This window comes from Anopheles marshallii, chromosome 2, assembly GCF_943734725.1.
Source record: "Anopheles marshallii chromosome 2, idAnoMarsDA_429_01, whole genome shotgun sequence".
NCBI lineage: Eukaryota > Metazoa > Arthropoda > Insecta > Diptera > Culicidae > Anopheles > Anopheles marshallii.
The window spans coordinates 28,314,366-28,383,848 of NC_071326.1; the positions used below are offsets into that span (position 1 = coordinate 28,314,366).

At 44.5% G+C, this 69,483-nt stretch overlaps 10 protein-coding genes across 11 annotated transcripts; 2 read left to right on the forward strand and 8 right to left on the reverse strand.

Annotated features, from left to right (window-relative positions):
- Positions 1–4,308: 4,308 nt before the first annotated feature.
- LOC128719098 (phosphorylase b kinase gamma catalytic chain, liver/testis isoform) lies at positions 4,309–14,380 on the reverse strand. 2 transcript variants are annotated; one of them, XM_053812719.1, is made up of 9 exons: positions 14,227–14,380; positions 10,895–11,064; positions 10,537–10,821; positions 10,356–10,446; positions 10,131–10,267; positions 9,965–10,062; positions 8,475–8,558; positions 4,531–4,689; positions 4,309–4,448 (listed from the first exon to the last, which is right to left on the reverse strand). In XM_053812719.1, exons 1-9 carry the CDS (start codon positions 14,316–14,318, stop codon positions 4,314–4,316), a joined length of 1,251 nt encoding a protein of 416 aa, XP_053668694.1. In that variant the 5' UTR covers positions 14,319–14,380; the 3' UTR covers positions 4,309–4,313. The 2 variants fall into 2 exon arrangements, with proteins under 2 accessions (XP_053668694.1, XP_053668695.1); XM_053812720.1 differs by lacking the exon at positions 8,475–8,558.
- Positions 14,381–15,539: 1,159 nt separating this feature from the next.
- Positions 15,540–16,635, reverse strand: LOC128707253 (cyclin-dependent kinase 7). Its single transcript, XM_053802204.1, has 2 exons — positions 16,576–16,635; positions 15,540–16,508 (listed from the first exon to the last, which is right to left on the reverse strand). The coding sequence occupies exons 1-2, from the start codon at positions 16,633–16,635 to the stop codon at positions 15,540–15,542; spliced, it is 1,029 nt and encodes a 342-aa protein (XP_053658179.1).
- A 3,339-nt stretch (positions 16,636–19,974) lies between these two features.
- On the reverse strand, positions 19,975–20,666 carry LOC128717807 (uncharacterized). Its single transcript, XM_053811483.1, has 2 exons — positions 20,220–20,666; positions 19,975–20,139 (listed from the first exon to the last, which is right to left on the reverse strand). The coding sequence occupies exons 1-2, from the start codon at positions 20,664–20,666 to the stop codon at positions 19,975–19,977; spliced, it is 612 nt and encodes a 203-aa protein (XP_053667458.1).
- A 444-nt stretch (positions 20,667–21,110) lies between these two features.
- LOC128717808 (uncharacterized) lies at positions 21,111–21,798 on the reverse strand. The gene is made up of 2 exons (XM_053811484.1): positions 21,355–21,798; positions 21,111–21,275 (listed from the first exon to the last, which is right to left on the reverse strand). The coding sequence occupies exons 1-2, from the start codon at positions 21,796–21,798 to the stop codon at positions 21,111–21,113; spliced, it is 609 nt and encodes a 202-aa protein (XP_053667459.1).
- Positions 21,799–24,096: 2,298 nt separating this feature from the next.
- Positions 24,097–24,748, reverse strand: LOC128717809 (uncharacterized). Its single transcript, XM_053811485.1, has 2 exons — positions 24,329–24,748; positions 24,097–24,261 (listed from the first exon to the last, which is right to left on the reverse strand). Exons 1-2 carry the CDS (start codon positions 24,746–24,748, stop codon positions 24,097–24,099), a joined length of 585 nt encoding a protein of 194 aa, XP_053667460.1.
- A 537-nt stretch (positions 24,749–25,285) lies between these two features.
- On the reverse strand, positions 25,286–25,967 carry LOC128717810 (uncharacterized). Its single transcript, XM_053811486.1, has 2 exons — positions 25,521–25,967; positions 25,286–25,450 (listed from the first exon to the last, which is right to left on the reverse strand). Exons 1-2 carry the CDS (start codon positions 25,965–25,967, stop codon positions 25,286–25,288), a joined length of 612 nt encoding a protein of 203 aa, XP_053667461.1.
- Positions 25,968–27,477: 1,510 nt separating this feature from the next.
- Positions 27,478–28,165, reverse strand: LOC128717811 (uncharacterized). Its single transcript, XM_053811487.1, has 2 exons — positions 27,719–28,165; positions 27,478–27,642 (listed from the first exon to the last, which is right to left on the reverse strand). Exons 1-2 carry the CDS (start codon positions 28,163–28,165, stop codon positions 27,478–27,480), a joined length of 612 nt encoding a protein of 203 aa, XP_053667462.1.
- Positions 28,166–30,088: 1,923 nt separating this feature from the next.
- On the forward strand, positions 30,089–32,435 carry LOC128717815 (septin-1). Its single transcript, XM_053811488.1, has 5 exons — positions 30,089–30,118; positions 30,200–30,392; positions 31,422–31,680; positions 31,751–32,116; positions 32,195–32,435. The coding sequence occupies exons 1-5, from the start codon at positions 30,089–30,091 to the stop codon at positions 32,433–32,435; spliced, it is 1,089 nt and encodes a 362-aa protein (XP_053667463.1).
- A 3,316-nt stretch (positions 32,436–35,751) lies between these two features.
- On the reverse strand, positions 35,752–46,665 carry LOC128709565 (phospholipid-transporting ATPase ID). Its single transcript, XM_053804572.1, has 22 exons — positions 45,720–46,665; positions 45,198–45,256; positions 44,903–45,115; positions 44,274–44,810; positions 43,443–43,526; positions 43,228–43,362; positions 42,900–43,148; positions 41,611–41,886; positions 41,226–41,243; positions 40,431–40,597; positions 40,229–40,352; positions 39,963–40,136; positions 39,550–39,826; positions 39,315–39,467; positions 39,036–39,243; positions 37,543–37,832; positions 37,246–37,469; positions 36,936–37,161; positions 36,772–36,875; positions 36,455–36,703; positions 36,269–36,388; positions 35,752–36,099 (listed from the first exon to the last, which is right to left on the reverse strand). The coding sequence occupies exons 1-22, from the start codon at positions 46,663–46,665 to the stop codon at positions 35,752–35,754; spliced, it is 5,181 nt and encodes a 1,726-aa protein (XP_053660547.1).
- Positions 46,666–56,813: 10,148 nt separating this feature from the next.
- On the forward strand, positions 56,814–57,354 carry LOC128709111 (uncharacterized). The gene is made up of 2 exons (XM_053804094.1): positions 56,814–56,889; positions 56,963–57,354. Exons 1-2 carry the CDS (start codon positions 56,814–56,816, stop codon positions 57,352–57,354), a joined length of 468 nt encoding a protein of 155 aa, XP_053660069.1.
- Positions 57,355–69,483: the final 12,129 nt, after the last annotated feature.

Below are 69,483 nucleotides of genomic sequence, written 5' to 3' on the forward strand. Positions count from 1 at the left end.
TAAATCATCCGGTTTTCGCCCGGCTCGAAGCAGGTCCTGGGCACGCACAGAAGCTCCCGCCACCAGCCGTTCGAAGGCGATCGCCAACCGAAAAAGACGCAATCGCTGTTCTATGATTGTAAATCATTTCACATTAATGCTAGGAAAGGGAATAGCGACAAAAAACACAACTACTTTAACCAGCACAGCATTTGATAAATGATCGTAAGTTGATCGTAAGACACACCGGAACGAAATAAGGGGAGGAACACAAAGGTGTCACGTGGTGGGCGAAGCGACTCCGCTTCCGAGACGGGTAGCTTGAAAGTCATTTAAATACTAATCATTACAATCCTGTACATACTTTCACGGCAAATTGAAAACAACAAGAACAAAAAACATACAGCTAAAGGATCAAAAAAGCACTTCTTGTTTGAACTGCAATAAACGAAACAAAAAAGGTTCGTCGCTTATTCATACGAAAAGCCAAACCGCGTTAAAGCATACGATCCACCGGCATTGAAGTCTTTCGTTTCGTAAACGACCGACCTATTCCCTGCGACGGAAACGGGAGATGGGGGTTTGTTGGGAGATCTGTTAAACTGTTTGCTTACCGGTTGCGTTTTTTTTTTTGTGCCGTCAGCTCCAGATGCTCATCTGCATGCTAATCTAGGCAGCCACTGGCAGCTCGCTTGCATTCTTCGGTGCTGATAAAAATCGCTTCTGCTCTCCTCCGGCCGAACGGTACCCCTTGGTCTTGCGCTACTGTGCGGGGCTTCGAGAAGTGGACGAAGACAACGTCGACGACGACGTTGACAATGAGGCACGATGATGATGAACCGGAATCGATCTATCGTCTGTCGATCGCACACAGTTGGTTTTGCGGTGAAAAGACCGGGCGCGTGGTGAGGCCGGAAAGGATGCACGAGCCCACGAAGTACTTGAGCACGGGTTGAGTGCATTGACACTAACACCAACTCACTCAAACGGGGTGGGGGGTTGTGCTGGTGGTACTTTCGAACCCAGTAGCCGTCCCGTTTGCTGTGCCGCAACCAGAAACGCACACTTGTCACCTCGCACAACGCAACTGTGCGCGGCGGGAACGTTACGTTATCTTGAACATCGACAGATAGGAGCACTCTTGAATCTTTCACCTCGGAGTGCGCGGCCGTTCTCATGCCTTCCGGCGGATTCCACCCATCGTATGCTACGGCAGCACAGATTCACCACAGAATCACGAAACGTTCACTGACTTACTGTAGCCTACTTCTTTGCGTCACCATAGCGACAGCGTACTCTTTGACAGGGGACTTTGATCACCGTTTCATTGTTGGAATTAGGTTGCAATATCATATCTCTACCTTATTAACACACAACACTCGCGAGTTATTAAAACCTTACACAAACTTTTCACCAGTAGGCTTTGATTTATTTACATGACAAACGTACGTGGGCACGGAATGTGCAGAAGCTCCCGAATGAATCAATCCACCTGTATCGGGCACGAATCATCTAGTCACTATTGCGTACAAAACATACCTGAACCGGAGGAACCACAGCGACAGCAGATGTGCGTCGATCAAAGTCAGTGATGGAACGTGAATGGGACAGTTCTTATGCTTATGGCGAATCTTTAGCGTCCGGTTTTGGTTGCTGCCGCTTTGCCCGTACAACCGACTAGACTAAACCGCGTGTAGCTTAGTTTAATAGAAGAAATTGATAGCTTTTTTCGGATATTTAACACTCCATTTGAATCGATGGCTAACACAACAGCAAGCAAAAAAAAAACCCTTTTGGAAAAATATTTTCCCGCTCTCTCCCTCTCGCTTTCTCGTGCTGTGCCGTTTATCGTGACGAAGAAGCAGGAGAGCAAAAAAAACGCCACAAACACGTTCTACAAGCATGGCACACACACCACGGCACACTAACGAACACCTGTACGCCGAAGGGGATTTCTATGCGATCACACCACTACACACAGTGATCGATCAGCAGCAGCAGAAGCAAGCAGCATCCGATCGCCCCATGATGCAGTTGGCGATCAAATACAGCCAACCGAAGAGAAGTAGAACATGCAGCAGGGATTTAAATTACACCTTTTCCTACTACGGATTATAATAAATTACTCAAAACACATAACACTCGACGACGAATGGACACATTTCGGACACGTTTCCTTTTCACGCACACCATCAACCTAAGATCGCTGCTAGCGCGAGTGTGAGTGCGAGCGAGACGGTCAATCGGCACATTCCACACATTTTTCATCCAATCAATTTTTAACACTTCCCTGGAGGTTAGGGAAGAATTTTCCAACTTTTACCAAGCATCAATACGACGTACGCTCGAATTTGTACACATTCTAGTTGTAATCTCACTATACGGTGCAGACACAGGGCGCTACTGTACAACAGCAATCGAATCAGTGTATCTTCGTCTTCCATAAACTTGGAAGCGAAACGAACTCTGTCCAATGCTCGGCACACTGGAAATTAATGAAACTGAGCGTTTTCCTTCGAAAAGAATCTATTTGCAACACGATTCACGATGGGCAATGTACCGGAAAAATCACACAAAACTCACGGCAAACGTGACGGAACGGTTAATATAATAACAACAAACACGGTGCGCACTCGTTCCGGCTGACAGAAGAGAGAACTTTGATCGGAGCAGGACGGGATCTTGAGATAAACCGAACGCACGGATCGACGGTGCAAAACAACCCAAGGAACGTTTACCGACCTGTGTGCAACACACAAATGAATCTGCAGGAAGGTGTTACGTTTGGGGTTTGTGTCTTGGAACAATCGTTACAGTGCGTTACACATTCGACCCAAACCCAAACACACCAGACGGTAGATTTTAGACGTTGTACGCGACCACACTAGAACAACGACAAAATTGTCTAAAAGTGCTTTTCAGGAGCTTTTGACCAGTAACGCATTTTCTCCCCCAGCACTTAGAACTCAGCGTTGGACCAAAATTAGTCAAAAATTTATTTTTGAGAAAAAAATCATTTGTATGTAGTCAATCGTAAATGAGAACCTTATGACTACAATATCATGCTGTTTCCTTCGATTCATGCTCTTTTTAGTCGATATTCTACTCTATTCATGCATTTTGGGACGCAGTGTAGTATGGCACAAAAGTTAAATAAACATAAGCAACGTACGTAGAAATCAAATGCAGCTGCAATTTGTGGTAAAATTTGAGCAAACTTGGCGCGGTATGGAACATTTTTGACAAAGTGCCATTGAGCCGCTTGCGGCTTACGAGTAGTACCTTGCCGACCACTGGAATAGACTCGTAGTCTCTTGAGAACGTTCATTCATTATACGTTCATAAAATCCGTTAAGGGTATCCAAAACAAACAAACAGCCCATAATGTAGGTAAAACTTTTAGGGTGAAAATGAAATAAAAGATGCGATCACGCAGGTTGTGCGGGGAACTGTTATGAGTCGAAAGTTAAACAAAATTCTAGCTGCAATTGAAGTTGCAAAAAAAATCAACTGATTACAGTAGTTCAGTATAAAAGTATAGTTTCAGTAAACGTACAATTCTAACCCCAAACTTCAAGATTAAGGAAAAAGATAAACGACAATATTCAATTCATATAGTTCAAGTATATTGCTAATGCTTAATTAACTATTAACAGTAGTGTACAGAGCTATAGTTGTATAAAAAAAACAAAAGGCCAAAACTTAATATCGTCACCAGAAGCAGATACTTCTGTTTCTCCTTACAGCATAATCACGTGAACCGTCAATTTCGTCGTTCAATGCTTCTATGTGCCTGTCCATGATCGCTCGCTGCTTGCACAATCCAGTCCTGCTGCAATTCCGACAGCTAACCACAATAGGGGTTTACGGATAACACGGTTTCATTCCGGTTTAATTTACTATTCTACAAGGAAACGGCCGACTCCGTTTACAACACAGCGGCACAGCGAAAGCGCAGATGAGATGAAACAGGAATCAGAACATGGATGATGGTGGATGAAGGTTTAAGTAGGTGGTCGGATGGTTGAAACGGATGCTTCACACCGCGAGTGTCGCGACGATAAATTGCTACACGTTAACGCTACCCTATCATTGCTTATCGAACTTATTGCAGCAGTGTAAAAATAACCACCGTTTGCGATTTGAGTGACCATTTTCCTAATGCTGCCAAAGGTCCTGTGTACAGTTGCACAACTTCCTATCGGGTGCGGTGTAGTTTGCTGTGTGGTCCTAGGCGCAGTGCGCCACAGACAATCAAAAGCCCTACACCGTTCGATCTTTGGCTGCGAAACGATGCTTAGCTGACGACATCCTTCCCTCTATTTGTCTACAGCCTATCGATTAAGGCTGTTGATATAAAGATTATAAACTTCGCATCGAGGCGTATTCTCGAACAGAGCGGCCCGGTTTTGGCCCTCGCCCTTCTTGACCCAGTGGCCGTACACTCGAAATGCACATCCATCGATGACCTGGTGGAAAAAAAGGTGAAAAGGAGATGACAAAAGTGTTAGCCGCTTCAGCCGGTTTGGACGCGCGCGCGCATCTACTCACCTTGCGCAGTACTTTGACGCGATACGGGTCCCTGAGCGCATCCTCCACACGCAGCGGTTCCGGCGTGTACCGTAGCCTCTTGATCCGGATCATAGCGCGTACGCACAGTATAGCAAACTGAAACTTTTTCCTAGCGTTGAACTGGCTTTGCTTACGTAACTGTAAGTTTAGTGTTCAGCGACGCGAAAGAGAACAAAAGTAGATGCAGAAAAGAGATGGGGACGTTGGTTTTTTGTTGTTGTTGTCAGGGATTAAATCAAAGTGGATCGGGTGGAAAGAAAAGCGCGGGTTAAATACGGGTGGGGTGTAGGGGGAAGGACATCATTTTGCAATTAATGGTAAATGCGTTGGGTGAAAGAATGGAACATAAATGGCAGATGAAACATGTTACACGAAGGTTTGGAAAGATGTTTCAAAAATATGAGTTTGATTTTTCAGTATAATGGAAAGAATAAAAGGGCACAAACGTTTAATTAATATAAATAGAGAGAATCAGAGAAAGAGAGAGAGAGAAAAGAGAAAGAGAAAGAAATCAATCCGTTAATATCGCTCTACACGATTCTGTCCCGTCCGTCCGAACGTAATACAGTAGTAGAATGTGGCAATTTACATGGATGTAACAAGAGAGGATATTCGTGAAACAAGAGCACAAATGTTGAGTATGGTTTGAGTTAAAGGATTCTGATTGTTTGGTTTGGTAAACTGTAGCCTGCGAATGAAGAAAGAAAAAGGGTAGTAGAAGAAAAAAAGAGAGAGAGAGAGAAATAGATAGATAGGCAAATTTGGTACGATCGTTACAATTTCGGTACTCTGGTGGTGTATGCTCTGTATACAGGGGGTAGAGTAAGTAAAAAGCTTCTATATTGGCCAGTGTGTATGTTACAACGTTACAACAAAACGGAAGGAAAACAAACACCATCACTGCAACACAGCACACTTACAAAAAGGTTTTGGTAAGGCCTAATGTACACACCCACATTCGTTTATGCAACCGAGGGGGGAGAAAGCTTAAACAAATCAGTACCAAGTACAACCTTCCCCTTTGGGATTTAATGCATCATTGCGTAGGTGTCAGCAACAAACAAAGCCAAAAAAATGCCTTCAACAGTTTATGCAAGCACAGATATATCACGCAGAAAACAGTGCTCATTGAAAAGCTTGGCACAAGCTAAGCTAAATGACAAGGTGGTATATAAATTAATGCAGGAGGGATATATATTCTTAAGGTGCCTTTACACGACGTACAGTTTACCATGTAGGCCTGCAATATGTAATTTGAAAGGAAAGAGTTGTAACAATATTGGTGTTATTTCATTTTCATTCGAAACTTCCTCCCCGATAAAAGTAACAGCCATGTTTGAACACCTTTATGTACAGCCGAGTCGGCACAACTAGTATGCCGTAGAAGAATTTTTCTAAATTTGCCATATCTATCAACAATCCAAAATATAAATTCTCTCTCTTTTTGGTATTTAAAACAAAACTAAAACTGCATAAGCACACCATATGTGTATATACAACCGTGTAAGGAATGATTCTTTTTAAATGCACAACACAATGAAAGCCAAAATCTTATCCCAGCACATGAACCTCCTAATAAAACGTTCAGCAAGCACCTTACAGTTAATTGTTTTACAAGTTAAAAAAAAAAAGGATAAAATGGAAACGATCACGATCACTTGTACAACTTAACTATTGAACCATACATAAACAAGGGTTTGTGCTGTGAAAGTATTTGATAATTCTAATCCCTATTGGTTTGTTGTCTTCAGTGGCATGTGTAAGAGTGTGTGTCGATCAGACAAAGTACACCGTAAACGCCAACCAGGAGACAATTATTCTCTAGCCTTACTGTCGTAAACACACCCCGTCTCTTTAATACGCGTGTAAATGTGGGTTCGTCTGAAGGTGTTCTGCTACTTTTGTTTGTAGTTTACTGTTGGGCCAGTGTGTTCAAATAGCGAAACAAAACTATTATGCGCTACGATAGTATGCATAATAGAAGCAAATAAGAAAACGTCTACCTTCACTCGCTTGGTAATGCAAGTTAGTTTCAGTGCCCTACATGCTACCTGGGATAGAAAAGAAATAATTGTATCGATGAATAGAAACGGTGGATTTGAAGTATGTAATGCGCTTGTCATACAATCACTTATGATGTGTGCTCTTATTTTGCGAAATTCTTCTTCTCCCTCACCATACAAAGGACAGGGCAAGGATTAGTTATGGACGATTACAACCTACGATTGATAAAAAACCATGCGTATTCCATAACGTACGGGTGTGTATCAACATTGGTTAGTGAATGATGCAATGAGGACGAAATACAATGGATATAAAAGACACGCCAGGACGTGGCATTCTTTTCGACGAAAACACACAAGGATAGTACACAGTGCGAACTAGTAAATCGCGGTAAGAGTGGAGAGCATTTAGGGTGTGATTTATAATAATGTTGTCTAAGCACAAAGCGTTTGTTATTTAAAGCCGCAAACTAGCAACTATGTTAACCGACGCCAACGGTAGAAAGCACGATAGCAAGTGAGAGGGTCACAGTAAAATCGCTGGCACAAATTGGTGTCTCCTCATAGCATAATTCCGTCGAGTTGTGTGTTGATAACACCTCAACGTATGCAAATTATTTTAGCATTTAGGCACAACGTCAATTGATGATTTGAATTTTAAACTGGATTCTTTGCATACGTGTGCGTGCACCCTAGCCACACAACCGCGATGGACAGTCGTCCGAGAGGAGCCCACATCTATGCCAGATTAGCACAAAGCGCTTTTAGCCCTGGTGGAAAAACGATTCGAGTCGTAGGCAACAGAGAGAGAAAAATCAAATAAACCGCTTCTAATGATTTAAAGATTTTTCTTTCTAGTAGACACACTAGTCCAACGATTTTCCCGCAAGCAAAAAAAAAACAACCAGGTCATAGCTACTGCGTAAGCGATAATCACTAAGTGATTAATAGTACTAAAATTAGTAGTCAAAAATTTTACGCTTCAATTTTGATTGCTAGTCGTACATTTTCCGTGGGGTTCTGGAAGACAAGTATGAGAAAAAGAAACGATAGTCAGTATCGACCGCCGATTAATGATGCACATTTGATGTATTAGGAAGGGTTTTTTTTCGCCTGTTGTCTTGTAAATTTTGTGTAAGCTAAACCAAACAGAAAGCACGAAGAAACGTAATGACATGAAAGATAATCCAAAATCAAAACACAACAAAATCACCATCGTTTAGCCCACAGCCACACGTTGTAGAACTAAAGCACTGTGTTCACTCTATCCGTTTGAAAAATTCTTCAACCACTGGAAAATAATATCCATGCGGATGATTATTTACTTCCTCCATCTTCAACCGTATTCAGCATTTGACTGAGCTGCAACGAAGCAGCTACGAACACGCGTTAGAAACACGTCACAATGGAGACAAAATTAGCGATAATATGACAAAACTTCTTCGAACATTGTGACAAACTAATGCGAAAATTGCTCAACCAATCTCTCTGGGTTGTTGAACGGTTCGGTCATTACGCTGATCAAAAAAGGGTAAAAGGAACATAAGACTGTAATGCAATGCTTTAGCCTGGCGCAAAACGATGGTGATGTTTGAGCGTGAATTAAAGGGAGCAAGTATTCTTGCTTGAATAAGCAACCTCAACACGTTCAGTCTGCGATCAACGTTATTAATTCGAACATGAACAGTTGAAGATCACCATACTAAAAAATATAATAATAATAACGTTCAAATGCGTCTTTCCAACCTTGTCGCAGACAAACATACTATAAAGAGATAATTAAAACCAAATGTGACGAATAACATGAACATAAAAAAGAAAATGAACAAAAAACATAAACACTGAACAAAAAGATCGACAAACAGCGAAACACGAAACGAACAAAATATTAAACATAATAAAACAGTATATCAACGTTACCAGTGCCAGATCAGCAATGCGACTGAAGCGCCTCGATTTAACCGAAAGGCTCCGTTTCAGAGGTCCAATGTCTTGCTCGAAAAGCTATGTAACCGTACACATCCCGGCCAGATTGGGGGTGTTTGATATGGTGGACCAGTTACCAATCACCGTGTCATTACCGGCGTTGAGATATGTCCAACCACAAACAAACCGGACGGTACATGTTTGGTTTTGTATCGTTTGCGTCCCCATTAGCGTTCGATACGGTGGTTGTTCGTTTTCCCCCGTGACCGAATCGGAATGAGTGTTCCACATACGGGAAAGTGGTTGTGTGCCATTTAACCATTACGATAGTGAGAGGCGAATTTTGGAAGATGATGTCGGTAGAAATGGCGCAGGATGCGCGTTGCCAGGAAGAGCCATGATGTTCCAGCGGGTCGGTAGGTTGGCCGTGCATGGATAGTCCATTGTTTTTGATGTACCACACAACAGGTTTAACCATTGCACAGATGTGTGTGCAATATGTTGGGGTGCGTGTGTGTTTATTTTTTATTGTAAAAACGTCCCAAAACACATTTGGAAGGTTTCCACGATTTTTGCCAAATCCGTCAATCAATGGGTAGTGTGAATAAAAATAAGAGGAAGTAAAAAAATAACAAAAAGGATATGGTTAATATTTGCTCCGAATGTGCTCTGGATTGCATCAAATGTTAGTGAGCTGTAAACTGTAGCTAGTGTTATTGTTCTACGGAAGGCAAGAATCTGCCACGAACGTAGCATTAGTATAGCTTAATCGAAAAACGATCAACAAAATGATTCATTCCATCTTTATCTGCTCAATGGTGGCTGTCTCTCACGACGACGATTCATATTTTGCGAAAACAAAATGCACACACATTACACTATCATACAGTCAGAGGTAAACAGATGCGCTCTGTTGCGCCCTACGTCAATCGCAAAACGGGTCGCGATCAAGAGAGATCACGGGAGACAGTTTAGAAAGGAAGAAAAAAAAAACACAATAATGCGTTTGCGTATCATCTCGCGCGCGTATCAGCGTATACGGTTCGCAGTACGGGTTATTTTTAAAACGTTTTCTTTACCATGAGCAGATCACGCGACACTTTCGTCAAGCTATACCAATGCTATCGCTTCATGATGTGCCACACCGTCAGTGTAGCTTCTCGCGCTGGGTTTAATTGCCGTTTTCCATTCCCTTTGCTACACCCGTTCACCAATCCGATCTTTCACAGTGCATTTCAATCCAATGAAATAAACTCTTGTGGTGTTGTGGAAAAACATATCAAAGCATTCAATTCGGAAGGAAAGAAAAGAGGAATAAACTAAAAACCAAGAAAATATGTACAGAAAATGCACAAGAAGTGCTCAATAAAAAAAGCGAGGGAATGGCTAGATAAAGCAATGGAAACGCTTCAGAAATTCAATTCCAAAGCCACACAGCGCTGTTGTCAAACGAAAACTAGCCACCGGCAAGCTATCCTACTTACTACTGTGTTGAAGAACGGATGCTTCAGTGCTTCTGTGACGGTGATTCGCTTCGATGGATCTACCACCAGACATTTGCGAATCAGATCTTTTGGATCCTCTGTGGAGAAAAGGCATCATGCATTAGCATCATCCCATTATGCTCACCAAACAGCTCAATATACTTACCGGAAATATCGGCCCACTCAGGGGACGTGAAGCTATATTTGCCTTCCATGATGTTACGTAGCATTACCATCTGCTTACGGTGCCAGAACGGGGGACAACCTACCAGTAGCGTGAACATTATGACACCGCAGGCCCATCTGTTGGCGGGAAAATGTAACGAACACGTAATACAGCCAGTCAGTTAGTCGGTGGAGGAAATATTCGAGAATATAAGAGGATAGTTACATGTCCACTTCCTTCGAGTATCCAGGTGCATTCTCGAACATGTTACACTTCAACGTCTCCGGTGCCAAGTATCCCGGAGTGCCGCAGAGATCTAGTGTTAGGGTAAGCAAGGTATTGAGCAATGTTAGTCAAAATTCGTTACATGTAACACCGCGTTACCGGGAAAATCACTCATACCCACCGTACAACTTTTCACCCTCCTTTAGTACCCGGGCGAACCCGAAATCTGTGATCTTTACGTTGAGATTATCATCTAGCAGTATATTTTCCGGTTTCAGATCGCGGTGCACAATGTTCTTCGAATGTATGTAATCGACACCTTCGAATATTTGGCGCATAATGTACCGGGACTTTTTCTCCGACAGTGTCACCACCGACGTGAGATAGTCAAACAGCTCACCCTGCCGGCACAGTTCAAACACCAGGAAAATGAAGGCATCCGATTCAAACACATCCTGCAGTTCAACTGGGAACGAAAGAAGAATTCGCAATTTATAATTAAAGCAGAACGACGCATTGCACGTGCTACCAGCACTTACTGATAAACTTGTGTCCCATAACTTGTCGCAGAATTTGAATTTCCTGACGGGTTGCTTCCAGCATGTGGTTGGAATCGCCCGTTTCTGCTGCACCGAGATCGATGATCTTTGCCGCAAACTCCTTGCCCGTTTCCTTCTCGATGCATCGCCGCACCGTTGAACTGATGCCTCTGTAAGATGTCGGGAGCAGAAAGATTTTTATAGTTGCATATGCAATCGACAGATTACTGCTCAATATTGATGACAAGCGGATAATGGGTTTATGATAGACCTCATTAGGTCGGGTGCGTTAATTTATTCCGAGGAGGGCAAAGCGTCTAGACATGTGGCACGTGTGACGTGTGACGATCATACGATCAGCGATCCGACCCTTAGTGATCTTTTTGGGGGAACGAGCTCATACCTTACTTAGCATCTTGCTGCGAATGAATTCGCGCAACCCACCATTGTCCATCAGATAAAACGTAATCCAGGAGCTAGTCACAAGACAGTGCGCGTGAACAGCCACTGGACAGATCGGCAATCTAATTTACTCATTGAAGAGGACGTCTCCTGCCTCCACAGTTGACCATGCAAATTAACAATCTCTACCGGTGGACAACAAATCACGTCCAACTTTCAATTGACGCGCGTTAGATCGCCCTGCCATGATTCTTTTAACGATGCGGTAGCCAAGAACCTTCCCTGCAGTGCACATTCAGTTGGTCCGACTGGACTAACATAACAAGCGCTCATACTGATCTTTGCATCCAAGACAACTGATGCAGATCTTCATCACGCGTATCTCAGCAGATCATCATACCTCGGAAGCGGGTTGGTGTGACGTCCAATTTTGCACACGCAAATCAAAGTGTCTAGTACAGTCCGGAAGCAGGTTGCCGTATTGCTGCAAGCGTTGCAGTGTTACGTGTCGATAAAAAAAAAACGAACCCCTCCACAATGGGAGAGTGGGAGGCCAACACGGGGAAGGGCATCGCCAACTGTTCATTCATCCACGCGCAAATGGCACCAACGGCGCAGTAATGATCGATGGCGACATCGAGTCACTCTCCTGCTTACTCTCTCCTGTACCATATTGGTATCTCGTTCGCCCGTGTTCGCGAGTTGCTCTGCGCTGGCGCGTGTCAAGATTTGGAATGCTTTTCCTGCCGGGTTCGTTGTATAGTCCCGTGACTATGCTCACGTTACACACCCGTTCTGAAGCGATTGATTCGACGGGTCGCCCTGTTATCAAGCTGTAAAAATCGATCGGCAAGAAAAAAAAAAAACGTTACGATGTAGCGATCGTGTTTACAGTTCAAGCGAACACAAACGTTCGCTAAAAATCGCGATCGAAAGCTGAAAGGTGGCAGAGGGGGCGGTAAGTTTGGTTGGTATAAAAATAGGCACAATAACACCCCAAGCACACACATGCGCGGAGGCTTAATTGTGGCATTGTGGGGCACCACACTAACACACCCGAACACGCTTTCTTGGGGGCACGTCAATCCGAACCCCGACACTGTGGCGTCAGAGAACGAATCGCGAATAACGAACCAATTGGAAATAGTTTCGTTGGGGGGCGAAAGAATTTCATCATCTTTGGGAATGTTTGAGGAGGTACTATCAATGTTGAACACGTAGCCGGTAACACCGCGGACTGCAAAAGAAAGTTGGGTTACAATAGTACAAGGACATTTTTGTTTTGACCAGCACATTGGACAATCCCAACTAGCCGTAAAGTAGTGTGTATAGGAATATGACTTGGTGTGAAATCGAAAGGATTTTGTACAGAACCATCACCATCCGTTTTGAGACATCCGTGTGTCCGACAGAACGGTTGCTCGTGCTTAAGCGGCATAAAGTGGGAAAGGTTAATCGGAAATAGACCCGTGTCTTAAACGGGACAGCCACAAGTTGTCGTGAGGTGGATCAGGCTCTCTCTCACTCTCGCTTATATCCCTATCACCTAAAAGTAAATCTGTTATATTATTGCATCTTCTTGTTTTTTTTTAAATAGCCAATTTCCACCCCGTGCGAATTGATCCTACTTTTAGCAATCCCGATTGTTGAAGAAATAAATTTAGCGCACTCTGTCGCCTGTCGTAGGCTTGGTGCTTCATTAAAACTGGCCGTTACCGGCCGCTGGCCGTGGCAAGGTGTCGATTCTTACACGCGTCAATGGTGACGCGCATTCCTTTGCCGCTTCGTTCCACTTGCGTTGAGCAAGGCAGTAAATTCAAGACAAAACAAAACCATCAAAGCTCGTTCAAACAGAAAACTCAAACTGCATTGTTAGTACGCGTTGTTCGCGTCCCAGGCACGGCCAGTCCATTATCTCGTGGTGGTTTCGTGGCATCGTAGCCATAGGATCTAACGCTTCCAAGGTCTTCCAGGTTTAGCGAAAAAGCAGGAAAAAGCGTGATGTCTAGAACGGTGTACATGTGAAGCCTCCCCGACCATTGTACGCCATGGAGCGCTCCAGGGGCTTCAACAAGAAGGGCTGAGAGATAAACAATGAATCAGGTGGATTTGTACAATTGCCCGCAATAAATCGCTCTCTGAATTGCCTGTCCCAGCACAGGGAGAAGCGTATCGTTTCATAGTATCACCCGCTGGATTGGTTGATTGATAAGACGCTCGCTTACGGTCAGGTGAACGTGGATATTGACAAAGGGATAAGGGCTTTAATTGCGATGTTTATGTCCATTGCAATTTCCTTCCGAATTGAAGTTTCGGTCACGTTGTCAGTTGTAACACATGAACCCCAGAAAACCCCCTAGAATATTGAAATCTTTAAACCCGTATACACATCAATGGTTCCTTGGTTTCCATGGACAACGCCAAAAAGTAAAGCGCTCCCATAAGAAACACTCCAAACTGATGCGCGTTACATTTACACGGCATTGGAATGTTGTCTCCCTGGGTAACGATGCAAAATCATGCCCTGCTAAGAATCGGGCACAAGAAGTTCACACATTCTCACCTCAGCTACGTGTGAATGGTAACGCATGGTGCCAAACCCACCACAAAACCGGTGAATATTTTACTGGCGAGCCCCTAAAACTGTCTGCCAGGTTGCGCACACAAAACCGAAATCGACCGCGAAGAAGCGCGTTTCGATCAATTGAAATAAATTGATCGCGCTGCCAAAAGAAATTGATTACTCAACATTAGCCAAGGCGGCGGCACGTCAGAGCACGGTGCTGAGAGTGTTGTACTGCAGAAGGCATCAACTGAAAAGGACAAAAGCAACGACAAAACTACGATCGATTTATGATGTAAGCCAGTGTAGGATGTTGCTCATGGGCTCATGGAGAAAATCTTCCTACCCGTTACGTTTCCCTTCTTACCGGCCGAGAATTTCCTTTGGTTCATATTTGGCGTAAAATCCTTTTGCCGCATCCTTGTCGGGCAACAGATCGTCCTCCTCGTCTTTGGCCATTCTTTTTTTGAGGCTTATTTTACGCGCTGGTGCACAGTACGATAAACGATATCGGTTCAGTTGGAGTAAAAGCCGGTCGACTTCACTGCTGGTGACGGCATCGGCCGGATCGCTGGTTCCGGTACAGTCGTCCGACCTCGACGAAGATAATGACGATGATGATGTAGAACCACTGACGCTTGTATCGCTACCGTACCACGAGCAACGGACAGACGGAACGATTAAATGAAGTTAGATTAAACTAAAGCTGGGCTTCGAAATTCTTTCACCACACGTTCCACTAGGTAGCACTTGCTCAGCTGCCTTCACACTATTTTCCTTCACTGGTACGTGTACGTGTTACCGAACTCCAGGCAAGACGCCCGTGCTCCACTGGTCAGCACCAAAAACTTGGAACAAAACCGTACGTGTGTACCGGATTGCAATCCGCGCGCCGTTTGGTTCCGACTCGCAATGGTACAATTTTTACAGTGATACAATTTTCAATGTCAGAAAGGTTAAAACACACTCGGTTGGCTCGATGTGTGGGACAATCCGGACGAAGGCCGTGAGCGCAGTGTAGAGGACCACTCGAGCACAGATGGGATGTCAGTTTGACGGTCGCACACACATGCCACGATGCACACACACACACAGCAGAACGGAGCCGAGCAGAGAAGAGAAAACACACAGAGTGCAGCAAACTTTCGGTGCGATTATTTAAACAATTCAGCGTTTCTACTGTTCACACATGCAACTTTTACAATTAGTACGAGAGGATGATTTTATGGAACCGATGTTTTGCGGCTTTTTTGTGCAAAAAGTGTGCCGAGTAGTGAGTTTCGAGGAGATGAGAGTGAAAGATGTTTTTCTATGTTTTTCTTTACTGAAGCTGTCAAATTTGACATAAGCCTAAGTACGATTTGCAAGAGACTGGTACATTTGGAACAATCAAGATTCGTGGGCTCTATGTATCTTGGTAACAATCGCCTTTGGGTTTAGCGCAATATGAAGAGCTGTTTGGCGAGCATTTCGTTGAATTGAAATCAATTTTTGGTCGCACGTTTATTCCAACTTGGCAGCTGCTTCATGTGTAGTTATGGACCCAAACTCTTCCAGGAATATAAATGAAACTCGATACAGTGAAAAGTCTCGATTTATTTGGATACTTCAGAAAGAAGCTTGCCTTTATTTACAACTGTTCATTAAGGTATCGCACAACGCTCGCATCTCCAGCATCGATCAAAATTGCAAACGCTTCGGAACGGTACCACCATCAATACTGTCCAAGATCTTACGTTTCAGCGATGGTTTTTCTTCTGGCTTATTGGCCGCATTGTAGCTGGCGGGCATGGGCAACCGGGGACCGACTGTTGGTGCGGGTTTATTCGAAAAGTAAGCCATCTTCAGTGCCTCGGTACAAGAACACCGGTGCAGTGGGTACAATGCCAGCATTTTGTTTGCCAGTTCGAGCAAATCTTCCGACGCTGCCGTGAAAATGTCTCGCAGTGGTATGGGTGGATAGAACTTGTACTGTACATAATCCGGTAACGACTTCACATCGGGCCAGTTGGTTTCGTTCGGTGTGCCGAGCACTTGGAATATTCGTGTCAGCTGATCGAGATCACTTTCACCGGGCAGGAACGGTACGCGCAGCAACAGTTCGGCCAACATACATCCCACCGCCCAGATGTCTACCCCCGTGCCGTACTGGCGGGCACCAAACAACAGCTCCGGACACCGGTACCACCGTGTAACGACCTGGTTCGTGTTGATGCGGTTCGGTGAGCCAAAAAATTTTGCCAAGCCGAAATCACCTATCTTTAGCACACCGTTCCCGCTGATAAGCAAATTGTTTGGCTTTAGATCCCGATGTAGTATCCAGTGCATGTGCAGGTATTCTAACCCTCGGAGCGTCTGGATCATGTAGCTTTTGATGTTGGCTGGTGTGAGGATTATTTTCGGATCCTTAATGATAATCTCCAGATCCGTGTCCATGAAATCGAACACCAGCGACACATTACTCTTGTGCCCAAACACATCCAACAATCCGATGATGTTCTCGTGGTGCAGTTCGTGCAGCAGTTTGATTTCCCGCAAAGCGGTGCGATTAATACCATCAGCGGCTTCCTCCCGGTTACCAATCTTGATCTTTTTCACCGCAACTATTTCGTTCGTTTCGGCATCTCGCGCTTTGTAAACAGTGGCAAACTGAAAAATAGGAGATTGAGCGCGTGGTTAGTCAGTTGCCAAGTTTCACTGGCAATGCTCCCAATACCTGTCCTTCGCCCAGGAAGTCAATCTTTTCATATCTATTCAAGCGATTGAAGCTTTCCATTGAGGATAGAACTTGGAGTGAAACGATAGCAATTTTAACAAAAAACCACGAAACAGGCGATCAAGTATTGGAGTGAAAATTTGCGCAGAAATTTGTTAAGGCCGGTGAATGATTGTTTACAGTCGATCCGTAACAGAAACGTCAACAATTGACGTTTGGTTTGAAAACTTATCGTTTGACTGTCAAATCGTGACGGATGAGGCGTTCCTGAGGTAGGCAAGCTAAATATCGAACCGATGTCATATCAATAACGATTTTTAAGTTGATTTCTCCACAAAAAGTGCTAAAAGTAATTAGCTACTATGTATCTATCGTTGAAAAGATTATCATAGAAGTTATGAACGCTTTGATATGTTTAATTCACTATTTGTAACAAGAGTACGGGTAATAGCGAAAAATTTTATGGTTGTCATCCCCTGATCAGCTCGTACATCCCCTATACTGGCTCTTGCTGAACAAAAACCGTTTTGCTCGCATCGCCTTAACTATCGAAAAACACAGCAACCAAAGACGAGACTGTGCCGCGGACGCGAAACCTCATAACCGATCGAAGTGTTCTCACCAAACAGTAGTTAAGCAGCCGTGCCTATAGTGTGCTTCTATTTCTTGTGCTGTGTTGTGTCCTTCGTAAGCGCAAAAGGGTCTCCGTTGCATCGGCAACATATTTTGCTGTAAACCAACCAACCCATCCCACGGAAACCCTTGTCCTGCATGACCTGTCATAAGGCGTTGGTGTTGCTAGATTGTTGTTACGGAAGGGATTGACCGTCAATCCGGGAAGCCGTCTGCCGTAGTGTAATCGTGTTCCGTGCTCCATTCGCTGCTGATTGTGTTCGATCGGTTTTGTTTGTTTTAAGCTTGAATTTTGTGCACCGACACTGCCCGCAACAACAGGATGTCCGAGTCCGGCAAGCCTGTAAGTATTTCATCCCTTCGAAAGCACCCCGGATTTAGCCGTAGAGTCCCCATACTTCCTTATCGAAAGCAGCACCCGTTCCCGTATTTTCTTCGCATCGATAAGGATTAGGTAGCAAGCGTACCGAAATTTAACATCGTAAATCGTAAAAGCAAAACATGCTGATACACACTTCTTGCGGCAAAGGGGCGCCATTCGGTCGACATTTCGCGGTGGTAAAAGCGATTACCCAGACGCATTTACGTGCCATTCGCAACATTCTTATGACTCACATCGAAGGCGGCGGTTCTTTGGCTGCTTGATGAGGTTTGCGAAAAAGCAAAGCTACAGTGCTTGCCGGAAAAGTATTGCGTTCCGTTTGAGCGAATGCTTCAGTGGTAGTGCCCTGTGTACCAATTTACACGCCGTTTGCCGCGAAGCGCATGGATGCACTTGTATTCACACCATCTCAACAACCGCACAGCACAGACAGCGTCCCAGAATGGGTGAAGACAGAAAACCATCGTCCCGGCGATGGTATCAATTGCTGTATCTTCTTCCCACACATGGCGGCAAGTGCGGCATTGCATCTTTACTTGACTGGCCCTCAAAATATGTAGATCACTTGAGTGGGTTCAACAGCGGCCAACGAAATGCTGACGGTACACGATTGCTGGAGTGCCGCGAGGGGCCGCACTGCAAAGAAATAATAATGGTAGCACTACATTAAAAATACGTTGACCATGGCATGGAATGGTATGGCAGTACGTTTATGTTCCATACATTCTATGCAACTGCTGCCCAACAAATGTGTTCGTTTGTCTTTCGGTAAGCAGCTGGTAGCGAGATGGATAAGCGGTAATCTTTTAGCAGCTTCGCTTCAATCACACGGAGCGGAATGCATTCTCGTTCATTGAAGCAGCTTGTTGTTGTATAAACTTCCGGTGTGTCAGATTGTTTGTATGGACGCTCGCACCAAGGGCAATGTTTACTTTGATTGCGTTTCACTTCAGGGCAGTAATAAGGAGAGCATTATTCATTCCTTGTAGAGAACGCTGTCGTGTTCCAGAGTCAAACGATTGTGTCATGACTAATATTTATCAACGCATAGTATAATTTGTAGGTTTGTTTTGCTGCGTAAGTTTGGCCGAACAAATGATTAATGTTTTAATGTTCGCGGCAGTCTGCTTCCATCCGGCAAGCAGTAAGGATGAACAATTCGACTACATAGTCAAGTCTATTTAGTGTTTGTATAGCAAAGATAATTAGGATAGACCTATAAATTATGAAAAAAAAATGTCCGAAGATGTGACCAATCGGGACCGTACGCACTATCCAGCTACCGGTAAATAATGTCAAAGAAAGCCAGAAATTTCAGACCTAACCCTCTTGAAATTATGGTGCCTATACAGAAAGAGATGAACTGATCATTTAACAGGAAGAGCCACGTTAGTTTAAGATGGTGACGGCTTCTGCCAGATTAAAACTCTGTTGTAGTCAGCCTTAGGCTCATCAGAAACTTATAATGTGGTAAATTATAGATTTTGGTACAACTCGCAGGCGGTGTGGTGAACTAACCTTGAAAAGATGTCTTGATTGAATTGAATGGGAATTTGATAAGATTTAAATATTTGAATTCCTTGCACGATCGTTCAATCTTCCGTTCTTCCAGTTGTGATCAGCTTCATTGATATGAACATTTCATGCAAATATGAAGCAAATGGCATTGATACTGACATCAATCCACTAAAGCTAAACTAAAGCACTTAAAGCATCATACCACTACTATTATTTCCTGCATGGAGTCTTTTCTTACAAATTGATCGTTTTGATTCAAAATGCAATCCACGTTCTTTTCTTTTTCTATAGGCCACTGCATGGTTTTTTTTTCTCGCGGAAGTATACCCACCCATTTACATCCTGTGACTTTTATGACCACATCAATGTTGTTCCGATCGATGATCATATTTTATTTGCTGACGCTATTGAAATCGTTCTTCCCGGTGTCCTTATCTTCAGACTACCGATCTCTCCAAAATTCTTTCAGCAATTTTCCTGCAATGTGTTCAACTGCACTGTTCACATTTATGTGGTCCGTTGTCTCTATTGCGAGATCAGATAACGGCGTGTTAATAGTTCTATTATTATTATTATTATTATTATTATGAATAATAATAATTTTACTTATCATTAAAATAATATTATTATATCTGTTAGGACGAGAGTAAATGTTCGCGATCGTTGCCATTTTCTGATACTATTTATTTTGCATTTATTAAAACAACATTTCAAAGATAAGCCCAATCATCCGATCCACCGATAAATGATTAACATTCAAAGTACTAAATAAACCGAAGACTAAACATTTTTGATTCTTGCTAAATGTTCTTCATTGTCTTCTTCATGGACACTAAATGGCGTTGTCCACCCAGCCAGTTGGACATTTATCCCACAATGCCTTGTCTACGAATGACACCGAAAAGTTGCATTGCAAATAGATATCCATCCTCTGAATCTTTGATATCAATGTCTAGCCGATAGTTCCCAGATGGTAATGATTGTAGAAGATATCGATTTTCTAACATCCAAAAGGCGTTATACGTTTGCTTCTGTAGATGAGTCATAAGACGGTCGAATTATTTTCGTGAGTCACCACTCGCTTCGCCGTTCGGTCTCACCACTAACTTACCCCATGCGGACAGGGATAGCTGTACTGTGGAAGACTTCCTTCAATGACTTTCATGATAATGGCAGTGCTTGGATTGAAGTTTCGATTGCGTGCCGCATGACAATACTCCATACACCAGTCGATCATGAACGGTTGGTAGGTGGTGTACTTGTAGAATGCCTTCACAGCAACCGTTGCATAATTGACCACTACAGGAACAGTGGCAGAAACATTCAAACCTGTCGTACCGTTTGGGTACTGTTCCATCCTGCAATAGTGCAACTGTGTATTCCTGTACGGCGTCTTAACGCACTGTATGTTGGTAATCCGCATACTATGCGAAACATTCATCCTGCTCGATTTTCTACTAAGCTGTGCAGTGGAGAACGGTACAAAGTCGTTGGACAGAGCATACACTACGAGGAGGATCAGAACGTTCCTCAATATTTTAATTGCAGAAGAACTCATGATTCAAATATGAGCCGTAAATATTTTACACTTGTAGTATCAGTTGAAGTTTTGCTACTGAACTCATCATCTAAACAATTTCGCACTTAGATGTATGGCAATTACTATGTTCGTTAAGTCGTTTAGTTCAGGCTCATAAGCAAGTGATCTAATCGATCCAATGAAATGATCCATGAATGATTGTGGTTTCATCTCAATGATTCATCTAATTGTGTGACAATTAAGTCTGTTTGAAAGCGATTGTAGCTGATGGTACCTGAGGATAAGCCTACCCAGCTACATATGGGGTGATAAAGGACGTAGAATTTGTATGTTTGACGATTACCAGTGAATTTATATTTGTCTACAGTTGAAATTGCTCTAAAATCAAATATAGCGCACACCGTTCTGGTAATGGTTTCTTCGGTGGTCCTCCACCATTCACTTAGCCGTGCCTGTTTATGGTCATCCAATGATTCCCAGCCTACGTACCGCTCCATACAGTTGCAGTGCGAACAGATCCGTTCTGCTTGAATCACGATAAAAGATGTCCAACCGGTAGTCGCCGGAGGGAAGTGACTGCGGCAATAGTTTCGGAGGCAACAGCCAAAACACGGTATACGTTCGGTTCTGCGAAGAAAGCACGGAAAAGAACACGGAACGATAGAATGCTGATCATTGGTTCATAAGCTTTACACCATGTACTTACACCATGTGGGCAGGGGTAGTAAAAGTCGGGTAGCGTTTGTTCAACGAATTTCATCAACAGCGCATTGGTAGGATTCAATACTCCAGATCGCGCCGCTTGACAATATTCCATGGTCCAATCGACCATGAACGGTTGATAGGTCCTATATTTGTAGTACCCTTTTGCATTGATTTCTACGTAGTTGAGTACCACCGGTACATCCAAGGAAATTTGCAAACCGACTGTTCCGTTCGGGAACTGCCCCATTTCACATTGCTTCAGGATCGTGTATTTGTACGGCGTATTTATGCACAGCATTTTGGTGACGCGTACGGTACGATTAATGTTACCGGTTATGATCTTCTTCACCGGTTGTTTTGCACCGTGCGATAGTATTGCGATCAACACTTGTAGAAAAACGCAGAACAGCAGCAGCGAAATGGGTCGAGATGTTATTCTTTCCATGATGTATCACGGTACTAAAATGGTTGCGTTCACTAAAGCATTCAAATGGATGTTGGTTTGTTGGGGCTTGTTGGTTGTAAATTAATTATTGTCATTTTGTAAAACAACAAGCAAATTAATTCCGAGTCGTTTAGAAAGATTTTTGCTGTTTCAGACATCAAATGTCATTTTAATTTGCTTCAACAATTTGTTGAGATAAAATACATTTACTGGGTCGGTTTAGCAATTAAACGCTCTCATGATCGTAGCATGGTCCGCAGATATCATGTCATTCCGTTGTTTGTTTCTGCATTTGTTCATGGCATACCTTAAACTTGATCTATCAGGTCTGTTGTCTGGGTTCTTATATATTCTATAATTGACCAGGGCTTGACCATGGGAAGGACGACAGTTTATAGAAACCTTTAAGAGTTCTTACAGGGTTTTACACTTTAGTTTTGACTGGCAGCACACATTTTTTGACGCGCCGCACTCGAATTCTTGTCGTCGGCGCACAATTTTGATTGCAAGCACCGGAATTTTGAACGGGGGCATTTAATTTCATCAGCCCGATTCTTGACAGCTTTTCGGCCGCATGTTTATAACCCCCATGTGAAAGATTGGTTTGAGTTTGAAGCACTTGGATTTGGGCATAATACTTCAAATACGTAACCCAATACATGATTTATAAATCTTCTCATAATTTATTAAATATATTTTACACAAAAAAATATCAAGTAGCTAAAAAAATAAACAATATTGCATATAAACAAGTGCTTCAAACTCAAACCAATTTTTCACAAGGATAGAGGAAGTACTAACTATCTAACTGCTTTTACCAGGAATAACTTCTGTTACTTTCTTTATTTGTTATTAGTAATAAGTAAGTTGCGTAAGTAGTAAGTAGTGTACCATTCCCAAATAGCAGTAAGTATGCAGTTCCCGCATGCTTGCTAAGTTAGTATACGGTATATAAGAACATGCGTACACATGCGTACACTTTAACATGGACTACAGCAATTGAGTATTCCCAAGTGTACTAGGTTTGCACTACTTTAGTAACCATGTACTATTTTAGTATACGGCTACTATTGTAGTATACGAATAACTTTTTAGTATTTCCCGTATACCTGGTTTGTACTATTTTAGTAAACATATACTGTTTTAGTATCCGTATACTATTTTGTTATCAATTATGGCCGGAATTATACTCTAAGCCAGTTTTTTTTTTGTATGCTTTTTGACGTTTCCAGGCTTATCCGCTTACAGCTCGCCATACAAATGGCAAGCCAAGTTAAACCTTGGAAAGAAGGATTAGATTGATTTTCCAATGAAAGCAGCTAACCCAAGCTTGACAAATATCAAAACAAAAAAATTCGCTAGCTGGTCTGAGCCAGGTTAAGCCATGTGTCCCATGTGCGAAAAATGTAATCAATTTTTTTTTAATGGATAGAACTGAAAAAGGATTATTTTAATTATCATACTTATGTGTTGTTTTTTCAAATGAATTTAATTAAAAATTAAAATAAAAGTTAAATTTTTATACTTTAATCGATATTTGTCAATTTGTAATTCCGCAAACTTGATCCCTTGTGTCATTCTTTATGTCAAAATGCCATGTCCTTCACGAATCTGCACATAATGATACAGCCCGGTATCTGGATTATTTGACAGGTACAGGCTAAAAGCTTAAGCTTTCTAACTTTTGGTATGATCTGCCCCTATGCTAGACCAACCACCAATAGTCCAAGCTGGGGAGTTATTCTTCCAGTATAATACATTTAACTACTGTTAACCTGCTATATTATTTTAAAATTCCACCGTACTGTTTTATTTGCTACCACAACAATCATTGTTTAGTATAGACCAAGTCAACAAAACTCAATGTCTTTGAATTGGCCAATGGAAAGCAATATAAAACATTCTTTAGATGTTAGAACAACTTATTACCATCTAAATTCATTTATACCACTTGCATTTTGCTTAAGCGATCAAAAGGACGTATAAAGAACGTGTAGAACAAGTGTTGTAGAACATGTAGTATGACACATATCGTTGCCTTTTTGTATTAGTTTGTAGCTCAAGTGTCATGATTCCTTTAGATTCATACATATCTGTGTATTCTTCAATTAGAGAGTACGAGCCAAATGAGGTGAAACTGCTAAAAGTCTTTGAAAGCCAATCGAGAAGATCATCCAGTGGCAAATTTTAGATGTACCACCTGGAAGTTCTTCCGAGAATGAAAAAATGTATACCGTTTACTTTTACTGTTTATTGTTTTTTTCCGATTACCATTTGCCATAAATACATGCTGTACCTTCAACCAATCAAACCATGTTTGCGTATAGCACCGAACATTTGAAAAGCGAACAGAATCTTGTTTGTTGTATCTCGTAAATAGATGTCCAAACGATAATTGCCGGATGGCAGTGTTTCGGGTATAAACTTCGGGTTAAACAGCCACACAATTATGTATGTACGATTCTGTAGAGGATGTATACAATCTGGGATTGGAGGTCAATTAGCAAATTGGAAGGATCGTCTAACTTACACCATGTGGACAGGGATGGTGGTACTGTGGTGCAGTGTCCTCGATGACTTTTAACATCAATATAGCGGAAGGATTAAACCTTCCCATACGATACGCCTGGCAGAGTTCGATGCTCCAGTCGATCATGAAGGGACGGTAGGATGTATACTTGTAGAACAACTTAATCTTCGTTTCTATGAAGTTGAGCACCATGGGAGCTAGAATTGAAACATTTAGAGCGACCATGTTGTTCGGGAGCTGTTCCATTTTGCAATAGTTCAGATAGGTAAGCTCGTACGGTGTTTCAACGCACTGTATATTGGTGATGCGCAAGCTGTGCGTAATGTTACTTTTTCCCGTCTTTTTAACAAACTGTGCAGTGTTTTGTGGCCACAGTAATATGAAACACCACAGAACGGTATTTGTATGCTTGGAGCTCATGGTGCAGTGGATGAATAGAGCAAACTAATGTATGATACACGATTATTGCCGTTGTGAGCAATAATTGTGTTATTTCTAAAATTGAACTAACATTTAAGTACGGTAATTCATTAGAATGTTCGTGTAATTACATCGTGTATCTCGAATAACAACAAGTGATTGTATTATTTGATCAAAACGGTCGATCAATGAACGACCAACGTATAAAATGGGAATCGAATAGAGCCAGGACTACTAAAAATTCATTCTAGGATTAGTCTTAATACTTGGCGGCAAAACATATTTGAGGTTTTAACATCACATACTTGTTGTTTGGTATGTGCATAAAAGATTTCATTCGTTACCTGAATAATTTCCAAGTTATATTAAGCTGGACTGGTTAGCATTGTCGTGGTATAGTGGCTTTTTGAGAATACGTTACCCCAGTTTTGTGAATTTATCTGGTATCTTTATTGAAAATTGTGCCGGCCCCAGCTCTAATACAATGCCCGGTGCTTGCAAATAAAACGCCATTTACGTTTATGATCAAGTTCAAATTTAACCAATGAGACCCTGCTTTCGTACGGAACCGTATATCCTAAAAGCGAAAAGTGTCGTGTGGGTTGAATCTTGGTAATAGACATCCAATCGATAGTCTCCAGAGGGTAAAGTTGACGGAATATAGCTTGGCTCCAACGTCCAAAAGAAAGCGTAAGTTCGGTTCTGTGGAAGTGTGTGCAGGATCAATGTTTAGGTGGCGAAGGAATTGGATAGTATTGTTCCACTGACTTACCCCATGCGGACAAGGATAATAGAATTCGGGCAAACTATCTGCATACACTTTCATCACAAAAACAGTTGAAGGGTTTAAGTTTCGATTACGAAGTGCCTGACACAATTCAATGGTCCAGTCGATCATGAAGGGTCGGTAGGTGGTGTATTTATAATACACTTTGACGGTTATTTGGAAAAAGCTTAGTACTATAGGGACTTCAACGGAAATGTTTAAGCCAACCGTGTTATTTGGTAAGTGCACCATAGTACAATTATGGAGAATCGATCGCTTGTAGGGTGTATCAACGCACTGCATTTTGGTAATCCGTAAATTGTATGTAGTGTTACCGTTTCCGAGCTTTTTGTTTGAAGGTGTTGCCATAGCCGATAGCGTTATCGAGAAAAACATGATCACAACACAGCAGATGAATATGGTCCACTGTTGTCTTCTGGCTAGGATGTTCATGGCTTAGTTGCTTGGATGCACTTTGCCTGCTGTTCTACTAAGAGAAGCATTAAACTCCAAAATTTAGTAAAAGGTGGAATTGAAACGAACAGGTCAAATTAAACTGTCAATCATACATATATTACTTCCATTCAACAGATAACGACAAAAGATTAATAATTGTAGGCAAAATCAGTTTTTATTTTAAGCTAAATAACATGAGATTATAATTATACCATGACCCAACGATCTTCGTTCATCATATTGAATGATTTTTCGTTCGTAAACTGTGTTGGATCATAAGTAATAGAAAATATCTACTATCTACTGTACAATACCTATTATAAAGCTATCACGTATGAGATAGCTTTATTATTCAGTGAAATAAACAACTGTCAGGTGGACTCCAAGGTATGTGCAGCGTCGGATTCCCCGATGTGGATCGTCTTTCATGGTTCTGCATAGAATACGAGGCTGCAAGACCCTCCTTGTTGAATGCAGTTCAAACTATAGGAAGATACTCTGATATCCCAATTCGGGATTTGCTGGGGTCCTCGAATGCAGCCTACCTCAGGGTGATTTTTGAATTTTGCCAAACTAATGGTTTGTCTGTGTGATCCCGCCTTCCCTATCTTTGTATTTATGTTGTATGTTGTATTTCGCTTGTATGTATGAAGAATAAGTGTATGTATGAATGAAAGAAAGAATGAGTTTGATGCGTGTAAGTTTTAGGTAGCACATAAAGCAAGTCGATCGCTGCAGAACCATCACTTGTCAAAATCTGGCAAAAGAATTAAACATGTCAGAAGAAAGGCGACGTAACCCAAATGACGATCCAGTCCCTCGCAAGAGAATGGACCACTCTATTTGATGGCGGAATATTACGCAGCAACACGGCATAGTATACCCAGGATAAGGTGATCTTTCATTGTGTGGAGAAGAAAATGTCTTCGAACGAATGTGAATTATATCTTAGATTACGCTACCTTTAGTTACAAGCAATACGGCCTGTCTGTTCTTCTTGGAAAAAACTAATATAGTACAAGATATAAGGCCATGCCGTTCCTCCGCTAATTATAAAACAAGCAATAAAGTTTCATGTATTTCAGCTGAGAATCAATCACACGTTGTATTTCTGGTGTGGCCCGAGATTGTTGGTTCTCCAGTGACGCCAACGCCAGAAATTGACATCGTAGTTCATACGGTGGTAGGAGCTCGATGGAACGTCCAAGGAGTCTCCGTTGGTAATTGCGTAATTGCGTTAGTAATTTTGATGAAATTGCGCTTAATTTGCTTGAGCTTGCAGATCCATGCTGCAACTACACCAATCAATAGGCTTTCTGAGGTACGGAGGGCTCAATTTTTTCTACAATAAGGAAGTTAGCAAAGCATTCGAGAGAAAAGGAACCAGGGATCATATTGTACAGCGTTACAATCAACTTGAGCTACATACTGATAAACTGATTACTATAAGCTGTACAACTTTAAACTGTTTACTTACAACAATTCTGCTTCAAAATCATGTACACACTTAACCGATAAGACTCTGTTTACGCATAGAACAGAACAGTTGAGCTGCGTAGAGTGTCGAGCGGCTCGAATCTCGGAAGTGGACATCCAATCGATAGTCACCGGATGGTAAGGTAGATGGAATATAGCTTGGTTCCAAAGTCCAAAACGTAGTGTACGTACGATTCTGTGGAAAAGACAACCATACCAAACTTTCAAGTTTGTTCAATATATGAACAAACTTCATTGCAATGATCACATACCCCATGTGGACAAGGATAGTAAAACTCGGGAAGGCTTTGTTTTATGATTTGCAACACGATTGTGGTAGATGGGTTGAATTTTCCATTACGATGCACCTGACACAATTCGATGGTCCAGTCGATCATGAAGGGTCGGTAGGTGGTGTATTTGTAATACACTTTGGCAGTTACTTCGAAGTAATTAAGCACTATCGGAATGTCGACGGAAGTGTTCAAACCAACCGTACCATTTGAGAACTGTACCATTTCACAGTAGTTCAGGTGCGTTCGCTTGTACGGTGCCTCGATGCAATGCATTTTGGTTACGCGCAAAATGTAGGACGAGTTATTTTTTCCGGATTTTCGATTTAATTGTCTTGCCCCAAACGACAGCGTTGTCGAGAGTAACACAATCGTAACACAGCAGATGAATGTGGTGCACTGTTGTCTCCTGGCTAGGATGTCCATGGCTTAGTAACTACCAAAGCTTGGTTGTTTTCAGTATGCTGCCAATGATAATACTGATTAAGCTGACATTAAAACCGGGGAACAAACGAACATTCGGAATCAAATGAAATATGTAATTATACATCCATTACTTCCATATTTTAAATAATGCGTCTTAATAATTTTGTATATTTTTTTCATTAGTGTTATAATTATGTAATATCCTACCGATCTTCACAGTGTTCGATGCAAATAGAGACATACAACGACGATTAGTGTTTCGAAACTGACAGAATCTGACTGTTTCTAATGTTCTGTAAGTCTAATTTAATGTGCATTTTTGTGAAAATTGACGCTTTACTTCGAGTGGTTTGTCGATCCACCATTAAAAGGTAAATAATACTCTAATTTCGAACAATGCTCGATAACAAGTTTCTCGTTAGCATTACTTATCGTCGCGTTCTGTGATTTTCACACACTAGATAGATGAAAGACAGGAGCTGGGAGAACTGTCAGGCTAACATTCGATCCATGACCTTCGGCGCATTCCTGTAGTATTGTTCACGCAGCTCGCATTTTTGTCACATTCAAAACCAAAATGAAATCATCAATCAGCCACGTGTCGTGCGTGTCGATGAATTTTCCTCCTATTATGTGGAAAAGTTTTATTATGTGATGTATAAATCAACAACAAGTTCTTGGATTTGCTACTTGGCGTTTTCAAGCTGCCAAGTGAATATGTTTCAGCTTTGTGCTTCAAGCTCATGCCACCGGTTACCACATCGGTCAACATTATCGCTATCGATCTTCCACCTTATAACCACTAGCCACCACGCGCGGTATGGGTATATGTTGCATTTTTCCGGATATTCCATCTTCGTTTCTCCATTTCCTTCATTCCTTTCAATGTTCCGTTTGAACAAGAAAACGAGAGCGAACGAAATGGAAATCAAATTAAAGCCAAACGTAGGCCAAATTTGATCACGTAAAGCAATCTCACAATTTAGCGCACGATCGTTCGTACAACCACTGACCAACCATTTTCCACCGAGGCCGGCTATGGCCGACGGACACACCGTGCTGCCGTGTTGTTAACTAACGTGGTAGTGATTATTTTCGGCCGCATTTTTCGGTAACACTAATATTTTCCAATGCGAAGCAAAGCAGCAAACACGCCGCACCAGGAACAGTAATTTATTGCAGATTTTAATCATGATAATTCGTTACCGCCAGCTCCCTTCACCAACGCATCTTGGCGGAATTTGTGTGGTTTCGGGGTTTGGATTGTTTACCAGACCAGCGCACAGTCTCCCCGACCATCATCGGGTCGAAGAAATGTGGCTCATTTAGCGTGTTGTGTGGTTTTCATTACCACGAAAAGTGTATTACTTTAACGCCCGTTTGATATGCTGTCCGGACGACAACGCTACGCAACCCGTCACCGAACGTGGAGAGTTGATTGGACTTTCGCGCAACTTTCCGTCACCACCACCGCATGCGATTGTTTCGTATGCGCCTATTTGAACGCGCGCTTTGCATACAGAATGAGTGGCAGAAGCGTCTTTAGGGCAGCGTGTTACGAGAAGGTTCACAGTCACAGGGGACCGCTCATCATACCGTCACGTCTTTGCATAGTGTTCTTTGCTTTGCCAGTACTATGTATGGAACTGAGTGGGACCCGTTAGAAATCGATGCGCCAGGTGGGATAGTGAAAAGCTAAAAGAAATTAGGTTACAGTTCCTATTCAAAATGCAACTGGCTTGCTAACCGAGGAAATGCAAACGCAATGTGCGCTTTCCTGCTGTGGAGACAAGGGGGGAAAATCTGTTTATTCGCCACTGTTTGCAATTAGTCGTACCCGCCGTACATAATCAATTCATCGTTGTGGCTGTTCGGATCAATTAGTGCTTGCAGATACCAAAAAAAAAAAACACTACGCACACTATGCGGGACTTACGGTTACTTTGCAAATCAGTAGTGCGTGTTTAAAAGTGTCGATTTAGAAAAAAATGTATAAAACTAGTAAGCTAATAAATGTTTTCCATTTCTTTTTAGTTTTCCAACATGGAATCGTCCAGTTATGTCGGTTTTGCCAATCTACCGAACCAGGTGCACCGAAAGTCGGTGAAGAAAGGGTTCGAGTTTACGCTGATGGTCGTCGGTGAGTCTGGCCTCGGTAAATCCACCCTGGTGAACAGTCTGTTCCTGAGCGATCTCTACCCGGAACGTGTAATACCGAATGCTGTTGGTGAGTAAAGGGTGACGTTAGTGTAGTGAGTTGGTTTTCAAAAGTGTAGTATCAAGAGACAACGCGACTAGTATTAAGACGAGATAACAGAACGGTCGCAACTGTAACGTGTTGTAACGATCGTTTGAATGTTGCGCCGTGAAGTATGCAATTAGAATGATAATATTTTAAATTTGCGTAGGGCTGTTATCGTTGCATCGTTGGAACATTATCATTTATGTAATAAAATACATCACGAACATGGTCAGTTATGACTGACATCTGTGCCATATAAAACAATATTTCACTATTCCAAGTGAATTAGTGTAACATAGCAGCCAAAAGCCATATTTCCTCATCTTAAAGTTCGCTTAAAACGTGGACGTATATAAAAATGATCAACATCGCAATAAAATCAGTACCATTAGACCATATCTGCACACTCAATTGTTCGTACGTTTTCGTAACTTTTTGTTTTAAACTGAAACATAAATCCATTAGTTTCAATTAACATCCCGTGTTCATTAAATCGGCGTTCTAACAGCCACCGACGGGACCATTAAATTTAGTCAGCGTGCTATCATCAATTAAAGTCGCTGCTGCTACTGCCTGTTGATATTGAATGGATAAAGTTTTGCTTCGTTTTGCCTTTTGCTGTTGGCCTGCTTACTTACAACGTGGCCGTTACGCGATCCATACAGGTGTAACAGTGTCGCTGTTAATGAAAGCTATCATTCCACTGTATGCCGTGGTCGCTAGTGAAAGTAAACAAAGGCTGAATGAATTTCGTACCAGTCACATATGCCACTTTCGTGCAAATGAAGTCGTTACTAAGAGCCAGACGGACAATGATTATCACCGAAGCGTTACGATCAACGTGTACACGGTAACTGTACGGAAAGATGTTGTGCGAATCGTTAAATAACGTTTTCAACATGTTTCTTTCCATGACTTGCGCGCGCTGTTTTTGTACGATTGATTCGTTTGAACTGCTAATATGTTGTACAATCGCTTACTAACTGCTGGTTTCCTTTTTTTTGGCTATTACAGAAAAACAAAACATGACGGTCAAGCTGGATGCGTCCACGGTGGAGATTGAGGAACGTGGCGTGAAGCTGCGGCTGACCGTTGTCGATACGCCCGGATTCGGTGATGCTATCGATAATAGCGATAGCTTCAGTGCGATCCTCGAGTACATCGATGAGCAGTACGAGCGGTTTTTGCGCGACGAAAGTGGGCTGAACAGACGTAACATTGTGGACAACAGAATACATTGTTGTTTCTACTTTATCTCACCATTCGGCCATGGGTACGTAATGTGAGATGGTTGTTTTTTTGTCGTTTCCGTATCTGATCATCTCGTTACCAATATGCTTTAGCCTCAAACCACTCGATATTGAGTTTATGAAGAAACTGCACTGCAAGGTAAACATTGTGCCAGTGATCGCGAAGGCGGACGTGCTGACGAAGAAGGAAATCCAGCGCCTCAAGTGCCGTATAATGCAGGAGATTGAAGATAATGGGATCAAAATCTATCCACTACCCGATTGTGATAGTGATGAGGATGAGGACTATAAGGAGCAAGTGCGCCAGCTGAAGGAAGCGGTCCCGTTTGCCGTGTGCGGATCGACCACGCTGCTGGAGGTGAAGGGACGCAAGGTGCGCGGTCGTCTATACCCGTGGGGTGTTGTCGAGGTGGAAAATCCGGATCATTGCGATTTCATTAAACTTCGCACCATGTTAATGTGAGTGTCTTACCAGTCGCTTAACCCACTCGCGCTTAATAGCTGACGGGATAAACTTTTGTTTTCTGTGTTTTGCAGCACTCATATGCAAGATCTACAGGAAGTCACCCAGGAGGTCCATTACGAAAACTATCGCTCGGAAAGGTTGGCAAAATCCGTTCGGAAAAATACGAACTCGGTCATTAAGGAAGATACTGCCGTAACCGGTGGTGAATCGCTGACGGAGAAGGATCGAATTTTGCGCGAGAAGGAAGAAGAGATCCGCCGAATGCAGGAAAAGCTCGCACAAATGCAAGCCAAAATTCAGGCACAGAAATAATGTGCCCTGAAAAGGTAGAGTTACACGAACACGAGCGATAGTGGTGTTTGGTGATGATGGTCGCATAGTTCATATACTGCACAAACAAAAGAAAAGAAACATGCCCAAGCTGATGCCTCCAATGGTGAGTGAAAAAGGACGTATTCAATTGTTACGAAAAACTGTAAGCATTTCCTGTATGGTTCATATCAGATAGAGACAAAAAAACCATTTCATTTGTTACGAGAAACGAGACGGATGTCCATATTTCGTCGTGTGCCATCTTCCGCTTCACGCCATGCGACCATCCATCAGTTTGCCACTCACACGCTCCTCACTCAGCGTTTCATATTGCGGGAAGTCTCATCGAGAATCTCTTCAATTTTGTATGTTTATGAACGTCGTAGTGGTTCGCTAACTGTTGTGGTTTATATAACTTTTCATACAGAAGATGCACCCCACACTACAGTTTGGAAGTTCTTGTCCGTTTTTTTTTTGTGTACGAAATATTTGCATATGATAAGTGTAAAAGTAAGAACGTCACCCTTACCGTTAGTGATTGGTTGCTATTGACACATTAGCCACGTTAATCGCCACATTACCGGTCGATTGAGTTGCCGGAATTGAACAACGAACGGGTACTTAAAAGCAAAACAAAAATTGCTCTTCGCTCTCTCTCTCTCTTCTCTCTTCCTCTTTTTACTTGAATACTTTATTTCCAACAAACTGTCCTCATCGTTCTGTAGCTTTCAATTTCCAAACAAAGTACGTACCAGTCAGTGGAGAGAGCGTGCAGAAACTGAAGCCCACTTCCCAGGTCTACGTCATTCAGCTGCAATAATCGCAATAGTTTGTACGAAAAGTAACATTTTATACGCGTATAAATCTGACAGAAAGTAAAGGTAAAAGCGTCTCGATATTTTAGAGTATTACTATATATATATATTTTACATTTCGGTTCCAACCGGTTTCGGACAGGATCAGTTTTCAATAAATGGTAATGTACTGGAAAACAAAATTGGAATCGTTTGCTAAATAATATGACAAGAGTACGAGAGAAAACAAGACTCCCATCCGTTAATGGTAGTGATACGGGTTTTCCGTTTTTATTCAAACACCTCCTCCGCCGCTTACACACACTCGTCGTACACGGGTTTTGCATTGGGATCGCGTAAAACAGCGGCGTAGTTTTAGCATTGTTTAGTTCTGCATGTGTAGGTGTGTTTGTCTGTACGATTTTTTAGGAATGCAATTTACACGGAACCTTCCCCAATCGACGACCGTTTGGATCGTTTTTCGGTCCAATCCACCGTGTTCTTCGTGCTGCGTTTTTTCTTGGCTTACCTACTTAACACTTAGTCGCTTGCATTAGATGCATATATCCACCGTCTCAGCCTCCTAACTTTGTACATAACTATAAACAGTAAATGATTTTTTGGGACTTTCGCTGCCTTTGAACCTATGTAGAAAGAAAGTTTAAGTTTAAGTAGGGAGCTAGGAACAATATTTCTTTAAAAAAATGTAACGTAACAAACGGAACAAAAATTTGCTGTTTACTTAAACAAAAAAAAAAACAATTTAAACTAACAGTGAAAACCGACGACTTTTATCAATAGTAAACAGCCTTAACAGACAGCTAAAGGTGGTGTAAAAATAATACCCATTCTGTTTGCCGCGAACGGTCCATGAACGACTAACACAACAAGCATACAGCAAACGTTACAAAAATACTTGCAATAAAACGGTAACTACCCTGTCACGATCGTAACCAAACGTAAAACGAATACAGTAATACAGTACAGCAAGTAATCTATTACAATCCTGTTCCCATGTAAATCACGCGTACAATCGGCAGCAGCTTCCTTTTCTCACCCCAACGTGTCGATTGCTGGTGCGCCCGAAAGCCGTTGTTTTAAAGCGTTTTAAAGCATGATCGCGTTGCGATTTTGTTTGCTGCTCTTTGCCGTTTTAACCTGTTACCTTTCTGTGTCTAAAGTATGTACAAACCATTTATACACTCTCTTCCCTGTAGCCCTTGCACCATATGGCCAGCGTACTTATTCCGCGATGGTTTTTCCCTTTTATGTTGCTTGTTTCTTACAGCTCTTGTTCACTGTTCATATAGTAACGCTTGGACCGTTGGTTTGTTTATACTTTTGTGTGTGTGTGTTTTATGCATTTTTTATCACCTCTATTCTTTTTAGTACCTTTAAGTCGATTTCTTTCATCACAACATTTATCTGCATTGGCTTTTGTTTTGTTTTGTAGTGTTTTCGCTTCTTTTAGCATATCTAGGCTGTTCTATTTCTGTTCTCCCGCGTTTCGTATTTCCTTTACACAAGACATAACGCTATTTACATGTTGTATGTTGATATCATTGTCAAACCGATACCCGAAGCTATTATCGTTTTTGTTTGTTTGTTTCCTCTCCCATCCAGAGTAAGCTGTCTTGCCACTGTCACAATATATATATATATCGACATATGTATTCACAGGACAATCACAATAAGTTCATAATAATGCTAAATGTTGCCTTGCTGCTTCGTCTTTACGAACGGATTTCCAGCGCTTCGTCTATGTCTTCTAAGTATATGAATGATTTGCTTTAACTCTTCTATCGAGATTCGAAAAACGGATGCGAAACAGTATATGAAAAATTAAACGTGAGGCATTGTGTCGCTTGGCGATCTGATTTCTGGTATTTTTATCTTCTTGTTTCGACTTTTCACTAAAGCGTACCTCTTTTCATATAATACGGTAGTGTTTTTTGCTATTGTACAAGCTACTAATGCATTAACTCACCCTTACGGGTTCAAAATACTCGCTCAATTATTGTTATTTGTCAACTTTTCTCCTTCCACATCAAACGCTACATGGTGCGCTCGTGAGCCTGGAACTGGAACGCGATTTTTTGGTACGATGCCGGGTTTTCCATTCTGCCAGAGTGCAAGCAAATACTTGGCAAAACCGGTTTAACATTCTTGAGTACTGCATCGGCATACGGGTATGGGATGCATACGCACAAATGGCAAAAAGGTTCTAATTCCCTCTCTTTGCAGACATGCTTAGGGAACATGTCCAAACGCTCAAGTGCGCAAGGTAGTAAAACCATAAATAGGTTGCCCTCATGGTCAACACCGACTGAACTTTATCATTATGCTGAACACGTTTTTCCGAATGGGTTTGTTGTATTTGCTTTAGCTAAAACACGGTTCATCTGCCAATTCGTTGTGGACACCGTAAACACGCGCGTTTTTTTTTTCTTGGTAAGGTTTTTTGGTTTCGTTTTGGGGGACTCGCGATGGAATTAGGGGCAGAATCACGGGGGGCAAACATTTTACAGGTTAATAGTATCCAGATCCTGACAGGGTGCCCGTGGACTATGGTCACCGTTTGAGCTGCCGGGCAGGTTGACCAGCTGATTGCCGTTAGCAGCCGCCGCTGCACCCGCAGCCATCGCCGACAGTGTCGTTGCGGTCGTGTTCGTACCGGTGCGAGTTACGCTCCCGGCACCGTTGGCCGCATTTGTAACATTGTTAGCATTGTTGCTATTGTTGTTATTGTTATTGTTTTTGGTCGATTCGGTTGATTGTTGCTTTTTGCTGCCCAGCCCCAACGGGAAGGCAAAGTCCTGTGGCAGTTTGCGCATAATTTTGCCCGACGTAATAAGCCGACCAAATCCTTCCTGCGGTGTGAAAGAGAACCGTAAAGATCATTTAAGTAATAAGACATACTGGTTTAATCTCAATAAACAAATTATAAATAGGTACGGTGCAAATTTTTGGAGTGTTTATAATAAAAAACGCTACGATTTATGCAACCGAGAAATCAAAAGACACCGAGCGATTCATTACCTGGTGCGCAAAAGCATATCCGGAGCGTAACGATCTTCGAGCCTTTCGAGCTGACGGTGTCCTTAGCACGTCACTGCTCTGACGGGAACGCAGTAGAGCTAATCGTTGCTGCACACGAATCTGGAAAGCATTGGTAGGAGATTATTGTTTAGCACAATCAAATAAAGCAATCGCATTGCAGCTTACCTTATCGGGCAAGCTGGGGAACACATCGACAAAGTAGAAGCGTGAGGCAAGCACCGGTATCATTAGCACTATCACGGTCAGGACTGTCGTGAACCAAAATGTCGCTTCCTTCATGGCTTGTGTCAGCGAACCAACGTAAGGACCACCGATAACGTAGTTGTAAAAGTAGTCCAAAAAGAAGTACCAGAGCAGACTGCCCCAGATCATGATGTGATTGAAAACGGTCCAGTACGAGGTGTCTAGTGCGATCTACGGTTGGAGAAAAACGTGATGCTGAAAAATGGATGTCCCAGGAATTCCAGCAGGACACAGCTTACCTGTGCTGTATTGTCTAGGATGAGTATAGTGGCCACTACCGAACCGAGTAGCATATGATCGTTAAGCACATATCCGTCCGGGGAGATACCATCCTTATACGTACCTGCGGTAAGATTCATCTATTAGGTCTGTGAAATTAACACACAAAACCAAACGGACTTACCATACGGAATGAGAAACAATATCAGCGAACTGAAGATACCGTGCAGCACGCTGCGTATGAACTCGGTCGTGTTGAACAGTGCGTTCGTAATGCCGGGCGCGTACAGCTTCGGGTAATCGACGCTGCTCTTGTCCGACACGTCCTGCTCGAAGATGCCGAGCGCCAGCACCGGCAACGATGTATAGAATAGATTGTACACTGATATAAACATTGGATCGAAAACGGTCTGTTGAAAAGAGAGAAGACGTTACGAATTAATACCAGCTATTAGTGGCCGATCGTATCGACCCTCTTGAGCAACCTCACTTACTTGAGCACTGAAGCCGCAAAAAAATGCATACCAAAAATGGCACAATGTGAATGCAAAGTTTTTGTAGAAAAAGTAGCGCAAAAATTTACACATGCGGTAGTAGGACCAGCGGCCATGTACCAGCAGCAGTCTTTCGAGAAATTTGAACTGAGCGATCGAGTAGTCGCTGGCCAGCACGGCCTGCATACCTTCCTGGCCCGAGATGCCCACGCCAATGTGTGCCGCTGTGGAAACGAGGAAAAAGTGTTAAAGCGATTGCCACGCGACGGGATCGCACCCCTGTGGTGCGCTCCTAACCTTTAATCATTGACACATCATTAGCACCGTCACCGATGGCTAGGGTGACCGCATTCTTCGCACGCTTGATCAGCTCCACGACCATCGCTTTCTGTAGTGGCGTTACCCGACAGCAGATCACCGCCTTACAGTGGGATGCGATCTCCAGGAATTTGCTTTCCAGCTCGGACGTTAAACAGTGTACGAGCGAGTGCCCATTAATGACCAGCGCGACACCCGTGTTCTCGTCTATATCCGTTAGCGTCGGTTCGCCTTTCTCAAAGCCCTCGGAATAGTTGCTACAATTTACACTGCGAACGAAAGACTTTGCGTTACTAGAGATGTTCCTGCTCTGCTGGGAGAGAGCAAAGTGAAGGGAAAGGATGAAGGGGTACAGGATGGAGAAAAGGTTTGAATAGGGGGAAAAATGGATAACAAATACGCCAAACAGGTTATGAGTACATGGAGTGATAGGTGGTAATTGGACAAAACGAAATTTAGACATAAAATAAAGGTGAAACAAGAAGGAAGTAACAAATTGCTAACATAAGCTTTACACAAACGACAATCAAACGAAGAGGTTTACTACTATTCTTGTCAGCACTACCCGGGAGTGGTCAGTAACTGAAGGTAACGAACAAATGTAAACGGGATGTATGAAACTATACACACGTAACACACTACGAAGGGAGCTGGGGAACAGGACAGAACAGATTGTATCGAACAGATAGCACAACACAGAGCGTGAGAAAGTGAGAGTTAGTTAGAAGGAATGTTAGATAAGGGGAAGTGTGCTTACGTTACTATTTACTACATTGATTTATTTGTTCATCTGTACAGGCATATGAGGAAGGCATTGGCTAGCGTGACACATGTGTGTTTCTGTAAGTGTGTATGTTCGGTGCCTCACGTCAGTAGTGTAATCAATGCCACGGGACACTTTGTGTGCACCCACTTCCGTTGCACCACATGTCCTGTGGGCGTTTTCGCTATATTCCGCCATACGGAACAGTACGAAAAGATGGTGCGGAGTTTGATTTTGTACAACTCGCAGTACGTTTAGGTGTACAACCAATACAGCAATTACTCTAACACCGTTTCCGGGGGGGAAGGGGGCTTTGAAGAACGGAACGGAAGGAAAGAAAGAGAAGAGTAATGGAAAACCAGGGCCTCGAATGGTGAACGAAGGATTTTGAACCATAATACAGGGCTAAACATAAGATGTACTAGCGTTAGAAAATAACTTTTTGTTTTAAATACACGGTAGTACACATATACCAGGGCACTGTGGTAAATAAAACAGAAATAAATCAGGAAAATTAAAAGAAAACACCCCACAGAATACAGGATTACTGATTATACACACACACATAGACTCATGATCGAGAATCCGACCGATCCATGGGTTGTAGTGGGGATTTTGGTGGAGAGCATATAAATTTTGGGTTCGTCCGTACGACCGCCGACTCGCGGACCGCACAACGTTCGGCGTGATTGTGGTGTCCGGTGTGTACCTGTCCGGTGCCTCCTCGCTTCCTCCTATGCTTGTATATTTATGTCTATTATCCCACCTAAACGTCACCACCGACACGGACGGCGGCGAGGTGTTCTGTATGTCGACCATCGGTCCCGAGCTGCTGCTGTGTGCACCGTTGGCCGTCACCGCACTCGTCTCACTACTGCCGACCGTTTGCGTGTGCATGTTGTTAGCTTTTTGCACATCTGAAATGGACGGGTGGCCACGTTAGACTACAGGGTTATTGTTTTTTTGGGGGGGAATATGTATCACTCACTAGCTGGATGGTAGGTGTTCACGATCCGCAACGAGTCCATGTACTTGCGCAGCTGCTGTTCCACCTCACCCTTCGTAATACCGTCAATCACAAACACGTCCACCATATCGTCCGTTAGCAGCTGACAGGAATACCCTATATTTATTGCAGTTTCTACAAAGCAAAGCAGAAGGCATTCAATGAACAAGCTGCTCGAAAGGTCTTTTTTTATACTTTGCGGAATTCTTCTAGATACCTTGCTTGTCACCGGTCAGAACCCAAATCTTTATGCCAGCCAGCTGTAGGTTGGCGATCGTCTGGGGGACACCGTCCTGTAGCTTATCCTCTATAGCCGTCACACCGACCAGCTGCATATCACATTCGATCTCCTCGTAGATTGCACCCAACTTGTCCTCTCTACCGTCTAAAGATAAGGCAGCTTCTCTCTGTCGCACCAGCCAGGACTCGTAGAACTCCTTCGTCAGTCGCCTTTCGGCGAGCACCAGCGTGCGCAAACCTTCGCCGGCAAATTTCTTGATGACAGAAGATTCGAATTAGCATGAAACGTAATGGAAATATTCCGATCCCCAAGACCAGATCGCCACAAGACTCAGGCACCCAGCGCCTGCTATTGTTCGTCCAATGGGACAGTGCTGCCTCAATACTCACGTTTAAATGTTCCTGCGTGCGTGCCTTCAGGTCATGCTGGTTCGGTCCTAGCCTATCGTATATCACACTATCGGCACCCTTACAGTACAGTATGATGGTGTTGTTGCGACGCAACACGACCGACATTCGTTTTCTAACATTATTAAAATCTAATATACTCAACAGTTCATATTCCTGCGAATGATAACCAAAAGTTGTGGGACAACATTGTTCATTACGCCCCGAATCCTTCCCGCTAATCAGAAGCCCGCGGCTGCGACACATACCTCTGTTCGTCCCATGACCTCTATTGTTATACTATTCGGTGCTCGTGATTTAAAAACAAATCCAAAATTTCGCGCCGCCGATACGAGGGCCGCCTCGTCAGGACTTTGTGCTTGATAATCTAACCTGCGCGGGGAAGAAACAATGGTTGTTTGTTGAAACAGGTGCACGCAAACAAAAAAATGGTGGTGTGCTGCAACTTACTTGCCATTTTTCTCCTCCGCCATCACGGTATGGCATAGGGCAAGCAATCGAAAAAAGTTATGCGCGTGCTCCTCGTCCGCGCGGACCGCATCGAGCAGTCCCTGATCGTACCACCGGAACTCGGGTTCGTACTCGGGATTGAAGGAAAAGTCAACCGACTCCATCACCTGCCACATTACGGCAGTTACCCACACAGTGATCGAGGGTTTTCATTTATTGTAGAGGTTGTTTAGTTCCGTGGGTGGGTAGGATTGGAAATGATTTGACGATTTTTTGACGACACATGTTGTCGAGGTGCACAAGTGGCAGTAGTAGTAGTAGTAGTGGTAATAGTAGATGGATGAGAAAGAATCGTAAAGGAAAAAAAAAAACGGTAAGCACGGTTGATCGAGCCGCTGTTGCATACGTTGCGCATGGAAAATATAACAAAATTTAAACGAAAGTGTACAAGCACTTACAGAACACTATGAAATTTTGGTTTCAAATTCGCCTTTTTTGTGATAGTTAACAATTTTGATACATTTGCAAAGAAATTTTGACACAATTCTAGTATCTATAAGAACATGCTGCGGTGTACCGATTCATTAAAAAAAAAACACTAAAGTACTCTTGGTCGTCCACGTTTGGAAGAGTATTGAAGAATTATTAAACAAAAACAAAATGTGTGGATAAATGGTAAAAATTTAAATTTGTATTTAAAAATATAGCTTATAAAGCACTTTGTTTGCTAATGGGAATGATCTTGAATGCAAGAAGGCAAATAACATAATAAAGCAATCATCGAAGGAAACTCACCACACTATATGAAGAAACCTAGGTTGAAAGAAGTGGTAAAATGAAATTGGATTTGTTACAGAAAAAATCGGCCTCAAACGGGGAATACAAAAGTATACCGAACAGTGAATGTTTGCAAAAGCTAGTTGACTGCAAGCTGCAGATCGGCAAAGAGTACTTTAGTGCATTTACCCCAGTAATGGTGAAAGAACATGGCTGGAATTTTCAACACATTCCACTACTCTACGATGACTTACGATACACAAACGCGGGCGTACAGAGTTTGCAAACTTAAAACACATTAATGATCTGAAAAAACTAATGGCGAAAAGCGAGCGAAAAGCGCAACAAAGCAACAAAGTACAACAAGTTCACGGTAGTACACAGTAACAAAACTCATGCATACATGCAGTCCTTCTTGCGTATTGTTCCCACTTGGTGGTACATCGGTAGTTGACTGCGCCGGGATATGGGTTTGTGGTGTGGCTTGCTTAGTGGATATGGACGTCTGCATTTCTTGGGCATTACTGTGCTGACTGAATCTAACGTGTAGTGAAGGTGGATGCTTTTTGTTTGTGGGGCTTTTGGTCTGAGCGGGTTGTTCGGTGGTGGGCTGTGGTGTGCTGCGACCTGGCGGCTCTTCAGCGTTTAACAAAAGCGATGTGTTACTGTTGAATGTAGGCTACACGAAGCGTATGTCGCAAGTAATGCAAAAATGAGAAAAAAGAGAAAAAAGACGAAAAGAAAAAAACATAAAAGACAAAACAAAAACACACACACACACAGGAAAAAAACGCATTAAACAAATGGTAGTGAACAGGTAAACGGGTGTGATAAATGAGATAAAAAAAAGAATGAATGAAATAAGAAGAACGAAGTAATAAAAGAGAAAAACCGAATGTGTTTCATTGGTGAATAGAATGAGCAGGGAGCAATACACATACCACAAAGGAAATGGGAAGGAAGAAGAAAGAAAGAAGTACAAGAAAGATGTTGAAAACAGTTGTAAAATTGACACACGTTTCAAAACATGTACAATACAGTAGAAGATGGCTCCCCCCCCCCCCGCCATTTTGAATCGGTTCCATAGCTACAGATCTAATGATTACACACACATAGTTGCACACGGACATACACGTAGAAGTAGTGAAAGGATAGCAAGAAAGGATAGCAAAACAATCGCAAGAATCCTTTTTGGTGGCATTCGGAATGAGGTACTCATTTATCGAGGCTATCCACTCGACAAAAGCTGTGAAGAGAGGAAGGCAATCGAGCGTATTATACAGCGTTTTGCTGCGGAAAAGCACATATGGCGGTGCCTTTCCGTTTTTGCTGCCGGTAGTAGCCTGCTAAGTTACAGCGCCGAAGCCATGGATGGATCTTTGCAAATGCACTAGAATAGTATCTAATGGTAATAGTTTCGCTCTCTTCGTTGAAGAAGGTCATACAAAATGGAAGGTACGATTGTTTCCTCAGTATCACTTTACGGAAGGTAGTTTTTTGGAGACAATCGGATTGACAACCGTACACTATCCCTCCCCGCGAAATTACAAGACAACGGATTACGATGTGGGTCAAAAGAGTTGAAGAAAAAAAAGGTACACTACTGCAAGCACTTCTTTCAATGTCTACATAGAGTGGTAGGAGCAAAGGGGTTTGCTAAAGTGTGAATCCCTAGTGCCGTCCCACGCTTACCTCCGACAGCTCGACTGTTTCGCCCGTACGCATATCAACCACATCGCCATAGGCACGGCCGGCAATGCTGCATTTGTTGAACGTCATAATGTTCTGCGTCAAGGTTCCCGTTTTGTCCGAGAAGATGTACTGTATCTGGCCCAGCTCCTCGTTCAGCGTCGTGGTTCGTGCCTTGGCGTGGGTTTTCGACTTCTCGTAGTACATCTTTTCGTCCCAGTTGATAAGGAAGGATTGCGCGAACCGGATCACCTACAAATAGCGTACGGTGTTAAACATTGTGCGAACAGTGCTAAAGATGCGAATATCCGCACTCATCATCGCGTCTCACCTCTACCGACACGTATAAAGATATTGGCACCACTGTGTTCAGTACGATTGCGTAGGAAAAAAAGACTAGACCCCCGATACTGATTGCACCCTGCAGGTAATCCTTTGGGATTATCCTTTCCCATGGCAGATAAATCTGAAAGATGAATGCAGACGGAGAGCGTTTCTGCGGGCTCAATAATGCTCCCCAGGCAGGGAGCTACGAGCAACACTTACTTGAAATTTGTATCCTACTAATGCCTCCCATATTGCGGATGCAATCGTGCAGAAACCGCATATCGATAAGAGAAAGAACACTATCTGTAAAAAAAATGAGAAGACAAATTAGCTACGTGTCTTGACAGATGTCATATATTGCTCATGTATTTCCAGAGATTCGTGGAGCATTAGAACTATTGGGCATGATCTAATAGACCTCGATCGATGCACTTCCCATGCACGATCCATTAATCAGCGGATAATGTCGATAATTATTCCGAAACATTGAAAGCGTTTCATCGCCCAACAGCTTCCGGGTCGTGCAATTAAACTACCCTGATTAAGTACGTTAAATCGGTGACATCCATTGCGTTCCATTGAACGGCCCGGATGGTACCGAGCAGCACAACGAGCTGAATTGAGTCCCCTAGCTGTGCGCTGTTAATGGCGCGCTTACGGAATGGATAGTTCGCGGAATGCTAATCGATTGCCGTCATACTCAGTCACCAGCGACGACAATCACTAAAAGCATGCAAGTTGCCCCAGAAGGGAACCGCACACAACCAGACACACGTCAATATCTGCATTATTTATCTTGGAGATGCATCTGTTGGATGCAGTTTTATTCAGCCGCCGGACCACCCGTAGCGGGCACGATCTTGTGCAGTAGCTGATGACTGGTTTCCAGCTGTTGTTGATACCCATCTTTGTGCAAAGGGGAATTTTCCACCCCGGGTTTTACAATGTACAACGTCAAACGTTTTACTAATTCCATGCAATGCAAACACGCTGCCACTGGTTTCCATCCCAGTTCCATGGAAACACCCACCGGCAAAGTCCAATACTTACTCCTATGATTATAAAATTTAATAGCCTATCGATGGTCGTCCGTTTGAATTTGGTCTTGCCCGAGTTCTGCATCAGCTTCGTGTCCTTGCCGGCGAAAATGACGACACCGTAGCACCACTGCGTGTTGCGGATGATGCAACCGCGCAGCAGGATCTTATCGTTGTCGAGCGGGTACCGCTGGTTCTTCCACGTGAGCGTACCCTCGAACTTGTTCAGCAGATTGTTCGGCGGTTCGCACACAATTTCACCGTTAAACTTCCACAGCAGATCCTCCTGCTGGCCCATCGCGGCCGTCTCGGGCAGGCACTGTTTGATCTTGAGATTCGTCTCCCCGTCCAGTTCGGCCGTCTCGATAAAGCACAGCCCGTTCGGTTCGCTGGACGACAGCAGCAGTATGTCGGCCGCCACGAACTGGTCGTTATCCATCCGGATAATGTCGCCGACCTGTACGCCGGACCACCGCTCGTCGACCAGCTTCCCGTGGCGGAGCGTTTTCGACCGGCGGTTGTTAACTTGCGAGTCGGACATGTGTCTTTGCTGTCGGGAAAAGAATGCGGGAAGAGAATGGTGTTAAAAATGCGTGCGCCAAACTTATTTCATTAAAACCCGCCATCCGCTCAAACACTTACGAAATCGTCGTAGGCATCCTTGATGGCAGTTAGCATGAGCACACCGATCAATGGGATCGCGGTGGTGACGGGCGTCAGCGACGAGATCGCCGGTATCAGCTGGAGGATTAGTAGACACAGAAAGTAAAAGTTGGCAAGACGTTGGAACTGCTCCAGCAGGTTCAAAGGCAAAAATGTTAATATTGAATATTTGGACGTTTTGATGTAGTTGTTCTGAAACGGGAAAGCGAAACGATCGTTAGCGGAGGGTGACGGTACGTTAATGCTTCGCATTGCAAAGCCATCGCCCACTTACAGCATATTTGAATTGTGTGTTGTATTCTCTGTCGTTGGCTCGTATTCGTCGTTCATTTTCTGTGCAACGAAAGTGATGCAAAATTAGTATCATTGTACATGGAGGCTGTAGAAAGGATGTCGGAAAAAAATTGCCAAACAAAAAGTTTGGTGGTTTAGAATTGGCGTGGTGATCGACAAGGAACAGTAAAACAGAAGCAAAAGGTAATGCATACCATGATGTATGTGGTGAGCATATGAGATGACACATCCGAGAGTTAGTCGAATGGTGGAAGCGATGTTAGCGAATGTGAGGCAATGTGAGCGATCGATCAAGCAGGTGCAATTATGGTGCAACAACGTATCTACACGGGTCTGTAAACGAGGGCCAGTGTTTCACAATGGGCATTAATGGTGTTAATGTGCGTTAGCAAACAAAGGAAGCATGCGAGCCGGTGGTGAGCAATGGGAATGGTGCAAGACAGACAGCGGAATAGGAACCGGGCACACAATGCTCGGGTGGAGTGCATATGTATGGTTTTACCCCCGAAAATCGATCGCAGTCGGCTGGCTCCGTTCGATATGTAAGATTGGCCACGATCGAAGGACGACTTCGTGTCGCTACGATGGATCAGCACCGGGACCGGCTTCCCGCCCGGTGGTTTGTTGGTGTTCCACATGCCCAGCTTGCCGAGCACCGACACGATCGAGGCCCGGAGCCCGTGCTGCGCGTGCGGATGGCCCGTGCCCGACCCACCACCACCACCGAGACACCCGGCCGTCATGCCGTCGTCCCCACGGTCACCGTCGTCGAGCGCGTCCATACCACTGCCGTAGCTACCATCGTCGGCCTCATCCCCCAAACCGTCCCCATCACCGCCCGGCCGTAGCAGTCGACCGGTGCCGGCCGATCCGCACCGGGTGCCGGCACCACCGCTACGCGACCGTCGCCCTGCACCGAGACTTTCGCAACTTTCCAGCACCGGTGCATCGTCCAGCGTGTTGGAGCTGTCCTGCACGTGGAAGTTAACGTCGATCGTGCCCTCGTACCCGTGCTCACCGGGACTGGAGTAGAAGTTCACGTTCGGCTCGGAACGCTGCGGATGCAGCGGCCGGGTCGCGGACAGATTGTACAGGCTGCCACAGCTCTGGGAGTTGGATTTGTGCCGGGTGCTGCTGCTGCGATGGTTCCGGCGAAAGCGCTTCCGCTTCGGTGGAGATCCCGTCCGGCACATTGTGGCGTGTTCCGCGCCGAAGGTTTCGGGACCGCGCGCAGCGCTACTGCCGGCCAGGGCTAGCCCATGCTCGAGATGCTGCTGTTGCTGCTGGCGACGCACGACCGTAGCGGGGGGGTTCCGTCGACCACGGGTATTGCGCGCCCCGTACGACCGACCGGCCGGATCGTGCTCATCGTCGTCGTCGCTGGAATCCTGCCGTATCTCCAGGATCTCCAGCTCGACCGAATCCGTAGTGGCGTGCGAAATAGGCATGCTGTCAAAACCCGGCCCGTTCACTATAACCGCTGTACCGTGGACGGTTTGCAGCTGTCTACCATCGTATCACCGATGATGTCGTCGCGGCCGCCGTGTCTCTCCCTTGATGGCACTGGCGGAGGGGAACGATATTCACGTGCACGAACCTGCCTATGTTCCGGTACGCACGGCCCAGTCACATATCGCAACGGTCACAACCCTCCCGTAATATAATTGCGACACAGCTATGTCCACCTTTTACACTGCCACGGACCCCCCGGCGGCGTACGAATCCAACGATACGTGTCAATTAAATCACTTTACCAAACAAGGGCAACGGATCGGATGTTGTGGTTCTTCGCTTATCAACCTGCCACACTGCCTGCACTGTAGGATCGTCCATAAGATATGCAGAAACACTTTGATTATTACCCAATCAAAAACACATTCATCCATCGGTACTGCCCGATACACACGGTTCCTGCATCTCGAGGGTCCGTGAAATGGCTGGGCGGAGTTCAAGCGGAGTTCAAGCGCACTTGCAGCCGTAAGGTCAGCAACAGCGGCGGGCAACGAGTCCAGAGCGCGATGCCAACGATATTTTATTACTCCCGAGAGTTGACCCGGGTGATGGTATGGGGAGGGGCGGTGGGTGGAAGGTCAAAGAGGAAGCTGTTTGTTTAATTGGCTTAATTAAAGAGAAATCCGTAACCGGGGCGTGTTGAAAATTGACAAATTGTCCCGAAGCAGCGAAACGCTGGCGTCACACCGGCGTCTGATGTCACGACGGCAGATGTCAAACAGGGGCGAGGGGGCCCCATCGTCATCCCCCTTTCGGTTGTTTGTGTCCCCTTTGTGGGGGTTGAATTTCGATCGATCAATTTAAATAAAAAGCGGGTGAGAGGTTTTCTTCGAGGCGAAACCATTTCTTAGAATATGGCTATATTTAGAGGTGAATGGCAAAATAAGTGCGTAATACTTTCACCCCGCATTCTTATCGCCCGCTGTTGTTTTCATGCTGACAAACAACACAAAAACCCAACTCGAAAGCCTCTATTTTCTAGTGCACTGTGAGTGCACGTAGCAAATGGCGAGGCTTTCTACAGCGTTCGGTACAGATCTGTCGCAATAAACAGCCGCAATGGCTGCAATCCGCAGCACAAAGCGTCATAAAAAAAACGCAAACAAAACAGAAGAACAGAACGCAGGCTCGCTGTTGTAGTAGACAAATTTGCTGCTGATAGAAAACGAAAACAAAATGGCAAAACGATGCCACGCCGTTGTTTGCCACCATGGGTGGGGGAGTGGGGAACCCAATTCCGCCTCCCGTTAGAAGATTGCAGCCGGTTGGGTCGTAAAAAGAAAACGAGAAACAATTTCTAACCATTGCCACAGTGTTGGGCAAGATAAATACGTTTTGGTAAAGTAGCAGCACGCCGGAGACATGCAAGTGCATTTTAAAGGGTGTGCAACAGTGCACGTGAAGGGAGCAGAAAGAATGTAATGGGCTTCCTCCACTCTAAAACAATTGGCGATTATTGCACCAGGTGTGTCGTTTATTGCTGTGTGGGAGAGGGTGATGGGGGGGGGGGGGGGGAGGAGATTCTGGCTCACAAAAGGGTTTACCCAGTGCGTGTCATTTTTAGGGGCTCACACACACACACACACACACCGAAACGCCAGTACCACGTCCCGTCAGCCCACCTTCTGCTGACACATCATGCCCCCGGTAATGTTAACGGGGGAAAAGGGCTCGTTTTTAAACTACCACCGGCGAGGTCATTGTGAGGTTATGCTGTCAGCTAATGATAATAAGCCGCTTGCCGGGTGGGGCGGCACTCTTGAACGCTGGGACGCAGCAGAGCACGTTTAACCCTCGGCACGAACGTCGATACTTCAATTGAATGGGTTGCTATTATCGGCAGTGGATTAAAAAGTTCCACCGCACAGCTTGCGCTGATGGCATAAGCTTGTTGTTGATGGCTTTACAATTTACCCGACCATTACAATCGAACGTAAAACGACCTCTAAGTACCACGGAAAGTGGCAATATGATCCATTCCGGGGTTCACCGCAACGTACTCGTCCCCCCCCATCTGGAGGATGTGCATACCGAAGGAAATGGTCACTTTCTGTGCCGGGCTCACATTTTGGGCTACATCTCGGATCGTGCCAGAGACGTGCCGAAGTTGAAGACGAGCCGCTGAGAAGACCACCACCACCACCAGCCCACGGGTTCCGACGGTTGGGTGACTTAATTGCGGGAAATGGTTTGATTGCGCTACGACCCCGCTCGCCGGATCGCACGCGTATCCTTACCCCCCCTCTCGCACTCGACATTGCGCGCAATCGATTTAATAACGACGAACCTGAGTGGGGCCAAATCATGCCAAGCGTCTTTTACGGCGTTTGCCTTGCCAGTAACGCCGATGTGCGGGTTAGCATTAAGCCATCGACTGGCGACGGTGGAATCAAGCAGGAAGGACACGCTGTATCAACAGCAGGATAAAGAAGTCGCCGCCTGCTTTGCTCGGTGTATGACGGACATTGTCTTCCTTTGCGTGAATGGGCTTGGCAGATGAATTTATGGGCACTGTGTGCATTCCCTTCCGCCATGCTATGGACAGACCGAGCAACAAACAAACAAAAAACGGAACACACATACACACAACTTTCTATCACTGGCCACATCCCACAACGCAAAGGGAAAATGTAAGAAAACTCGAAGGTGCATCACTTCTTTCGTGTTCCTGTCCTGGTTTTTTTCTCTCTCTTTTTTCTCCCTTCGATGAGTCATCCGGCTAAATCCGGTCGGATTCAACCACACGAGAACGGGTGATCAGGTCGGGTGTTGTTTCGTCCTTCGTGGACTTTCTAACCGGATATCACGCCCCTCCCCTCTCCCCCCACAACTTTTATCGCTTCTTCACGGTCCACACATCCCACGCGTCACGTCAAACGCGACCGAACAAGAGGACTCGATTCCGCACTGGTACGAAAGGCGTGGGGGGGGGGGGGGGGGCGGAATGTAGAAGACGTTCGCGCACACTTTTCACACACTCCCCGGACCGCCAGCACGACCAGCCCTGTTGGATGACTTCCTGTTGGGCGCGTACGGACGACACGCATCCAACACGGTCGGTCGGTGTCTCAGTCACGCACACAAACCCACTGCGGCGGCTCCACTCGATGGACGGTGGGTGGAGATGGCGCCCCAGTGTGTACTTAGGTTTTGTGTATTGGAAAAGTACCACACACCACCGTTGCTATACGGACGGATCACCCACCGGAGGGGGGGAGAGGGGCGCGCACGAGGGCCTTCGATCGATTTTCTTCCAAATGTGCGGATTAATGCTTCTTCTTCTTCTTCTTTTTTGCACCTCCCCTCCCACTCTTCACACCAACAGACGCTGCATTCTGAACGGAAATGCGCTAGCAGACACCTTGCTGGGGGCGATTTTTCTCACACATAACAGTAACGCATTTCTTCTTGCGCGAAACTTCGGAAAACTTACTAAAGTTTTCATTCGCCACAATACACTCACATACACACACACACGTACGTTATATTGTGCAACGCGACTAATCAAGGCGTTACACCCCAGTGGCAGGGAGCCCGACAACTTCACGGTAACCGTTGTGTTTTTTTTTAATAGCTTACGCACAATTTACCAGCAAGTTTTGGGAGAGCGCACACGCACACACACACGCTTGGCACACACTTGGTTCACGTGTTGTCGTCGAGAGGTTTTCCAATTTTGGTGGAAATTAAACCACCAAAAGCCCGCGGGCGCGCGTGTCTACAATATATCGATTCAAGCAGTGGCACACGGGTTACGCGACGGTGTCCGTACCTGGGTCGTTTGTTTTTTTTTATTGTTGGTGTCTCCCCCGTGCGTGTGTCCGCTCGCTTCTCAAGTGAAAATGGGACTGTGCGTCTGCTGCCCTTCTGGTGTTTTTGGACTGTGGAAAAACACCACCAGTGTGTCGTCTTTTTTTTCTCGCTTCACTGCGAGAGTCGCAAAAACGCAACGGTATTCGGGGGTGGTAGGGGGTGGGAGAGGGAACATAAACCGTTGCGGGTTGGAGAAAGGGTAGTTTTCATGATTAGTATGCCCGTTTAGTAGACAGAGATAGCAAACCGAAAGCACGAACTCAGTACAAAACGGGCGAGTGTGTGAGAGAGAGAGAGAGAGCAGTCGTACGTCGGGAGAGCGAGAAAGCTTGGGAAATGTTTTCGTTTTCCGTTTGCGTGCGCTGCTGCATTGGTGGTGGTGTAGTGGTTTGACGTTTGCGACAAATGTCACAAAAAGTGAGTTGTGCCAGTGTTGCCAACTTTGCCCGTTGCGTCCATAACTGTCATTAGCATGTGTTGGTGGGGGGAAAATGCAAGGGGAAGGAGGGGGGGGGGGGGGGACACCACTTCGGAAAATGCGACCGTTCGGATTTCCCTCCCCAACTCCCACCCAACGAACGGGCACGAAGATGCATTGATGTTGTGTTGTTGTGGGGTACGACCAAAACATAAACACGACGCGTACGGATGCGCGCCTGTGGGAAAGTGAAACTCGTACATCGTGTGCGCGTACTGCGCATGGCATGCACTTTGCTGTGGGAAAGTTGTTTGCCGATGGGGATGGCGGGTGAGTTTATGTGGCGCCTTTTTTCGCATATGCATTTCCACGGGGTGCATTACACCAACACACAAACATAATCCGCTCTCACGTACACACACACACACACACTACCGATACAAAACAGATGATAATCGAGTGTTTTGGATGCGTCGCATACAAGTGCCGTTGATGCACACATACTGCAAGTACGCGGATACAGGGTGTTCCACGTCAAATTGCATCACTGTTGAAATGCGTTGCCTATGTTGTATTGAAAGTTGGAAAACATCACGTTACAAACAACGTAATGAACATATTTTAGGCAAACACGTGGAATATCGAAACAAAGCTGACGAAGGCTGAGTGTGTTATAATGGACCCAATAGACACTGTTCTTCACCGCCAAACAAAAATTATATGTTCCGTAAGAAATTAAGGTAGACCTTAAAATCTTTCGATTTTTGCCAAGGAAAAGATGATCACGGACGCGAGAACTGCTAATGTAATCAAACAAAATTGTGTTAAACATGGGAAGGTTTATCTCAAGGAGTGTCTACAGATGCGTCTGTTTCCAGCTTATAAACAACACGAGGGCCATTCAATCTTCTGGCCTGATTAAGTTTTATATTTTTATATACTTTTTATATTTTTTTCTGGAGTGATACCAAGCCATGTTTCTGACTTTCATACCCTAGGAAATGGACCCTCGTGGCGGCCCCATGGCATGATGGTAGCGGCGCCGGTCACACGAACGAGGGTGCCGGTCATTACGCCAAGCAGAAAAGAGAGAGAGAGAGAGAGAGAGAGAGAGAGAAGGAGACCTGAACCCTAAAACCGCACCGGAACCAAGGCCCATCGATAAATGCAGGGCCATTATGAAGCCGGCACTACGAAAACATCCCGAGGAAGTCAAAACTTCAAGGAAGGAAGGGACCAGACATGAAGAAAAAATGAGTTTAAATACAAAAGAAACTGCAGCCAGCTGTTGTACAGAACCTGATAAGTGGAGTATAACGCAAGGTGCAAGCGCTCGGTTATGGTTTGGAAGATAAATGAAATAAATTTGCTCTTATAAATTTGGTGACAAAGGTTTACTTCAGGGCTATATTTTATTGCCAATAAGTTTGCAACGGATCGGTGGACTAGTTAATTTTCTAAAACGTTTTTACCGTAATGCAATTTTACATGGGACACCCTTTACAGTCATAATATGCAAACATCGATCTTGAACACAAGCACCACAGCAATAACAATCGGTGCGTTGCAAGTCAAATGCGTTCGCTATTACTTAACTACTGCTTAATATGCATGCAATCAATCGGCGGCACAACATTTCGTACGCTGCAGTGATCGATCGGAAGCCGGATGATGAGTAAGCGTGATACAGGCAGAGCAATTAGTAATGGCTACGGAAGGTGCTGAGGGAACGTGACTACTGTGACAGATTTAGCGATGACAACGGCGCGTTACACGCATGCTAAGCCAATGATAGCAGATGGAAAACGTAATGTCGTCTACTTACGTGGTCGGGTTTTATCCTGCTGCTGTTGCTGCACCTTGCTCGATTCGCCCATATTGAGGCGTGTGATAAATGTATTCCTTTCGCTTTCTAGAAATATAACAACGGTTACACTACGATGCTATTGGACGGCGTTTAACGATGTTGTATGTTAATCTTTGGCCCCGATGGTAGATGAATTGCACTTGGTGGTTATGATATGGCGTCGTGTAGGATATGTTTGCACACTCGTTATGCTTCACCCGTTATGGAACGATCGTAATGGCAACACGCGAAACTTACTCACAAAACACTAGGCACTAGTACTTCACACGAAGCCGTCGGTCGCGATCTAGCAAAGACTGGGTAACCACACGTACACACACTTTGGCAAGGAGATGATGCACTTTTTCCTTTTCATCGTACTAGAAAATACGTGCAGTGCACATCTATCTAGTCGTGCAGTTCCAACACTGCTGCTAGGAACTACGACACGTGAACCATTCCGAAGCACTTTCACCGGTCAAGCGTTGAAGATTCTTACAAATAGAAGCTAATTTCTTCGCTTAACCTAATTCTCCGCTAACTAACGTATTCTTAACTCTGTGGCACTAGAACGCTTTTGATTTGCGAGGATTTTTTCACCGAGTTCACTACACTGTTTGATATTTTAGGTTTGCACTCTTGAAACACGTAAAAATGACACTTGCTCACTGCTGCACCAAGGTATTCGGTGTCCAAAAACAAAAAAAACAACGCAAAAGAACGTTTCCTGTGTAAGATCTCTTCCACGATGCGTAGGGGATCTGTTGGAAATCGCTCAATCCGAGAGATGATACTGGCGGGGTCGCGACTTCATCGGTGGCACCCAAAGCCAATGCTCGAACGGTGGCACGGTGCGTGGTACAGGACACCCGTCCATTAGAAGCGTCACGTGCGGAATGTGGTCCCTGTGTGTGAACGAGAAAAGGTGAACCAATCAGTCGTTGAACAACGCCAGCAAACGGATACACGAAACACGGCAAAGAACAATTTGAAAGGACAGCACAGCGCTTTAGCGGTCTGCTTGTCCCATACGGAAATGTCGGACACTCGGTGAGAAACTTAACATACTGATCAGTCCATGTACGGAAATCCGGCTTCCCCGACTCCGACTACAGTTTTACTAGCGGTTCTTCTGCTCCGATCCGGTGACAGCTTTCTGTCAAATTACGGTGCGGGGGAATGCTTGTCCCCAACCTCAACGGCAATTCGTAGCCACGGGTACCGAGTAGCTGCGACTTGAAAGTTTGGACATATAAACGGCTTTAGAGTGAGTGGTTATGCCACGTACGGCTGTGCACATGTGCCCTTCCGTCGATAACGGCCCCCGGCAGATGAATTATTGACGAATGTTCTACCACGCGACAACATAAGAAGCTGATTGGATCGGACACAAAACCTACCAGCAGCAGCAGGGACGGTATTCGAGGGGGTGTGTGTGTGTGTATAAAGCTTTCATGCGGGAAGAAGGTCGTCTGGGATATTGGCCGATACTGGCCGCGAAATAGCCAGCCGCGCGGCGAGGAGAAAGTGATTCCGATAAATTATTACCGATTTTAATTCTATTTGAACTGGATATAGCACTGGGAAAGTGAGCAGCCTTGAAGTGAGAGAATCGAACCAGCTGGTACGTACTTTCCAGCCCAACAATCACCACCGTACGGGTACGGAAAAGTCCCACACCCGGGGAGGTATGTTTGGTGCTGTTTCGAATGATCGCCAAAAGTGACGTGGAGTGGAAGGTTTAAATGTTTCATTCGTCGAATAAATTTTGTTGTTTGGGGATCTAAAATGGCGAGAGGTCTGGGGGGATTTGCTTGCAGAGAGTTTCAGTTTTAAGAGTCCAAGGGCTTAATAGAGCGGTGGTGGTGTATCGGTGGCGGCACTGGTCTCCACACGACAGGATCGGTACAAAATCCCATTCGGACCAAACCCTCGTACACAGGACTATCGAGTAAATAAAACACAAGAAAGCCATACATGGCAGGCCCTAGACCTCTTGAGGTTGTTGTGCCGTTAAACAAGAAGAAGAAGAAGAAGAAGAAGAAGAAGAAGAAGAAGAAGAAGAAGGATAAGAAGGGCTTAAAAGTGTCTTGTTAAGTACGCTTGCTTTCAATGTTGTATGGTATTTCGCACTAGCGTACAGAATTCTTGTTGTGCTGCTAGAAGAACGATGTATACACATATTAATAAATGGCTACTCCTATCTTCCTGCGATCCTAATCGTTGTTGGAACTGCTAAACTGCAAGTGTAAATGCTCCATTAGAACTAAATAGATGACCAGTAATGAATCAGCTTTAATTCTCCGTAGTTAGTTAGCGAGCATACAGCGTAAACAGTAATGCTTCACGTTGGAGAATATTAATCGTGAGAATCTCGCCTTATCAAGAAGACCTCCAAAAATCTCATCGAGTAGATACGTTGATACCTTTCTTAAGTTGGCTGATTGTAAGTAAAACCACAAACTAGATAAATAAAAAAGGTCTCCGAACAATATAAGACTTTGATAACAAATACGTATTGAATAACACGTTATACACGCAACTGGACGGGATCATCTTTCATCATAATCGATGTCTTCATCATGGACTGAGTCATCAAACATCTTAAGCAGTTATGGTTATAAATCTACTATTGTAGCAGGACGATAACACGATAAGGTTGTACTGATAACAGAAACACTGTATTGTCTACTTAAAAGTCCTTCGAGAATTTAATCAACAATCTATTTCCCAACCGACAAATCGTTTCTTATCACAAATTTATACAGCGCACGCGACTCCGATTGCGATTATGTTTAGCAGAACAATATCCCTGCGGTTTGGCCTGGTCTAGGGTAGTAACAGCGGTTTATAATTCGGTGGTTCCCCACCAACGTTAGATAAGTCTCTTACTCAGTGCTTTAAGAAGAGAAGAAAAAAATCGACACTTATTATCGCACCTACGCTGTACTTGATAAGACAAGACTCGTTTGTTGGATTAATTGCAGGCTTAAGGAAGAACTATGCATCATCAAAACGATGAAGTGATTCATAATGTCCAGTGCATACAATGTAATAATTAAAGCAAACGATTCTACCTCTTAAAAATTCTAATGCAGTAGAACGATTCACCAGGAACTGATTAACCGGCGGGTGGATTATCCGTGCGTTAAAAAATGACAGCTAGTGGAATAGTTTTAGATATTCAACCGTTTAACCGGTCGTCTCGAGAGGAACTGGAATGTTTTCTATAAAGAGTTTATCTAGTTAAAGTGCCAGGAAAATGTTCCATATTGTTACTAAACAATAGCTTCTAATATAAAATACTTATGAATGCTTTTAACGTTGACCTGTCATCTTCATCTTCAATTATTACATGTACAAAGCTGAAGAGCCTGTTATCCGTGCAAACCGATTAACCGGTCAGCACCTGCTCGGATAGTCGACGTTCTACTGTACATACAATCATTTCAAACTTAATAAACTAGCTTAGGGTGTAAGAGCACGATCTTGAATCTTAATCCTCCGAAACGTCGTACCTGGCGTGCGAATTGACAATCAATTGCTTATGTGCAAGTGTGTACATGCACTAGCTGGGGCCATTTGACTTCCGATTTTCCCTCGGTAGTACGCTTTATGCGAGTAAAACAGGTTCCAATGGTCTTGTGGGAAATCGATTCAAGGACACGCTCTTTTTTGTGAATAAATTCTTCACTATCGCAAGGCAGCAGAAATGCTATGCTGCTAATCTATTGCACAACTAATTAGTTATAGCGACCCTTAGCGAATGCAACCGCAATGCTGCTCGGGAAATGATTCACGCGCCAATCGTGTATTGGGGACATAGTGATTGCTTATCTTATCGTTTTTTTCCTAATCAATTGATATGTGTAGCTGGGTTTGGAGGGACATATTAAAGCATTGAAAACGGACCGTGGGTACATCATTACTCGTTTGCAGGTCTGCAGTACCAAGCGTCAAGTGTTCGATTCTCCGGTAGTTTTCAAGTGCTGAAGGATTTATACAAGATGAAGCCAGTCGGATTCAGTAGCTTTGTGGCAGTGTGCACGTTCTTTGGTGCTCTTCTTTCGCTGACAAATAGTGGTAAGAGGAGATTATGGTAGTGACGTTCCATGTATCAGCTATTTACGAGTTCTACTCCTCTGCCAATACACAGTGTCCGCACTTCGATGCTACCAATGTGCCAGCGGAGACAGCTGGAGTGATTGTATGTCGAATTCTGTAACGGTGGAATGTAGCAGCGCCAGTCAGGTATCGGTACTGGGCCGGAGCGTCTTTCTACCGGCGGAGGCACGGCAAGTTGAACCGGCCTGTGTATCGGTGTACGCCAAGGGTACGGTAGGTGGCGTTACCGGATACGCTTACGTCCGGGATTGCCTGTTCAACGATAAGGCTTTGTGCAGCCTAATTCAGGATGTACTACCATCCCAAATCAGAATTGTTGATTGCGATCTCTGCACGACGGAGCTGTGTAACGGTGCGAGCAGCATCAGTGTGGCCCTTTCCAGTGTAGTGCTGTTGGCCGTCGCTGTTTTGTTATGGAAGTGAAATTAACATAGCTGAAGGAAAAAGAAAAGTCACTACACTGGGCTAGATAATTTATTATACCACCGATTTATGAAATGTAAATAGCAATAAATTAATTAACCATAAGGAAATGGATTCTAATTCAATATTTCTGTACTGTCCCTCCTATGGAATAGCGTTCCTACAAAGATCAGATTACCCATATGATTAAAGGATTTTCTTGTTTTGCGTACAACCACAAGCACTAATGCATTAGTGAGTTAAGCTGAAAGTTTGAAAAGGGAACCGTATCCCTCGATGTGCTCGGCAGCGATTACTCCAACCGTGGACGGATGTGCTTAGGCGTGATTACTTATCTTGTCGTAATCGATTTTTTCCCTATCTATTGCAATTGGGAACAAGGTGTGGAAGCTTTAGACTAACCGTTTGCAGGTCAGCAGTATGACGTATGGAATGTTTGATTCCTTCACAGCCTAAATCCGTTGTTTAATCCGCGTATCCCAGAGTCATTTTGACATAGCGAGTTGTTCCTCTTTTCCACGAGACTATTCTTAAAAGGCGTCTACAAGAGATCCTACGATTTTGCGCAAGATCAATGGCAAATATGTTTAGAATATTGTAGCTCTAGCTCCATCAATAATTGGGATTAATGCTCCACGGTTGATTCGAGTAGACAATCAGCTCGTAAATTTAATTGTCTTCTCTAATATAGCAGATCTTGCAGATATTGCAGGTCGACAATCCAATTTCAATAAATGTATGAGAAAACAGATAGCAAAAAAAAACTGCTACTTACAAAACGAAGACCACGTGCTCTAGTAGCTAAGAATTTCGAAACCAATTCTACCGCCCGCTATTGTTGCTGTTCTAATCAGTGAATACCATCGTTAAAGTAAAAACGTGTACAGCTCAGTACTCGAAAACCGATTAGATAAAGCCTTAGCCTTATCTTAAATAGTAGCTTAAAGTCAATATTGATCAAGTTAAACAGCCCATTGAATCGTGCCATTTGTTCTCACAACAAATCGTTGCAACATGCAATTGCGTTGAAGCAATAGCGAATGTGTTGACACTCACTCGAACCACACAATCAGTGCAGGAAATCTTAACGATTTCTTTGCCAAACAAACCCCACAACTAAGCGATTCGCCTTGTGTGTTGGACATTTGGAACAAGCCGTCCGCTGTTCTGTGCAAGTAACATTAACCTTAATTCTTACACATTTTTCTGCTTTAATGCTGAAATAAACGTTGCCATTTGGTTCACCTTGAAATGGAGGTCTTGGAAAATCGCAAACCAAACATTACCAACCGCTGTGTAAGGATTCATAAGAACCACTTGCTGGGGAATGAGTTAGGTTCGAGAATTGCTAGGCATTTCTGCAACCAAACCATAATGATCAATTTGCCTATTTCCATCAGCAGAGCCTCGCACAACAAATCCTTCGTGGTCATCCGGCGTCCATCGGCACTGTGTTTCGCCGGAAGTTCATGTTTCTTGCTTTGTTTTAACGTTGTGCTACAAATGGAACCTAATTTTGATTAATTCCACCGCTTTTTGTTTGTTTGCTGTCATTTTCCCATTCACCATGAGTGCCTTTTTTGGGGTCGTTTATGATTAGTGCCGTTGTATGCATGCAGCACACAAATGAGATACCACCTTGAGCGGCGGCTAATCTTCACCGTGACCTCAAGGTTTTTTTTTTGTCGTGCTATCGAATATCACCTTACCAGCAATAACGTTGTTACTAATCCCTGTGCTAATGGAGGAAACGGAAACAAGCGAATACGCTAGCATGATGGACTGGAACCAATTTCCGTCCCACAGTGCTACATCGCCGAAGGGAACGCATTGATGGAAGTGACGATTGTGCACAGCAATGTAACATTCGTGTCTGCTACCGGACACACACTCTCTGTCACGGACAGCTTTTGGCGAAGTCTGCCCGTATTGTTCGTGGCATAATTCATCAACGCGTGCTGCAAACTAGCACCGCACGGATACTTGTTTTCAGGTCGCAAGAAACGGGTCTCGTTATTGAGGATGAGTCATTAAATTTTTACGACCCGCTTTTTCACGTGACATCGGGTAAACGGGGACTCACCAACCGGGGAGTGAACGATTTGATGTTACTACGTGTGCACATCCACACGCGGAACGCATCGTTCGGTCGGTCAAGCAGTTTGCGTTCACTTAGCGTGGGAACTGTATGAATGTTTTAACTCTGCAGATTAGGTGTAAATCATTAGCAAACGGTCAGTGGTAAAGGAACGCCGGACCGGACGCCGGTTGGGATTGGTGAATCATCCTTACGGGTGTTGTGCTGGACAACCACGGACGCACCCCTTACAGTTTGAAAATCATGCCGATGGTTCGTGACGATTGTTTCACACACGCTCCATGCGGGGAAGAAGGATGTTTTGCAACCACACTCGAAACTTCGTCGTCACGAATGATTTCATTAGCGCACGCGTCACACGAAGAAAGTTCCATTAGGTGCGATTAATTTTTCGTCACGGTTTCATTTTCATTCCTTCTAATTGATGGCGAGAAATAGCAAAAGATTAAGCTGTAACGAATCCCACTTTAGCAAGCTCATTACTGCTTTTGGAGGCAGAAATCTTCCCAGAGCGCACCCGGAAGAAACGCACCATTCCTTCCGACATCAATCATGACGATAAACTGTCGCAAGCGACATGTTTATCTATCGATCCACGGGGAAACACACGTTGGGCCAACAGGTTGGTTGCGTGGTGTGCCAGCACTCAAAACCCCCGAGGGGAAGCCATACTGTGTGCAAGTGCACGATTATGGACCACGGTCCGGCTGATGGTACTCGCTTTACCCCAGACCTTGACACTACAATCAAACCGCCAGCTTGACGTGTCATTTCACAGCCATGGGTGCAGTATCAGGTTGTAGTGGTGATGACCCCATCCGAGTTCAGAGTCGTGTTGCGATCGTACCGTGACTAAAACGCACACTGGAAATGTGAGTACTGCCGGGTTGGATTGGGAATGACGGTATTGAAAAGTGAATCGATTTCTTATCCATTTTCATTTCACTCCCCAACCACCTCGCGGTTGGTCACTTTGCTAGCGCACCGACACGGACCCGAACTCAGTGGGTGAGTTTTCCGAGTGACCTACTTTTTAGAACAGCCGTGAATGGTACAAAATGGTTGACTACGGCGGTGGTGAATCGATGTATCGAAATTGTCAGCATTAATGTAGCAAAAGGGCAAAAGGGTTTGTGGGGGGATAGCAGTGCCCGTGCTGGGAACTGGAAATGTGCTATCAGAATGTTTGATTAGCTATCCGGAAACCGGTGAAAGTGTTTCCAATTATTCCCCCAACGGCCACCATTTCGGAACGGTGCATACTAATTACTATTGCTGTCTTTCCACTTACTCAAAAAAAAATGCTGTGAAACAGAAACCTAGCTACCATGTAAATGTAGTATTATTAGGTTAGTGATTTGTTTTATCTCTACTATGCGGGTACTTTGCCATAACGGCGATAAAAGTACTGCACCCGGTGCTATAAACGCATGGTGCTATGTACGACGTGGAACTGTCAAACGATAAGACATACGGTGTGCACTTAAAATTAGGTTAAGTGCTCGCAAACATGTTGCCAAAATAGCTAAATACACTGAAGATAACGCCTGCACTTGCTATCATGCAGTGTGTTCCTATCTCGTACACAGACAAAGGCAACTCTGCGGGTACTCTGTAGTACGTACGGGAGTATTTTTTTTTTTGCTTAAGTAGTGCCGAAGGAAGGTCTCACGGTTATGTCACTGACAGAAATGGAGGTCTCTGTAGCGTGCGGTATATAAACGGTTCATAACTTACAAGGGTAGAAGTTGATTGTACTCGAGAATACGCCGTACACACACCGGCTGTTTACTATGTACTACATCCGAAAGCAAAGGCAGCGTTTGGTGTTTGTGCCCATGTTAATTATCAATGCGCAATGAAGATAATCCCGAAAAGGTTGGTTGGCATGTATGGCAACCAAGCCCATGCCGTTTGGAATCGATTCGCGTCCACGTGCACACGTTAATTCCGATTCCACGTGGTCTCTATACACCTGCTATTAAATGCCGCTTAATCTGAGCCCGAATTCGGTGGTGTAAGTGAAGCGCTATCATAGCTAATTGAAATTTATCAGCCAGTATTGTGGTGGTGCCCATATTTCTAGCTGTTTCTTCTTCGTCCAGAAGACGTGCGGCTCAGGACACGATTGCGGTTAAGATTGTGCCTCGGTAATGCGGTAACCGAACTACCGCGCTCGACGATCGAGGCTCGTACGGACTGGGGCATAAAATATTTAATGAAATTCAGTTGTATATTAAACAGGGCCCATCGTACCGCTGTCGAACGTTCCTCAGGGTTCACGTTTGCAAGGTCAGCGGTAAGATTAGCGCATGTAGAATAGTAGTAAATTTGGCGGGCGTACTATTGCACGTAAGTGTAATTCAAGACGAGCAACAAAAAAAAAACAGGAAAATTCTATCGCTTTCTGGAGCGAAAGACATGCAATGTACGACAATGTCCAATGTCTTAGTTTCATGGACATTTGTGGTTATTGTCAATTTTCAAAGAAATAAATCTTTAGAACCTGAACTGAGAGCTCGCAATGTAAGGCTCTGTAGGCATTGCCTGGTAGTTCTAGTTGGTTCAGGTTTCAGGATCGGGTAACATGCTACATGTAAGTATTCGCTAATTGTGGGAAAAAGAAACCTGGTTCTGCACTCCAGCCCGATCCCAACCCTGCAAGATCTCCCCTCCCGCCCATCTCGACTACGTTACCGTGTGCGAGGCCACATAAACAGTGAGAGAAAATTTGCATCCGTATGAATAAAGAAACAAACCGTGGTACAACCACTACATCCTGGCCCATGGCTGGAAAGGACAATTTCCGTTCGGGGCGAAACCTTCGGTACGCTTGCTGGACGGTAAGCGTACTTTAGGCGAACACTAATAAGAACCAGGAGGATGGGGCGGTGGTCAATGGAGGTCGTTTAGCTTTCTGATGACAATTGATTTTTCTACGTGTGGGTGGCTATGTGTGTGTGTGTGTGTTCTCGGTTCCGTTTCTTGTACTTTACCTTTACCGGTACACCTTCCGGTTCGAGCGGGTGAGCGGGAATTCATGGTTGGCCCGGTACGAGAATCCGGAAGGTTGACCGCAGTGCAATGAAGCGAAAGAGAAATCGATTTGCTAACCCCATCCGGTCGCAAAGTCATACCCATTCTTTCGACAGCCTTTGGGCTACAGAGAGTGAGAGAGGTTGTGTGGTACTGGGCCGGCGGTTGTTCTATGGCTGAGCTTGTGACGGCACTGGCCGAAAGAGCCGAAAGGCGATCGAACCGGCACGGTTTACAGCGTTAGTTCGCCAATTTATGAGCGAACGTGCGTTACGGTCCATCGGGGATAGCAATTGACCGGATTTGGGCAGGTGAATGGAGGTATTTCTCTATATGGCATTGCGGCGTTACGACGCTACCCTCCAGCGCATCGCAGAGGACCTTTCGCATGGATGTGGCTTTTTCTACATTAGTTTTCCACCAAGATGACTTACGTCGTTTCCTTCTTTCTCCGGCTCAAAACGAGCGATGATCGCACAACGATGACTTACGATCCGTAGACTTTAGCCATTATCTCCGCAGGCAAAAAAGAAACAGTTCAACTTTAGTGCACATTACGTGTTTTGTGTGCTGAATGTCTATGACATCATTGCTGCAAATATTTAAGCGGAGCAAACAAGTGCATTCGTATTTGACATGCTTCATAAATATGGTAGGTGGCTTTATCTTATTGTTTTTAACGAGTTTTCTTGCTTGCTAGTAAGTACTGTAACAACACCGGCAAGTCTGATTCATTCGAACAATGGCATTCTTTTTTAAATGGTTAAGAATGCATCTTTGAACTGACTGAATGAATCTCTGTTCCACAGACTCATGAATCCTCATAGATTAATGAATCTTCATTGACTTATGAATCGCTGCGGAAACATGATGATAACGTTTATTTTTATTCTGTTTGGTTCATAAATAAGATTCTTTTTTATGCAGATGAAATAAGTATAATTTATAAGAATTCCTTCAAAATGCAAAAAAAAAATCCAATATTAGTTACATAACATATTTTAAATATACCAAAAATTCTTTTTTCAGATGCAAAAAGTAAAAGATCTCCTAAAATTTGGTGTCCGGAGAGATTCGTGTATTTTGAGGATTTATGAGGATCTTGAGCATTTATGATTATGCTTATTGGAATGACTCCTCTATGAAGATTCGTAGGTTTCTCTTTAAATGATTCATATGAAGATTCTCTTCTCAAATGTTTCATTAAGCACACTAAGCTAATTGGTAATGTATTGTCAGTATGGCAATAAGCATGTATGACTGATGATAGCAAGGTGGTTGATGATATTTTATCTCCGCGCCGAGAAAGGAAAAGTATCATGACACTGGTCTGGGTTAGTGCTCGGTAGTAAGTTGAGGATTCGAATCCGGATTGATGCGGAGTCAACACCAGATTCAACTCCGGATTTTTTGTTGGAGTTGAATATGATTTTTTGACGTCGGAGTGGATTCGTGAAACCACTCCGGAGTACACATCACTGGTTTGGATGAGTAGACAACTTGCTATTTCAATTGTTGTACTGATGTACTTGTAACTATTTTTGACTAAGTAATGATCTAACAAACAACTGTATAATAGCAACAATTGAGCGTCTCTAACTATTGCGGTAAAGTTACAACCCTATCGTGATCTTGATTGACGAATCGATGTACTGTGCTCGATAGGCGCTAATGAAGTAAGCAATTTTGTTTATGCATATCGCCCCCGTCTGCTGATCGATCTACCGTGATCACCAGCTCGTACGACAGGTTTACGGATACACGGACATTGCAGCATCGTACGCAGGGTACGCCCAGAGATAGCTGGGAAAAATTATAGGTACCAGACTAATTGTTGCAACAGACAAGCTTACACACCATCATAAACTGCTAATTGCCGTAGGTACACCCTTTCAAGGTCGAGATCGTTGGCGGGTGTCGGTGGTAGATTTGTCGGTCCATCCAAAACAGCTGCTTCGATTCTTGCTCGTGTTCAACAGAGCCTCGCGCAGATACTAAGCTCAAGGGTACGACGAATTAAAAATTATGCACATAAAACCCCTGCCACTGTGTCCTTCGGACTATAAATGATCTGTTTCTATTTTTTTCCTATGCATCTCCATCGCGGATGGAAGCTGTTACGAAGATTTGGTTTCCCATTCCAATTCGAAGAGACGCAATTCAAGCAGGCCATGGATTTCGGTGGTGGTAATGCCCTGATGCGCTGTGAACATAACAGCTCCCTTCTAGAGATCGGGTCGCCGATCGTTAGTATTCGACACGGCAGAGTTTACGGGCCCTCGAACAGGTCGATTCTTGCAAACGGGTCGCTTTTAATTCGCCTTTGGAGGCAGCCAAACATATTGGAAAGGCCACCCCATTCGGAACGGCGCGTCACAAACACCGTCGGTGTACCAGTGTGGCTAATGTTGAATAATTACTACACTAACACGTGCTCCTCGGTTCACTCCGATTTCTATGGTTTCGCCTTTTGGTGCATCCGGTGGGTGGGGGGGGGGGGGGGGGGGGGGGGACCGCACGGTGTTGCGCTGCCCCTTTCCTCTCGGTGACACGGAGACCGTCGTCATCATCAGTCTGCCTGTCTGCCCACCGGCTTCATATTTCTTGTCTTGCGATCTTTACATAACCATTTCCCCGCGTGGAATGGGTCGAGTCTTCGCGGTACAGCGTTGGTAAGCCTCACGTCGCGACAGACACACGGACAGACAGCAGGAAGGGGCAACGCTGGGCTTAGGTCGAGTGTTGCACATTGACATACCAAACCCCATCTCCACACGGCAACAAGCGGCCCCAGGTTAGACCTCGATGAGGTCAGACCGATAGAGAACGGTATGTGTGCGGCAGACTGGTGATGACCGCCGATGACTTAACCTTCGGCATTCGGACGGTTCCCGCGTATTGACCGCGCAATGAAGTCGGATCTCATGTGCCAAGGTTTCTTGGTTATTAAGTAGCGGCACATTCTCACCGAGATCAGTGCAAATGGGGATATGCTCTCGCACGGTAGTCGGGCACTGGAATTCCACAACCACCTGACCATTCGAAGCGGCGCAACAAGTTGTTCGCAACCTCCATACACACAGCCAGGCGCTAGAAAACCGGTGTCTATGTTCATTCGTTTATTTTTCCCAAGGCCGTGAAGTGCGCTATGCTCAGATGCAAAATTACAAGCTACATCACACGCGCTCGTTCGGTGAATGCCTACCGCGGCACAATTGTGAACCGAATGTAAAAGAACCACCGTGAAAGGGGAATGTTCAAATCCAGTTTATTCGAGCGGGCCGATGCTGGACCTGTGGATGAGGATTGAAGTGGGCAGAACAAGTCGACAGACATTCTAAGCAATAGCACACGAAAAAGACGCGGCGGGACCAGGGGACTCGGTGATGCATTTATAAACAAATGCGAACTGATATTAGCTTCCCTTTGCTAGAAATAAACTCGTGCGAGATGTTGTGCAGCCGCTCCCGTACAAGGAAACCGCTTGGTAAAAGGGGCCAACGTTTGCGGGCCCGCACACTGCTGGAAGACCGGCTAGCCAGATCCAGCTGCGGACCTAATCACATACTCTTACCGCAACTGGGTCGTGTTACACGGCTCAGCTAGCTAACTGCACCGATTGAGGGATGAACATAATTTGCCCCAATTCGGGTGCTGCCCAAAAAAAAACCCCCCCATACTAACCTTTTATTCCGGTTCCGGCCGGTTCATTCGCTTTCGATCGCACCGTTAACGCACGTTGTCGCGTGCGGAACTCCATGTACGATATTGGTTCGATTTTTTGTTTGTTTGCTTCCCAACACTCAATCGGTGACGAACCGGGACCGGTGGGTGGGGATGGGATTTTTCTTTCCCCACACGACGCACCGGACTGGTCTGGCTGTAACGGAACGCTGCGAGGAAATGGAAATCATTTCACCAACAAATCACCAACACTAATGGATGTGCTGTCGACTGTTGGCCACACCGGCCGACCGCACCGATCCATCCTCCTGACACGGACACGTAATCGACATACACACACACACACACACACACCCTTTGCGAGGGAGCAAAAGAAGGCCGCACAAAATAAAATCACTTCACTTTCCGATGACAGTGCAATAATTGCAGCAAACCCACGGTTTTATTCGCTTCTTGTGTTGGAATGGTGGCGCGTTGGAATTTCCACTATTCCACATGTACACGACGCTTCAGTAGGCCAAGGAGCGCGGGCCCTGGACTATTTTAGTAGGATGTGTTTCTTTTCTTGCTTGTTTGCCTTTAAATTTATTGCACTCGAATGCACTTTGCTGTGTCACATAACGTCACACAGGCGAACCGAAATAAAACTAAAAGAAAAGATGTGCTGAATATTTTGTGGTTCGGAACGATACCCGGGATGAATTCACAACATTTAATTCATAACTATGTTCTTCCCCGACTCCTGGGGGCGGGTGGCTTTGTATTTGACGAAGCAGCAAATAATAAAAACAGAAACGCGACGAAATGGTACGGTTCCGCGCGTGTGGCAATACAGTTTTCAAATCGCACCACCGAAGGACGAAGCGTGCGTTCCGCGACCGCGAACCGGTATGAATGAATGGCCGAAATCAAACCCACCAGTGGGCTACAGCGTGCCCGACCCCGACCGGAGAAACGTTTGGTCTGGAGCTGGCAAGCAAAACAAAATGCGACCATGCGGGCCACACGACGCCCGCGAAAGGGAAAACAAATGTGTAACCAGCCCCACGTGGAAGGGTGGCTGGCTCTCCAACAGCGAACGAAACCGGGGGTTGTGCGCGCGCACTAACACACACATACACACACACACGTACGCGTCAGTTCGCTCGATTCGTTCAGTGACAGGCGACCGCGAAGGAGCGTGGCCACGTGCCCGGGCGGTGTACAGCAGCGAACTGGACAGGGCAAACGCGACCACGAGCCGTCGTACTGCCGCACGTACGGCACACAATAAGCGCCGTACCAACACAGTGGCATAGCGCGCGTCCCATTCTACCGTAAGCGGGGTGCTTTTCGTGGTGGGCCAAACGTCGTCACCACCAACACCACCATTGACCGCACACAGCCACACGGACCGCATCTATCGCAACACGCACTACTTCTCTCTTCGGTCGGAAATGTCAGGACGGGGATGATGGGAGCGTACCAGCACAACACAGCACACAGATACACGGCACATCGACCCTGGTACGAACGGGGGTTGATCGCGAGCGCGTTGGAAAAACCCGCGCGACGAGGATCGCTTCACAATAGAGCGCGAGATATTTGGTGCGTATAGGAGAAGATGTCTATCAACGAGAAGACGTATCATGCGTTCACTCTCCTATTTTCTCTCTCTCTCTTCTCTCCATCGAGTGTACATTCCGGGCAGAAAAAAAACCGTACCAGGTACGAGCACTGGAGGAGTCTTTATGTGGGGCAGAAGCAAAAAAAAAAAACCCCCAACAGATGATCTTCACCCTTGCAATGCGCTCTCTTACCATGGTGCGCGTTAACCGAAGCGCTTAGTGCTCTGTGTCCACCCTTCCCGTGTGGGGTGGTACGCACGTAGCATGCATGCCAGTTCCGCAAACACCGATGACTAACAGTGACACAGCTCGAATGCTCTGGAACTTGCGTTTGGGTCCGGACGTGGTAGGGGGGAGGGGGGGGGGGGGCTGTTTGAACCACGTAGTGTGTACTTTAAGGGAAAGGTTGCCCATAAAGACGCATTTCGGTAAATGTCTTCCAAGTTTTGCGCCCAGATAGTGGACCTAGGCCTCACCATCTCCTACCTCCTTCCCACCGCAATGTGATCTTCACCGGGACATTGTCGAACTTTCGTGGCAAATGACGCATTACCACCATTTTGCGGCTTGCTTCATTAGCGTGTTTCGGTGGGATAAAAAATGAGCGATTTGGTGTCGCTATGTCAACCGCAGCCGTAGCCGTACGGGGTGCGTTAGTGGATGTTTTCCATTAGCTGCACTTAGGTTTATTTTTTATTTGGCACATCCATTGTTAGCCACGCAATTAGAGTGACTTTGTGTGGGCTTTAAAATGTACCACCGGATCTTCCAGATGATCTTTGCGTAGAAGAAACATGCGTGGAATGTAAACACCTGCAGTCAAAGGTACTCAGATATGTGTAAGTATCGAATCAACCTAATCGAAAACAAGCTGTAACTCCTTGTGGATGTACTCAGAAGATATCGAAGTATGTAACAGCAATGCGAACATGACAAACCTTCGACATCCAGTCAAAATAGCCAGATGTACGAACGGATTTTTCTCCGGAGGTAGTCAGCAAATGGTGTCTGTTCAAGTTTTTTTTTTATTATATATCGTGTACTTTTCTAGGATGCCAATCAATGTACATTCTTAACATTACTATATGACACCATCGAAATGGAGATTGGCTTCTTTGTGCACACACACATATCTCACAGTGTCGGTACAGGTGTCGAAAGGTGTTTCAAAAATTCGGGGACAGAGTAAACACATTGCGAAGACGGCAGACTGGTGCTGGTGGCCTTGTTAAATTCTAGAAGTTAGTGAATTTTTTCCTGTTGGTTCCAGCATTTTAGCTTAACTGGAGCATGGCATTTGGATGCTGTAATTATTTTCGTTATTCTGCGCCCAGATGTTCGCTTGTCTGGAAGAATATGCATAAATAAATTCACCGGATGCGGTATGTACTGGATATCGGCGAAAAGTTGCACCAAAAAGGCCATAACAGACTTTCTGGTAGGTACTGGATTTGTTGCTGATATGATCTCCCCGATGGAGAACGTCGGACGGATGATTAATGGTTCGGGGGTCGAACAGCCTTGACTCGATGGTTGTTCGGTTCCGTTTCTCCTGGTGGAATACTCTAACGTGTATGACGACAAAATTAACTTCTCGCGATGGTAGAAAAGCGTCATAAAACATCACACGGGTCGGCATATGGGATGGTAATGGTTTGCCACATTGATTTTCTTTTGACTGGTCGTTCAATATTCTCGCATTAT

Bases quoted from the DNA above. Each gene is read 5' to 3' on its own strand.
- LOC128719098 (XM_053812719.1), bottom strand. From the start codon at position 14,318: ATGGCCAAAGACGAGGAGGACGATCTGTTGCCCGACAAGGATGCGGCA. The intron at 10,447-10,536 runs GTGGGTATGAGT...CCCTAACACTAG, and splicing joins GGAGGGTGAAAAGTTGTACG to ATCTCTGCGGCACTCCGGGA. The intron at 4,690-8,474 runs GTAACGTTGATA...CTAAACTTACAG, and splicing joins GCATTGCTGATCTGGCACTG to TTACGTAAGCAAAGCCAGTT.
- LOC128707253 (XM_053802204.1), bottom strand. From the start codon at position 16,635: ATGGAAAGCTTCAATCGCTTGAATAGATATGAAAAGATTGACTTCCTG. The intron at 16,509-16,575 runs GTATTGGGAGCA...CCTATTTTTCAG, and splicing joins ACTTCCTGGGCGAAGGACAG to TTTGCCACTGTTTACAAAGC.
- LOC128717807 (XM_053811483.1), bottom strand. From the start codon at position 20,666: ATGAGTTCTTCTGCAATTAAAATATTGAGGAACGTTCTGATCCTCCTC. The intron at 20,140-20,219 runs GTAAGTTAGTGG...ACTCATCTACAG, and splicing joins GCTATCCCTGTCCGCATGGG to AAGCAAACGTATAACGCCTT.
- LOC128717808 (XM_053811484.1), bottom strand. From the start codon at position 21,798: ATGGAAAGAATAACATCTCGACCCATTTCGCTGCTGCTGTTCTGCGTT. The intron at 21,276-21,354 runs GTAAGTACATGG...CTTTCTTCGCAG, and splicing joins ACTACCCCTGCCCACATGGT to AACCGAACGTATACCGTGTT.
- LOC128717809 (XM_053811485.1), bottom strand. From the start codon at position 24,748: ATGAGCTCCAAGCATACAAATACCGTTCTGTGGTGTTTCATATTACTG. The intron at 24,262-24,328 runs GTAAGTTAGACG...CATCCTCTACAG, and splicing joins ACCATCCCTGTCCACATGGT to AATCGTACATACATAATTGT.
- LOC128717810 (XM_053811486.1), bottom strand. From the start codon at position 25,967: ATGAACATCCTAGCCAGAAGACAACAGTGGACCATATTCATCTGCTGT. The intron at 25,451-25,520 runs GTAAGTCAGTGG...ACACTTCCACAG, and splicing joins ATTATCCTTGTCCGCATGGG to AACCGAACTTACGCTTTCTT.
- LOC128717811 (XM_053811487.1), bottom strand. From the start codon at position 28,165: ATGGACATCCTAGCCAGGAGACAACAGTGCACCACATTCATCTGCTGT. The intron at 27,643-27,718 runs GTATGTGATCAT...TCTTTTCCACAG, and splicing joins ACTATCCTTGTCCACATGGG to AATCGTACGTACACTACGTT.
- LOC128717815 (XM_053811488.1), top strand. From the start codon at position 30,089: ATGCGGGACTTACGGTTACTTTGCAAATCA. The intron at 30,119-30,199 runs GTAGTGCGTGTT...ATTTCTTTTTAG, and splicing joins TACGGTTACTTTGCAAATCA to TTTTCCAACATGGAATCGTC. The intron at 30,393-31,421 runs GTGAGTAAAGGG...TGGCTATTACAG, and splicing joins TGTAATACCGAATGCTGTTG to AAAAACAAAACATGACGGTC.
- LOC128709565 (XM_053804572.1), bottom strand. From the start codon at position 46,665: ATGCCTATTTCGCACGCCACTACGGATTCGGTCGAGCTGGAGATCCTG. The intron at 44,811-44,902 runs GTAAGTGTTTGA...TTTTCCCGACAG, and splicing joins AGGATGCCTACGACGATTTC to CAAAGACACATGTCCGACTC. The intron at 36,100-36,268 runs GTAATGAATCGC...TTCACACCGCAG, and splicing joins GATATGCTTTTGCGCACCAG to GAAGGATTTGGTCGGCTTAT.
- LOC128709111 (XM_053804094.1), top strand. From the start codon at position 56,814: ATGAAGCCAGTCGGATTCAGTAGCTTTGTGGCAGTGTGCACGTTCTTT. The intron at 56,890-56,962 runs GTAAGAGGAGAT...GCCAATACACAG, and splicing joins TCTTTCGCTGACAAATAGTG to TGTCCGCACTTCGATGCTAC.